This window comes from Phoenix dactylifera, unplaced genomic scaffold, assembly GCF_009389715.1.
Source record: "Phoenix dactylifera cultivar Barhee BC4 unplaced genomic scaffold, palm_55x_up_171113_PBpolish2nd_filt_p 000253F, whole genome shotgun sequence".
In the NCBI taxonomy this organism is placed as follows: Eukaryota; Viridiplantae; Streptophyta; class Magnoliopsida; order Arecales; family Arecaceae; genus Phoenix; species Phoenix dactylifera.
In genome coordinates, this window is record NW_024067746.1 from 504,802 (window position 1) to 576,890 (window position 72,089).

Sequence of the window (72,089 nt, forward strand, 5' to 3'; positions counted from 1 at the left end):
AATTAAGAAACATACTAATGAAACTAAAATCTTAATTGAGAAAAATAAAGAACTAAATCAGAAAAACCAACTTCTCACTGAAAGCTATGATAAACTTAAGAAAAATAATGAATTGCTTTCAGAAGATAATAGAAGATTAACTAAAGAAGTTGACAAATTGAAACCTGTTGTTGAAAGATTTACTTTCAGCTCTGAAAAATTAAACCTAATGATAAATAATCAAATAGCTGAATTTGATAAAGTTGGATTGGGATATCAACCTTGGTACACCCAAAAATCTTTCAAGAATATATTGTTAAAACAGTGTTCTAATTATTTTAAACAGATTCTTATAATGTTGATAAACAAGGAACAAAAGCTAAGCAAAATCTCTCTTCTGTTGTTTCTAAATCTATACATTACAAATTTGATGAACCTAATAGGCAAAAACAGAAAATTGTTAAGTTTATCTACTACTGATGTTAAATTTAACAAGAGTATGCAGAAATACATTCCTTAATCAATCCTAAAATCTGCAAGTCTATGGACAAAAAATAGCCATTAAGAAAATATGGGTTTCAAAAGAACAATAATAGCTAACCTACAAGACCCAAAAAGAGCTTGGGTTCCTAAGTTGAAATCTGAATATTTTCTGTAGGTGTGCTCTAGCACTCAAGGCTCAACAAAAGATGCTAATTTAGAAATTGGGTGTTCTAGACACGTGTTAAAGAATAGAACTTAAAATATAATTAAGAAGAGTGACCAAAATGGAAGAATAATGAAATTAGTAATCCTTGCATCCTCTCATATTGAAATTGTAGCTAGTATTAATCATTTCTGTGATATAGGTGATACTTTTGGTATGAAATGAAAATATATCCAAATCACTCCATCTCCTATATTATGCTTCAATTATTGATGGATAATTTGCTTAATCAATACTCTTAGAATAACTCTTTGAATTATCTATATGCTTGATTGAGAGTTCTTATCCATGGCATATCCTTTATTGATCATAAACATAAGAATGTCTACTTGGTATATCTTTTTTTAAATATATGTATTAAGAATACCAAGATTAAAGAGTCTAGTTTTGGCATATAAAATCAACTCATACTAGTATGGACTTAATCTCAAAAGACCTTGTCATTGGTTCACTTAGATTAATTTTTGCCAAGGTCAAAGTTTGCTAGGTATGTCATCTAGAAAAATAAACTAGAATCATTTCTAAATTGAAAACATTGTTTCCACCTTTTAGCCGTTGGAAATTCTCCATAAGAACTTATTTGGATCTCTAGGATTGTGAACCTAGGAGATAAGCTCTCTAATTTTGTAATTATGGATGATTTCTCAAAGCTAATGTTGGTTTATTCTTGGCACTTAAATTGAAATATTTTCTGCTTTGGCACAAACTTACAAAAGGTTTCAAATGAAAAAAGGTTTGCAAACTGTGAAAATTCATGCACAGCTTTGAAAACCAATTGTTGATAAGTTTTGTACAGAAAATGGTATTGAATACAATTGTGCTTGCACCAAGAACACTATTGCATATAGGGGTTATAAAAATATAAAAATAGAACCTTGTTGTGTAAGGACAATGCTTGTGATTGCAGTTGATTAATACTATCATCACAGCTTGTCATATTATAAGGTTCTATTAAATCTATTTTAAAGAAAACCCCATGTGAACTCATGAAAAACAGAAAATCAAATGTTGCATACCTTCATGTTTTCAGTTATACATATTATGTCTCAAGAATGAAATATATGCCAAATCTGATAAAACAAGTATTTCTTTGGATATTACTCTTTAAGCAATGCATATAGAATATTCAATGAAAAAGATACTAGTTGTAGAAAGATCAATTTATATTATTCTTATTAAAACTAGATCTTTATTGAGAATATAGTTTATCACTTTGATTCTATGTAAAAAAATCTGAATTTGATAGAAATAATTGTTTAAGATAATTTGATTAAAACTCAACTTGTATATCTTATTGATAATTATCTTAAGCAAATAGAATCTAAGCTAAATTAATTCTGAAAATAAAAAAAAAAATTTGACCTTGATGAATCCTTCTATTGCCTCACATGCTTGTCCTTGAACCATTATTAATGAAGTTATCTCTTTAGTTCAAGTGACTTGTGCTTGCTTATATTTAGACAATCTCTTGAGTAAAGTGACTTAATATTCAATTATTGTCATATCTTATGTTGAGTCATCTAGCTAAGAAATATATTGTATGAATGTTTTGTATCTTGAAGAAACTAATGACTTTTCTTCAAGAAAGAAAAAGATTTTATTAATGATACAGAATTTATGAGCAAGAAATTTCAACTTGAAGGACACCTCGATGAAAGAACAATAAACATTCCCTTGCAAACAAAAAAAGAGAGATTTTCTTCAGCCAAGGGTATAAAGAATCTAAAAGGTATTTGGCTTGAAGAATGCTAAATGCACTGGTAATCTAAAACTCTTCTCTTGTAAGTTAGTTGAGCAAAATCAATAGTTTGAAATTATATGGTAGCATGATTAAACCTTTAATTGCTGATCATCTTGATATCATGCTTCATTCTCATGCTAGTGATGATTGTTTCATGGTGTGATTAAATTGAAGTTTATTTTTTATATAATGCATAACTATGAAAATACACAAGTTTATGCCTCAAATCTCTAATTCAAAATAACTTGTGATAAGCTATGAATCATTGGGCATAATGAAAATGATGTTTGCATGATATTCATTTATATGCAGCATATAAGATTATTTCTTTATTCTGCTCTTTCATGTAAATTACTTGAGAATAACAAAAAGAGAGAGAGATAAAGAAAAGAAAATGGATATTATTCAAGAGAAGTAAAATCTAAGTAAAGGCAAATACTTCAATCTTAAGGAAAAGCAAAACAAGCATAATAAATTCGCACATTTGTGAGACTAGTGAAAGGGATAAAATCCGTAATTAATTACACTTAACCAGGGAGAGTTTGAAGTGAACATTTTAACATTTCTATATTGCTCATCATAGGGATGTGCCAATGGGGAGGCTAGTGGTAGTACCCAGCACTATTGACCCAACTATTCGGTGTAGGGTATATTAGGGACGGCACAAGAGGGAGGCTAGTGGTAGTACCTCGTGCCCCTTCCAACTCCACCGGATAGGGAGCAAATAGAGTATAGAGCATAAGAAGGTAAAAATGGAAGTATATAAGAAGAATCAAGTCAAATTTTAATCACTTGAAAACACACTTTAAGGATGAAATCAGTGCAAGATTATATTTAAATAGGAGAGTTTATTTGAAAAGAATTGATTTGATCATTGACATACTTGCTCTTAATATTTTAATGCATAACTTAACACATAAATATTTTGCATATGGCATGATGTCTTGAATTATGGGTTCTCAATATTTTGTAATGCTCCAATCATCTTTAAAATCTGAAAGTTGAATAAACTTGTAAAAAGGAGAAGAGAAGGATATCTCTATTTTAGGCAAAATGAATTGATTTTGTTTTATCTTTCAACTTGCCTAACTTTGGTATATAATGTTCTAATTCATACCAAAACTCAACATAAATACAAATATTCTGAATATGCTCTTATATGTTTGAAATATGTGTTTTCAATCTTAATAGTTTAAGATGAGCAACAAATGAGAAGATACATATCTCAAATTACAACCTTGAAAGTCTCCTTGAGAATCTTTATAAAATTCAGAATCTGATTTTGTATAAAAGCTTAAACTCAATATGAATTCTAGATAAAACTACAGCTTAAGAAAAATAGAATAATTCTGATGCGTTGATTGCTTGCCCCGATACGCATCTGAAACATATCATTTCTTATCTTCAAAGTGTACTAATATTGGTCTGAATGATGTGTCTTCGATGATCTTGATTGCAAACAAATATTTTTTTTTGATATTGAAAAGATTATTGTGCTTCATATATATATTATTAAAAGAGTGAATGATCTTAAGTCTAGAAATATTTCAGCTCACTCAAACGATTCTTAAAAGAAAGAAAATGTAAATGCTTTTGAAAGAATTTGAGCTTTAAATGAATCATTTTCTGATTAATATTTCAGTACATTTTCTCAAAGATTAAGAGAAAGAAAATTTCAGAGGGAGAGATATATAGAACTTAATCGTATAAATTCGCATCTAAAGATGAGGACAAAGAATACTAAATGTAAAGTGGTATTAAACTTTGTGCTTCATTGAATATCTTTTGAAAGTTGAATTTCCATCTGTATTCATCGGTAAATCATTTATTTCTGAAAATTAATTGACAAGGATTCCGTCTGTCTTAGTATCGAAATTTATCTTGCAAATCTACTTATGAGTTCTTATGGCTTGCACCTTAGGTTTTCAATCCTGAGCCAATTCATTTAATTGATTTTGATGTTATGATCTTAAAGGAGTAAAAGAAAGTCCTTAAGAGAGCTCTAAAAAGAACTTCAAAGCCTTGAATTTTATGTATCCTACACTGCATAGATTCATGTTTTGGTATCTATGCCCCAATACTTTTTTATCATGAAAGAACTTTAAGTCATTAAGAATTAAGGATTCAACATAATCTTATGTTTTCAAGTATATAAGGTTGATCTTATTTGATCTTATACTATACTCTGAAAATTAATTAGATTGCTCTCATCTTGTTATATACTTAATATATAATATATATATAAAAGATGTTGAAGTTTTCATTCGTGCCTTCTTTGAATATTATTCTTGATACTCCTTGAAATAACTTGAAAAAGATTCCATCTACACTTGATTGAAAAATATCTTTGGAATCTACATTTAGAGATCACTTCTGGCTTACATCCTTAATATCTCATTCCTAAAGCCAAACACATAGAAATAAGATATCATTTTATTAGGGATCGTGTGCAAAATGGAAACATATGTATTGCGCATATATGTACTGAAAACAATTAGCCGACATATTCATAAAACCCTTGAGTGAAGATAGATTCTGCACGCTAAGGAGAGAATTAGTATATGTGATCCTTTTATTGAAGAAATATAAAAGGGAGCCAGTAGTCTCATATACATTCCTCCAATTTTTAAAAATCCATGAAACATGAGTCAAACTGTTATCTATAGATTCCTTACTCATGTATCATTGTCCCAGAAAGAATTTATAAGGATTGGAAGCAAGGAAAATTTTTAGAAGCAAAAAGGAAGAGAAATAAAAATACTGCACTTGGGTCAACCAACCTAGAATAGGGTCGACCCAACGTTGAATCGACCCAAGAAAATCTTGAGTCGACCAAGTCGGGACCCCACTGTTAAAAGGGGACCTGAGAGCATATCTAGGGCACTGTTTACCCTTTGTCCTCTTCCGAAAACCCTATTCCCCACTCTCAAATCTTCTCCAATCATCTCCAAATAGTAGAATACTTCAAATCTTGGAGAAATGGGACCCAAGAGAGCCGTAGTCAAGCTATCCGGGAGAGTCTCACGATCTTTCTTTAAAGCCTAGGATATGTATCTAGTTCTCATATTTATTTTGTGTTATCATGTATCTTAAACTTTGATTAAGGAACATTGTGCTTTGTTTTTGGCATGAATGTACTAAAATGTTCCTATTTGATCAATGAAGTTTGAAGTTTGTTATTTTTTTGCATCTTTTCCATATATCTTTTTGATGATAACAAAAAGGGGGAGAAGTAAGGAAAGAGTATTAGGGAGAAGTAAAGATATCTTTAGGGGAGAAGTAAAGATATCTTTAGAGTAAATAAATTAGAGTAAATAAAGTAACAAAAAGGGAAGAAGTAAAGAAAGGAGAAGTAAAGAAAGAGAAATAAGGGGAGAAGTAAAGAAAGAGTAATAGGGGAGAAGTAAAGGAGAAGTAAAGATATCTTTAGAGTAAATAGAATAACAAAAAGGGGAGAAGTAAAGAAGAGTAATAAGAGGAGAAGTAAAGAAAGAAAGAGAAATAATTTGTAAAACAAATTGAAAATCATATAGGAAAGCATATACATCCAAGGGGGAGCAATTTGCAACAATGAAAATGATCAACTCAAAAATTTATATCAAATTTCAGAATTTGGCACACATAATTTCAGAATTTGGCACGCACCTTTCACACCTCGATACATAATCTGAAACTCATGTTTATCTCAAATTTTGGAGTTTCATCTTTAATGAATTATAAATGAAAGGGGGAGTAACTCAAAAAGTCAAATTGGCAACATTTAAATGATATAGGGGGAGACTTCACTCTTATATATGAAAAGCTGAAATTCAGCAAGTTAAGCCCTTTCAAAAACTGATTTTAAGATAAGTATCAATAGGCTCATACTCTTTATTTTGTAATCATCAAAAGGGGAGATTGAGAATGATAGTGTTATTTTGATGATTAACAAGCATTTAACAAGAGTATGTTATAAGTTAAATCGATACTTCATTATAAGTTCATTACTCTCAGTATATTTGTATAAATTGATATAGATACATTTCATTGTTTATATGAATGAATCTAACCTTGAGATGCAGCAAAGTGTGGATTGAGTCGACCCAAAGGATGATTAGGTCGACCCCCGGCACATCAAGAAATCATTTGGCACACTTCTGCAAAAATGGCACAGATGAACAGTGAGTTGGGTCGACCCAAGGAAAGCATGAGTCGACCCAAACATCAAGATCCTCAAACAACTCAGAAAATGGTTCTCTGGATTTACTGAGGGGTCGACCCAAGAAGAAGTTGAGTCGACCCAAGTAAACCTTGAGTCGACCCAAAGAAAGGTTGAGTCGACCCAAGTGAAGAAAGGCTGAAATTCAAGATTCTGAATTTTCTGAAATTGGGTCGACCCAAGAAAAGTTTGAGCTGACCCAAGGTTGAGTCGACCCAAGAAAAGTTTGAGCTGACCCAAGGTTGAGTCGACCCAAAGAAAGGTTGGGTCGACCCAAGGAAAGGAAGGCTGAATTTCAAGTTTCTGTGTTTTCTGAGAGGGTCGACCCAAGAAATGTTTGAGTCGACCCAAGTGAAGGTTGGGTCGACCCAAGGACAGGTTGAGCCGACCCAAACACGGGCTGAACATAACGGTTAGTTGTGCAGAAATGCTTTTTGGACTCCCAACGGCTATAAACGGCTAGTTTCTTCAATCCAACGGTCAGAAAGGACTATTTGGAGTTGGAGAAGTATTTAAGAGGGAGTATTCATCAGAGGAAGCAAGCTTTGGGAAAATACATCAAGTGCATTCAAGAGAGAACCCTAGCAAGGCAAGCTTCATCTAAGTGCTTCATTCAAGAATCAAAAGAAAGTGGTTGAGCAGATTCAAAGAGTCATCAAGAGCTCCATCCACCCTTGAAGAGTGAAGCATCCTTGACAAAGAAGAGAGAAGTCACATCAAGCGATAAATATTCTCTAAACTCTTCTTTGTAGATTATATTGTTATATTTGCTCATCTAGGAGTTTAAATCTTCTTCCTTGTTTATTAAACTACTTGTAAAGGTTGGTTGGTTAGCCCGCAAAACCAACGGAATAGGTTGATTGGTAACCCGGAAAACCAATTGTAAAGGTTCGTTGGTAAGCCCGTAAAACCAACATAGGTTGTTGGTAAGCCCGTAAAACCAACGTAGGTTGTTGGTGAACCCGTAAAACCAATTGTATAGGTTCGTTGGTGAGCCCGTAAAACCAACATAGGTTTTTGGTGAATCCGGAAAACCAAAGTGTATAGGTTCGTTGGTGAGCCCGTAAAACCAACATAGGTTTTTGGATTGTGAGCCCGGAAAACAATCCAACTGTAATCCGCAGGATTATAGTGAATTCCCAAGGGGACGCTTGGGGAGTGGACGTAGGTGCTAAGGAGAGCACCGAACCACTATATATTGTTGTGTTTGTGTTGTGCTTGTGCTTACATTTATTCTTGCATCATCTTCTATCTTGCACTAGTTTAAATCATTCAAATAGTTTAAGGAAGCATCCACCGCACTAATTAAGAAAACGTTTAAAGCACCAAAATTTAGAAGAAACCAATTCACCCCCCCTCTTGGCTTGTCACGTTGGGGCAACAGCAGCTTTGCTTTTCGACTAATTTTGCGAACGCTCTTTTATTCAGGGTCCTCCTTCCAGGGACGCCGGTCACAATAGGAGAAATAGTTGCCATCGGAAATCTGTGTGAGCGTTGTTTTGTTGTTACCCACGAACATTTTGGAGATGCTTTGTTGTTAATCACGAGCGTTTTCGGGGGGCTGCGAAGGTACTGCCCCGTTGTCCCAAGGTCGAGGGAGCTTGGGACCGGTTCTCGGGGCATTCTGGCTTCAGTCTGAGAGTCGAGCTCAACACCTGAAGCTCGAGCTTGCAGTTGATCCGGTGGTACATCCCGAGGTCGAGGGAGTTTGAGACTCTACGGTCGACTCACGGGGCATCCCGAGCTTTGTCGGGGTATCGTGCGCGAGGTCGAGGGGTCTGGGAATGCACTATCGACCTGCGACGCTTCCCGAGGTCGAGGAAGTTTGAGACTCTACGGTCGAACCTCGGGGCATCCCGAACTTTGTCGAGGAATCGTGCTCAAGGTCGAGGGGTCTGGGAACGCACTATCGACCTGCGACGCTTCCCGAGGTCGAGGGAGTTTGAGACTCTACGGTCGAACCTCGGGGCATCTCGAACTTTGTCGAGGAATCGTGCGCAAGGTCGAGGGTCTGGGAACGCACTGTCGACCTGCGACGCTTCCCGAGGTCGAGGAAATTTGGGACTCTACGGTCGAACCTCGGGGCATCCCGAACTTTGTCGAGGAATCGTGCGCAAGGTCGAGGGTCTGGGAACGCACTGTCGACCTGCGACGCTTTCCGAGGTCGAGGGAGTTTGGGACTCTACGGTCGAACCTCGGGGCATCCCGAACTTTGTCGAGGAATCGTGCGCAAGGTCGAGGGGTCTGGAAATGCACCGTCGACCTGCGACGCTTCCCGAGGTCGAGGAAGTTTGGGACACTACGGTCGAACCTCGGGCATCCCGAACTTTGTCGAGTATTTTGCGTCAGGTCGATGCTCTGTCGTCCTGCGATACTTCCCGAGGTCGAGGGAGTTTGGGACTCTACGGCCGAACCTCGAGGCATCCCGAACTTTGTCGAGGAATCTGAGGATCACAAACGACCCAGCATCAGAGGATCATAATTATGAAAAGAGATAAACCATCATAAGGAGGAGACTTGAATCCATGTTCCCGATTGCCCAGAACCCCTAGGGTTTCATTGGTAATACATCCGTAGATTCTCGGAGTTCCAGCTTCGTGAATTAGAGTCCCCTCTAGGGACTTCAATTTGTACGCTCCGGGTCGTTGTAGCTCGGGCGATCTGGTACGGGCCCTTCCAATTTGAGGGCGAGCTTTCCTTGCTCGGTCGGTTGAGAAGCCTCGGCTCTCCTGAGGACGAGGTCCCCTACTTTGAAGAGTTTGGGCTTGACTCTGGAGTTGTAGTATTGGGCGTCTTCTGTTGATATCTTGCCATGCGGACCCGGGCGACCTCGTCGGGTCTCTTCAACAGGTCTAAGTTGTTCCTAAGCCGGGAAGAATTGGTGTCGGGGTCGTAATGCTCCACCCTTGAAGAAGGGAGGCCAATTTCCAGCGGGATGACAGCTTCAGTGTCGTATGCTAGGTTGAAGGGGGTCTCTCCCGTGGGCAGTCGGAACGTGGTCCGGTACGCCCAGAGACGTTGTACAAGTCCTCGACCACTGTCCTTTGGACCGATCCAGCCTAGCCTTGAGTCCCTGCAAGATAGTACGGTTAGTTACCTCGGTTTTTCCGTTTGTCTGGGGATGAGTGACCGAGGTGAAGCGGTGGTCAATGCCGAGCTCAGAGCAAAACTCCCTGAAGTGGGCATTGTCGAACTGCCGACCATTGTCGGATATAAGGATACGGGGTAGTCCGAATCTGCAAATTATGAACTTCCACACGAAGTCCCGCATCTTTTGCTCAGTGATCCGGGCTACAGGTTCGGCTTCGACCCATTTGGTGAAGTAATCGATGGAGACGACCAGGAACTTTCTTTGTCCGGTGGCCAGGGGAAAGGGCCCCAGAATGTCGATCCCCATAGGGCAAACGGCCAGGGGGCGATGATGGAAGTCAGCAGGGCTGAAGGTCGGCGCTGGATATTAGCATTCCATTGACACCGGTCGCACTTCCGGACGAAATCTGTCGCATCTTTCTGGAGCGTGGGCCAGTAATATCCTTGCCGCAGGATCTTATGGGCTAATGCCCGACCCCCAAGTGATTTTCGCAGATTCCTTCATGGACCTCTCGGAGGGCATAGTCCGCCTCAGAGGGGCGGAGGCATATGAGAAGAGGAGAAGTAAATGATCGACGATAAAGTATGTTTTCGTACAAGACATACCGGGGAGCTTGGCGCTTGATTCGACGAGCTTCTGTCTCGTCATGGGGTAGGGTTCCGTCCTGAAGGTAGCAGACGAACCCGTCGATCCAGCTCGGTTCAAAGTCGATACACATGGTAGGTTCTGGTTCCTCCGTGCTGGGAGCCTGTAGGTACTCGAGCGTTGTCCCCTTAGGAAGCTCGCTCATGCGGGAGGTTGCCAGCTTGGACAGCTGGTCTGCCTTGAAATTCTCCGCTCTGGGAATGTGCTGAATATCAAAAGAGTTCAGAGTAGACGTAAATTCCCGCACCTTTTGGAGATATTTCTGCATGGATGGCTCTTTTGCTTCAAAGTCTCCCTGGATCTGGCTTACCACCAGCTGGGAATCGCTGAAGGCTCTCAGGTCTTCCACTTTCAGTTCTTTCGCCAGCTTGAGCCCGGCGATGAGAGCCTCATACTCAGCCTCGTTGTTCGAGGCCGGAAACTCGAGGCGCAAGGCTTGCTCGGCCACCACTCCGTCTGGACTGGTGAGGATGAGTCCGGCCCCGCTACCCCCCGAAGTTGAAGACCCGTCCGAGTGTAGGACCCATGGTGTGCCTTGGTGCTTCCTCCATGGATACGGATGACAGCTCGGGGTCGTCCGGCAGGGTACACTCTACGATGAAATCGGCGAGTATTTGAGCTTTGATAGCCGGCCTGGGCCGATATTCGAGGTCAAATTCCTCGAGCTCGACCGCCCATTTGGCGATCCTCCCCGCACGATCCGACCTTTGCAATATTTGCTTCATAGGCTGGTCAGTCAGTATAGCTATTGTGTGGGCCTGGAAGTAAGGCCTGAGTCTCCGAGCCGAAATGATAAGAGCGAAGATGGTCTTCTCGAGTTTGGAGTAATCGAGTCTCAGCATCCTTGAGAACCACGGCTGATGTAGTAGACCGGCTTTTGGAGCTTGTCCTCTTCCCGGACGAGGACTGAGCTCACTGCAACTGGGGAGACGGCCAGTATAAGTAAAGGACTTCGCCCCTCTGTGGCTTGGTGAGTAGCGGGGGAGAGGCCAGAAGGCTCTGAGCTCTTCAAAGGCCCGCTGGCATTCTTCTGACCACCGGAAGTCCTTGGCCTTGAGGCTCTTGAAGAATGGGAGGCAGCGCTCAGCTGATCGGGAGACGAATCCCCAGGCGGCAACCCGCCCGGTAAGCCACTGCACCTCCTTGACTGTCTTCGGGGCGTCATTTCTTGCAGCGCTCGGATTTTCTCAGGGTTGGCTTCAATTCCGCACTGGGTCACTATGAAACCCAGGAACTTGCCCGAGGTGACTCCGAACGCGCACTTCGCTGGGTTGAGCTTCATTCGGTATCTCCTGAGCTTGGAGAATGTTTCGTTGAGGTCAGCTACATGGTGCTCCGCCGCTCGGCTCTTCACCAGCATGTCGTCCACGTAAACTTCCATATTTCGGCCGATCTGGTCTTTAAAAATTTGGCTGACCAGCCTCTGATAGGTGGCTCCAGCGTCTTTAGGCCGAAGGGCATCACCTTGTAGCAATAGGTGCCCTTGTCGGTGATGAAGGCCGTCTTCTCTTCGTCTTCTGGCGCCATTCGGATTTGATTGTACCCTGAAAAGGCATCCATAAAAGTCAGCAGTTGGTGTCCCGAGGTGGAATCGACGAGTTGGTCGATGCTCGGGAGGGAGAAGCTATCTTTTGGGCAGGCCTTGTTCAGGTCGGTGTAGTCCACGCACATGCGCCATTTTCCGTTGGCCTTCTTTACGAGGACGTTGGCGAGCCAGTCTGGGTAGGAGACCTCCCGGATAAAGCCGGCTCCGAGGAGCTTATCCACCTCCTCGGCCGCAGCTCGTTGTCGTTCCGGGGCGGAGCCCCTTTTCTTCTGCTTTACAGGTCTGCTGGTTGGCTTTACCTGGAGTCGGTGGACCATGACCTCAGGGTCAATTCCCGGTACGTCCGCAGGCGACCAGGCGAAGACATCAGCATTGCCCCGCAGGAAGCTAACGAGGTGATCCCTCTCGCAGGCGCCGAGGCCGGAGCCGACCTGCACAGTTAGCTCGGAAAAATTTTCTTGTAGCGGAACTTGAACAAGAAGCTCACCAGGCTCTACTTGCTTCTTCCAAAGGGTGTCCCTCGCATCCAGGTTTCTATGGATAGTGAGGGGCCTGTTGGCTGAATCGGCGCCTCGGTCGGTTGCCTTACTCTGTGGGCCGCCATGTAGCACTGCTTGGCAACCAACTGGTCCCCGCGGACCTCGCCTACTCCTCGGCCGGTGGGGAACCGCACGAGCAGATGGCGGGTTGAAACCACGGCCCGAAGGGCATTTAGCCCTGGCCGCCCAAGGATGGCGTTGTAGACTGAGGGCAGACGGACCACAAGGAAGTCCGTTCTCACAGTGCTCTCCCGGGAGCGAGGCCAACTGTGACAAGGAAGCTGGCCTCACCTTCGACCGGGACCGAATCTCCGGTGAACCCAACCAGTGGGGCATTAATCTTCCGGAGATGTCCTTCTGGCAACCCCATTTTTTGGTAGGCATGATAGTACAAAACGTTAGCTGAGCTTCCATTGTCAACTAGGACACGTTTTACATCAAACCTATTTACAACCATAGAGATGACCACAGCGTCATCGTGAGGGGTCTCGACCCCTTCCAAGTCCTCGTCCGAGAACGAGATGACTTCATCAGTACGCGGGCGCTTTAGGGGTGCTCCCTGGGCTGTTGCTCCTGCCGAGCCCTCCGATCATATTGATGGTGCCGGCGATAGGCCCGTTGTCGTCCGGTTTTCGGCAGCGTGGCGTTTTCCGTCGGCCTCCTTTCCTCGCCGGTTCTCACGAACCGGTTGAGTATTCCCGCGGGATGAGCGCCTCTATCTCGTCCCGGAGTTGGAAGCAATCCTCCGTGTCATGCCCACGGTCTCGATGGAAGCGGCAATACTTCCTGGGATTGCGGGGAACTCCCGTATCCCGCATAGGAGGCGGGGTCGGAAGAAATCCCGACCCTCGATTTCCATCAGGATCTCGGCCCGGGGGGCATTGACAGGTGTGTAGTTCTCGTACCTCCCTGGGTACGTCCGAGGCCGTGGTGGAGATCGGTCGAGGAGGGGTCCTCCGCGAGTTCCCTGCTGCCGGGGGGCTCCTCAGCCGAGGGAGGTTTTTCTCGACGGGGGGATCGGCCTTTGTCGGCCGCGCTCCTCGCGGCGTTTCTTCTGTTTCCTCGAGGCGGGCTCAATGCCCCGCCTGGAGGCAACTGCCTCCTCGGCCTTGGCATACTTCCGGGCTCGGGCCAGCATTTCGGTGAAGTCGGCCGGGAAGCTCTTCTCAATGGAGAAGAGGAATCGGTAGGAGCGAACCCGGTCTTCAGAGCCGACATGGCTATGACTGGTCTAGCTCGCGAACTTCCCACGTGGCGGCAGTAAAGCGGTCCAGATACTCCTTGAGGGATTCCCCCTCCTTCTGTTTGATGTCCAGGAGGGAGTCTGACGTCCGTTGTTGGCGCCGGCTGGCGGCAAAATTGGTGGCGAACTGCCTGCCGAGTTGCTCAAAGGAGGATACCGTATTCGGCTTTAGTCCAGAAAACCAAAGCCGGGCGGTCCCTCGAAGAGTCGCTGGGAAGGCCTTGCAAAGTACAGCTTCCGAGGATCCTTGCAGAGCCATGAGGGCTCGGTAGCTCTCCAAATGGTCGAGAGGGTCGGTCATTCCGTTATAGGGCTCCACCTGAGGCATTTTGAACCTTGCTGGGACCGGCTCATCCTCGATCTGGCAGGAAAAGGGGGATTTGGTAGTGAACTCAAAGTCTCCCTCCTGCCTTGCCTTCTTACTGTGGAGCGCTGCGATCTGGCGCTCCAAGTGCTCAACTTTTCTGTCGAGCTCCCCAACCCGTGGGATTGTCGTCGTGGTCTGCTCCGGCTCGTGGTGGTCTGGGGCTGACTCAGCCTCAGAGGGTTGGGGTCTTCTGTTGAGATCTCCCCCCGGTAGCTCTCTCTGGGGGAAGTCCGCTCCTCGTCGTTGGCTCTGGAAGAGCCGTGGAGATTCTGGCCTAGGGGAATTGGGCCGTTGGGAGGAAACTCCGGCAGGGCCTGGGCCTGCGGGGGGTGTGTTGGTAAAGCCTCCTGCGCCGCAGGCCTTGAACGGCGGCGGCCAGGACCTGAACTTGCTGCATCAAAGCATTGAATTGCTCCGGCTGAACCTGGGGAACCGGGTCAGCCGGAGTAGGTGGATTCTGGACGGAATGTCCAGGACTGTGTAGGAGGCGCCGGGAGGTATTGGAGGCTCCCTTGCTTCTCAACTTCATGATCGCTACTCGGGCCCTTCCTCTAGCGCCAACTGTTGCTGGAAATTGGACCCGGGGGCGATCGTCGGTCGAGGAGGGAGCGGCAGCGGAGCGGCTGTCCGTCGGCGAGTGGCGTCCTTCGTTGGGTGCCTGCAAAAAGCCGGTGGCCGGGTCTTCCGGCGCCGGCCCTCCGACGCTCAAGTCAGAAGGGGGGCAATCTATGTGAGAAGAAAGTGTGTTTATTAGTTTTCTGTCCCCCCCTCTGAAAAGCGAAGTTCCCTTTTATAAGGGGGGGTGGTGTACCTGTGGTGTGATTGGACGAGGCCGCTTGTACGGCTCGATATGCCGCTCAGACTGGCGCACGATCAGGTGAATCATTGCATTGATGTTGGAGGCATGGCCGAGATCAGGGACTTATCATCGTTGATTGGACTCTGCTGGGCTGACTTGCCGTGGCGAGTTGCGGGTCCGTAGATAACTGGAGCCATGCGCATTAATTGTTGAGTAAGCCGGCGGTATGCATTAATTGTTGAGTAGCCGGAGACTTTCATCAATTGTTGAGTGATCCAGGGGTTTGCAGAGATCACGCGTAATAAATGCTGGGACAGCGGCAGGGTATGGCCTTTGGCCAGACCTCTGAGGGGTACGGCCGTAGTAGGTGGCTGACGCGGATAAACCTTTGAGGTCGGGAATTCTCCAGGTCGGAGGCTCTGAGGTCGGACGCCGACCTCAGTTGTCCGAGGTCGGCGATCATGCGGCCTTCTAGCGGCGGGGTTACTGTATTACCCGGGGAAAACCGTATTCCCCCAACAGTAGTAGTCTTTGCTCTAAAGATTTGGTGACATTATCTGTATGATGAGCCTTGTGAGGTATTTACTGATCACAAAAGCCTAAAGTATATATTTACTCAGAAAGAATTAAACATGAGGCGAAGAAGATGGCTTGAGCCGCTAAAAGATTATGATCTAAGCATCAAATATTATCCGAAAAAGGCTAATGTTATGGCATATGCTCTCAGTAGGAAGTCAGCAGTGGGCTCCATATCTTTGCTTACCACTCAGAAGCATATTTTGAAAGAATTTGATATGATGCAGATCGAGGTGATTTCCAAGAGTGCTGGGAGCATGTTGGCTAGTTGTTGGTACAACCTATTTTGATAGAAAGAATAAAGGATGCTCAACAGACAGACGCACATTTGTGTTAGCTCAGAAGTGATGTGGAAAGAGGGTTACGACCCGAACTCCGAATCCACTGTGATTGTATTCTGCGTTTTGGCAGTAGATTATGTGTGCCCCAGGATACCGATCTAAAAAGAGAGATTCTAGAGGAAGTATATCAGTTTCGTTTCTCTATTCATCCCGGCAGCACTAAAATGTATAGAGATTTACGGAAACATTTCTAATGGAACGGCATGAAGAGAGAGATAGCAGGATTTGTAGCTCGGTGCTTGGTTTATCAACAGGTAAAGGCTGAGCATCAGAGGCCCGCCGGTTTGCTAGAACCACTAGAGATTCTAGAGTGAAAATGGGAGCACATCACTATGGACTTTATAACTAGGCTTCTAAGGATAGTAAGGAAGAATGATACAGTGTGGGTGATTGTTGATCACCTCACGAAGTCAGCTTACTTTTTACCCTTTAGGTTGGCACTTCACTTGATAAGCTGGCTCAGAGGTATATTGATGATATTGTGCACTTACATGGGGTATCGGGATCCCCGCTTCGTATCTAGATTTTGGAGAAGCTTTTAGACTGCTATGGGCACTGATTTGAGACTCAGCACTGCTTATCACCCTCAGACTGATGGTTAGTCAGAGAGGACAATCCAGACCCTGGAGAATATGCTACGGACTTGCATTATTGATCTGGGAGGTTGCTGGGATGATCATATATTACTAGTGGAGTTTGCTTACAATAACAGTTATCATTCTAGCATCCAGATGGCACCTTATGAAGCCTTGTATGGACGGAAATGTCGGTCTCCTCTATATTGGAATGATGTTGGAGAGAAGAAATTGTTGGGCCCTGAATTAGTTCGGAGGGCCAGAGAGAAGATCCTACTAATAAGAGAAAGGCTGCAAGAATATCATGTACAATCTTGTTCGGCATGCTAGAATGAAGCATATCAATCAAAGCAGACCAATATTTTTTTGCACTTGCTGGCAAGAAAATTTGCCTTTGGTTTGCCACCTGGAAGGAGCTCTTGGTGATGTTTTTACTAAGGCTATTGAAAAGAACCAACACTACCAACTTTTGCACAAGTTGGGTATTTTTTTTTCTTTCGGGAAGGAGGCGTCGTAAACTTTTATATCTTAGGTAAGAATATTTTAGTCATCAAGATGCACTTAACTTATTTTGATGTATATTTTCATAGAAGTTAGGGATCATGTGCTCTATATATTAGCATATCAGAGCCGCAGCTCTTCTTCCTCCCCTTCTTTCTCCATTATTCTCCATTCTTTACTCCCCACTTATCCAAAATTTCCATTTTTCTCCATTCTTTCTCCATTTCTTCTTAAAGCAAATTAGCATAACAAAGACAGCAAACAACCTATTGTTTGAGACCAAAGAAAAACTCAGACTTGATATGCTTTCACTATATTTCTGTTTACAAATACTTTTCACTAACCAACATTAAATAGCAGGACTTCATATGGAGACCAGCATGGTTGTGGGGGATTATTGTTCTCTCTTGAAGACATTATCAGATTTTTCATTCTATTGCAGTCATTCCACCAATTTCGAAAACTTCCCCCTATAATCTCATTAATAAGGCTTGTCTTTCTCCTCTCCACTCCTTGCAGCATTCATTTTTAACTGCTAATCAACCACAAAAAACCAAGCAAACTGACAAACTGACCTTTGACCAGCCACTTTTCTCTCTAACCACATCCCATTACCAGAACTTCATTTAGGCAGCAGAGGTTAAGATTAGTTGCTAAGTTTATCTACAACTATCACATTGGAATCAAATTTGAGTAGGTGCAGGAGGTGGCGCAGGTATCCTTCCATCTCCCATAACGACTTGGGTTAGATGGACCTCTTGAGGGAGGAGGTGATATTTGATGCCAAGACTTTCAAAGATCTTCTTCAGCTCAAATACTAGTTCTGACCGCCTATTATTCTTCTCAGGGAAGTTCTGATGGTTCATTGTGTGGAGCACATTTAGAGCCATTTTCATTTTGTTGACATTCTCAATCTCTTTCACTAGAACTGAGTGCTTTGGGTGCCAATACTTTGGCTTGCTCTCCAGGTACCTGCACCAACATGGCAATACACAAGTTCATGAACTAGATTCCCTAGAAAAAAATAGTTATAGGCTTATTGCTCTTTGAGGAACTTTGGCACAGGTTCCTCATTTTGTGATAATTCTAAAGAGATGAAACATGTTGCTAACAATTGTCAGCACCAAGATATACCGTCTCGATACCGGGCTCCATATCGGTGCCAACTTGCTACTGTATTGGTACGTTCGATATGGGGGCCAGTTCGGCGTACCAAATGTCAATACGCCCTATGTATTGCGCATTGGTACTGAACCGATATGGTAAAATATGTCCCGTACCATTCGGTTCTGTATGGTATGGCGTGCCTTGGTTAGCATAGATGATTGACACCTTACCCCTAAAGGCTTGCCCTTTAAGAGGTCCAGGGTTCAAATTTTGGATATTGCTATGTGTGTGTGAGAGAGAGAGAGAAAGGAAAGCATGTTCTAGGTTTGGAGGTTGAACTGCAACAGAGCATGTTCTAGGTTTGGAGGTTGAACTGCAACAGCCTTCTATTATCTATAGTTAAATCACGGATGTTGTAGGCTTGCTGTGAGGCTTAGACTTTACATGCGTTAACTTTTGTCAAAGTGCTGTAAGAAGGCTATGAAAAGATAATCATCAAGTGCAGAGATATAGTTAACTGAAGTCACTTATCATAAAAGCAAGCATGTTGTATGAAAGTCTAACATGCAGATCAGAGGTAAAGGGTTAGTTATGCTTACGTTTGTATTGATTCCTTAAGCAGTAACAGTTTCGACTGGGTAGAAACATCGATTGAAAACTCATCATATCACCCATGTCAGGACTTCTATAGAAGTTGCTGATAGGCTTTGTCAACAGTACTGCATTAGGGTAGTAGATCTTCTCGTTATCATACCGAAGGAAGACTGTAGTCAATATGTTCATTTCTTCAACAATCACTGCACAACATCCAGCTACTCACATAAGCTTCATGATACATATCGAGAATTAAATCTTGTACATAAAGAAATACCAAGGTGTCTTACATATAACACTGGCACTTCACTAATAAGCAACAGACCTCGATATAAACCATCGCTATGCATGACCAATAATGGGCCATATATCAAAGGTGGCAAATATATAGCTACAGACCTACAGTACATTTATAGGCAATATTTAACTGGACTAAATATAAGCAAATAATTTCACCGCATCTATGTTAAGTGCCAAGATGATAATGAACGATCATTGCCTATCCCTCTTTTCTCAAAGAAAAAAAATTGATGATCATCACAAATTTGCATTCGAACGAAACCGAGCGTGAGAGAGAGAGAGAGATCAGAGAAAATGCAGGCAAAGCAACTATGATGCCCAAATACATAGAAGATTATCATACTCAGGGAGCATCATTTAGATATCCAAGTGTTAGTCTGATCTATTAATTGAAAAGGACAGTAAGCTTTGATATTGAACATACTAAAAGCTTCAAATTGAAGCAACTTGTAAAATTAAGAATGATGTGCAAATGAGCATTATGTTTTTACTTTTTTGGTATCAGGCAATTGCCTGTCAATGCTAGCATCAAAACCAAACAACTAAGCATCAGTAGTTTGTAATTCATAAAGGTAACAAGTTTGGGAAGAGATGTCTTATTGCTTGTAGAGCATTCAAACCACATGATGTCTCAGTAGGGCTACCTGAACACCATCAATCACACAGCGATCACCCACATCGAAGGGTGCATGACAAAGACGAAGATGATGGACTCAAAGATGTCTTGCCCATATTCTGAAACATGAAGCCTGCCACCAGCAACTGCGAAGTGACTACCAGAAGGATTTTGTAGTGGCCACCCCCATCACAGAAGTGAAACTATAAGAATGATCACACTCACAACTGCACTCGCCGCTTGTGCAGCTGCTGCACTGCAGTCTTTGTGTCATTCAGGGAATGAGCCAATGACTTCCGCTCTCGATATGCTCTCACCTGCAATGAAAATTGATAATATTAGGAGTAAACCATAATTGGCCAGATATAATTTCTTCTAGTTAGTAATGAAACGAGTTTGAAACTCTAGTAGTAAGTGTAGATCACAATGACTTAGGATTGGCTTATTTTAAGGGGGCAAATATTTCTGTCAGAACCAGTGTACTTTGCAGTATCATGGCTAAAATATGATTGCTCGCAAAGCATAAGATGATTTTCAGACCGTGCTCATGTGCCTTCAGGTTTCTCTGAATACTGTCTGAATGCGCTAAAATATTTTCGGCATGAGTAAACATGCCAACATCTGATCAAACAATGATCAACAGTAGATTTCCGGGTGTAGATTTAGCAATGGGAAAGCCAGCACCTGTACAAAGGCAGATATCCAAATTTCTATTATTTTTCTTTAAACAATGATACACGGCCATGGAAAAGCCTTTTGAAAGTGAAACAAGATTAGTGGTTTTCTAGTAGTGGTTAGGGGTGAGGACCACTTGTCGGGTGGTCGGCCTCTCTATTGGTAAATTTTAGAAATTATTCCCTACTTAAACACACACACACACACACACACACACCACACCACACAAAAGAGAGTAGATAGAAGGTAGAAATAGAGCTGATATGGGCTAGGTTTTCGGCCTGCCAACCCAACTAAAATTTAGTGAGCTTGGGCACTAACAGAGGCCGTAGGATGAGCCTGGCTAGAGTAGGCCCGATTTAAAAATCGGTTCAAGCTGAGAAAATTTAAAAATGGCACATCCAAATTTATATATTATATATATTAGTATTATATTTTTACTACAAATTTTATTGCACTTAGCTTGTAATGGTGGGGAAGAGGAAATCGGGCTTGGTGAGCTGGCTTGGGATTGGCTTTTCTAGATTAAGTGGACTTGACAAAATATCCGTAGTGCGGACACCAGTGCAGGTCACCCGTCATCGGGCTACGGTCGCGGGAGGATGGTCAGCCAGTTTGATTTTATTTGGATTGATTTTGTTATTTTATTTATGTTGATTGGGCTTGTTTGCATATTGTCATTTTAAACTTTTATGGGATGTTTTCTTTATGGGGTCTTTGTTATTTCTTGACCCTATATTTATGGATCCAAGCACTTGTTTAGGATTATTGAATGAATAGCCTCCTTTTCTTTGAAACCCTAGTGTGAAGCCATGGCCAGAGCCAAGTGAGAAGCCTGGTTCTTCTTCTTTTCCCTCCTATTCTCTTTTTCCTCTTTCCTCTCCTCTCTGCAGTTGTCCTGCATCAACTTTGGTATCAAAGCTCGGCAAAAAAAAAAAAATTCCTGGGCTGTTGGGGCCTTGGCTTTTTCGTGGGCTCAGAGTTCACGCGAGCAAAGCTTTGGGCATCTTCTCCAGAAGTTCCCTCTTCTTTGCTGCATTTCCCATATTTCTTTCGAAGCCGAATCCCAAGCCCTGTCACGTGGTGTTTTCTTCTTCTGGCGGCTCCTAAGGACAAGAAGGGGAAAACTCCCGTCACTGCGCCCTTCATTGGATCCAAGGAGAGGAACACTGCAACACCCCAAGCCATCTCCCGATTCAAGTCCTCGTGGAACTCAGAGGCGGAGATCGAAAAAATCCTCGCAACCCATGACTTTTCGCCGTGATCGCCCGCCAGTGCCGCTCTTTCTCCTCCTTTGACTGCCGTCTCCACGCACCGTCACCGCACTCCACACACAGGTACCGTTCTGCTGCCGTGCTTCACACACCATCGCTGCGAGTAACATGGTAACCACTTGCAACAACCCTCGAAGAAGATAAACAGTAACGGGTACCTAATGGGTTATCAGGTCGGGTCAAGCCCGTTAACCCGAATCCTTTTGGGCTGATTAAAAAAAAGATAAAAAAGAGGTGCACGTGATGGACCCGTTGCGGGTTATCGGAGCGGGTCGCGCCCGATAACCCGAATCTTATCGGATCCACACAAAAAAAAATGAGAAAAGAAAAGAAAAGGAAAAAAAGAGAAAAAAAAAACTGATGGGGACATCAGAGCCCTTCATTCAGATGATAGAGCCATCAGAGCAGTTTGAGTTGGACCCCCAGATTGAGCCCACTTGAGTCCACGTCATCTCTACTTTATTGCATTATTAGTTTCTTTTATTATTGGTCGAGTCAATTGGTTAGTTGCTTTTGTTTTAGCCAAGTCAATTGGGTTAGCTGTTGAGTCGTGTAATTGGGTCAAGTAATTGGATCGATTTTGGTATGTAATCAATCGGTTGACTTAGTCAATTGATTGAGGAAACAAGTTTGGCATGTCGTCAGTTGATTGACCTGATGTAAGGCCTATATAAAGGCCACCCCTCTCATGAATAAGGAAATTAAATGATTGAATAAAAACCCTAGCCTCCTTTCTTCTTCTTCTTCTTCTTCTCTTCTTCCTGCGTCTCTATAACCTCTTCTTTCTGTGTCTCTATAACCTCTTCTTCTTGCGTCTTTATAACTTCTTCTTCCTCCTTCCCTTCTTCTTCTACTTTCTCTCTTCTTCCTGCAGTGGTCCGCCATTAGCTTGGTATCAGAGCAAGAGCTTTGCCTCTGTCGCCAAACTCTTTGATCTTGCGGCCCTACGATTCGCGCTGTTACGCCAGTCACCGGATCTTCACCGCCTCTTGGGTTGTGCCCACGCACCCATCCCCATCCCCGCCATCTTCCACCCCCTATTCCCTCTCTCTTGGCTCTCACACGAAGAACATCCAAAGAAAAAAGAAAAAAAAAACCCGCATCTGTTCCCAAAGGAGAAGACCCCTGCCCGCCCCCTCCCCTCAGACTTCTCCCCCATCGAGAAAGGGTCCCAACCCCTCCCTCTCAATTTTCACCAGGAAAAAAAAAGAAAAAGAAAACTCCCTGCATCGGTTCCTCCCCACCACCCGTCTAACCCATAGCCACCCTCACCCCCGCTCGCCGCCAGCAGCGCCACCTCGCCATTGGCTCACCGTTGTCGCAACCCCATGGGAGCCGTCGCCCTAGTGTCAGTGGCGCGGCGCCTGACTTGACGGAAGAAGCCCTCAGCCGCGCCTCGTTGCCACCATTCATGGCCAGATCCGAAAGGAGAGCACCGCCGCCCAAACTGTCGATGCCCCGCCCCCTTTTTTTCTGCCGTCGCAGTCTTCCCCGCAACCACCGCCACGAGGATCGGAGCATCCTCCCAAATCCGTCGGGAGGTTGAAGGAGAACAGATTAATGGGTAAGTGCAAACCCATTAACCCACAATCCGGCAGCCCAGATCCAAAAAAAAAGAGTACTTGTTCATCTTTTCCCGTCGCCCGCTCCACGCCGCAGTCATCCCCACCGTCTCCGCCACCCTCGCCATTCTATCGCCCGCCGCATGCTATCCACCCGTCGCCGCTCCCATCTCCGGCACCGCCTCCACGTCGCTCCGTCGCTGTCCGCCCGTGCCTAGCGCTACTCCCAAGCCAGCTCAACCCATGTTGCTTCACTTTTCCTCTTGCCCATTGGCTGACGCCGCCGGCTGCCGTGTACCCGCCCTCTTCCTTACCGGCGCTAGAAGAGCTCTCCTCTAGCTCCACCGCCGCCTCCTCTTCCCCGCCACCACGCTGCTGTCGCAGCAGCTCTCAGACTTGAGACTCTCAGTGCAGATCATGAGGCTCTCGGATCCGACTGCCCCGCCGCCGGCCGCCGCGTACCCCCTCTCTTCCTCACTACCGGCCGCCCACCCCAACCCCCTTTCACACCACACCCTTTTCCCCCTTTCACACCCAAACCCCTAGACCCTTGTTCACACCTATCCGCCACCACCGAACCGTTTGCCCCTTTCCGACCCCATTCATACCATTCGAGTTTTTCCCCCCAAAGCCCCCTTCCTTGGCGTTCATCAAACCCCATCAGAGCCCCCACCTTCCCCCTTTTTTTCTCCCTCCATCATTATCTCCGGTCCCCACACCCATTTCACAATAGGCCCTCGGCCCCAAAAAAACACCAGAACACTAACACACCCCCCTTCCTCAGCCCATCGGCCGTAGGCCCTCGGGCCCAGCTACCCCAACCCGCAGACCATTCTTCCCACGGGCCAAGTCAGCAGGACTGCGCCCATTCAGGGCCTAAGCAACTTTGCCCCTATTCACTATAAGAGACCACCAGACTTGCACTCAACGGGATCGAGTTTTTTCCATCTGGGAGGAGTTGATAGGGACATTAGAGCCCTTCATTCAGATGACAATCAGAGCAGTTTGAGTTGGACCCCCAGATTGAGCCCACTCGAGTCTGCGTCATCTCTACTTTATTACATTATTAGTTGCTTTTATTATTGGTCGAGTCAATTGGTTACTCGCTTTTGTTTTAGTCAAATCAATTGGGTTAGCTATTGAGTCGTGTAATCGGGTCGAGTAATTGGATCGATTTTGGTATGTAATTAATCGGCTGACTTAGTCAATTTTGAGGATAAGTTTAGTATGTCGTCAGTTGATTGATCTGATGCAAGGTCTATATAAAGGCCACTCCTATTATGAATTAGAAAATTGAATGATTGAATAAAAATCCTAGCCTCCTTTCTTCTTCTTCTTTTCTTCTTCCTCCTTCTCTTCTCTTCTTCCTGCGTCTCTATAACCTCTTCTTTCTCCTCCTTCCCTTCTTCTTCCTCTTTCTCTTCTTCCTGCAGTGGTCCACCATCAAAAACACTATTCACCTTCTTCCCTGAGATCTCCACCGCAACGCGGTTTCCACCTTCGCCGCGATCGCCGGCGCCATGATCCGCATGACCGACGTCCGTTCTCCCCATCTCCAGTGTCGGACGGTGGGACACAGCCCTCTTCCCTCGCTACCTCCGCCCTTGCCACTCCACCTTCGCCCCTTTCCACCGCTACCCCTCCTCCCCGTTGCCTTTCGCCGCATCCTTCTCCTTTGCTACTACCTGAGCCCACCACCCTTCGCTTGCCCCCTCCGAGCTGTACCACTCGAGCTCCACCGCCCGAGCCTTCGCCGCCCGAGCTCCGCCTCCACCCTTGCCGTGTCCCTTCGCCCAAGCCCTGCTTCCCCTTCGCCCCTCTTCCCTCTCTTCATCTCCTCAAGGGTTTCGGCATCGAAACCCTTGCCATCAGAGCCCAACGGGCCCTTCATCAGGCCACTACCGCAACGCACACTCCCCCCTCTAATTAGCCAAGCCATTGTCATCAAACCCATCTGAACCATCAAGCCCGCTTTGCTGCAGCCCGATACCACTTCCAAGCATCTCCTTTAGCCCACTTGACTCCACTAAGTTATTGTGATTAGGCCCACAATAGACCCGCTACAAGCTACTGTAGCAGCAGAAGCCCAAGCAATTTGCATCCTAAGTCTCTATACCGCATCAAAAGGTTGATATCATCAAGCTTTACTGGAGCCATTTTTTTGACCTGCCGCACTTTGATCTTTGCCCTCTGCTGGGCCAGATTTGTCCTCTCCTGAAAATTTATTTATTTGCTTAAATTTGTCATTTAATAGTTGTTTTTGTGCTTGGTGGTATACCCCGAACATTCAAAACACACGCTTTCACACACCTCCACAAAACACACAAAAACCCTAGTAGTAGCCCTCTTTATTATTAATTATAGAGCTAAACCCTCTTTGGGAGACCTACGAGGCTCCGTGACACCCGACAACCCACTGGATACCCGTACTAATGGACTGCAGCTACTTGTTGGCTTGCATCACTTACTGGTTTTCAGTTTGAAATATTTCTCTGCTAGAAAATAGTCTTGGGTTATATTGAGCATACACATTGAAATTTAATATTCATTGCATACATTAGGTCTGCCTCAGCACCAATCATGTCCTCATTTGATAGGATAGTACATATTTGAGTTCATTCATCATATGCACCTTCGTAGTGGTAATGTCGTCCCATATTCCAAAACCCAATCTACCATGGATGTCTGCATCGAAGCCCTAATGAAGGCAATCGAAGACTTGACCACAGTGTCCACCCAAGCCTGCGCCCAACTAGACTCAGCTGAGGCTTTCCTTCAGAAGATTATGGGATCCAAGAAGGTAGTACCTCCTATTTGGAAGATCGAGGATCTAGACCATCTAGGATCTATGCAACAGGCCACTTTGACCCTAATTCCTTTCCAGCCCGCCCTCCAACCTACCCTCATCACAGAGGACCGATTCCAGTCCCTAATGTCGATAGGGGTTATCGGCACAATGTAGAACTTAGACAGCCTCGTGACCATGATAAAGATGTGATAAAAGGCATTTGAATTGAACCCCACCTTTGATGGTCGCCTTGACCCAAAGGTCTTCTCAGACTGATTGCACGAAATGGACTACTTCTTTGAGTGGTATAATTTGTCTAAAGAAAAGAAGGTCCGATTTGCCAGGATGAAGCTCATCGGTTGAGCTAAGCTTTTCTGGCAAAACACTAAACAACTCATAGCTAGAAGACGTCAACCGCCCATAACTGACTGGATTGAAATGAAAGAAAAAAAAGAAAAAATACTTGCCCATTAGCTACTAAGATGATCTCCTTGACCGATGGAACAACCTGAGACAAGGCACCGATCAGCTACTGACTACATTGCATAATTTGATGAATACATGATGCGATATAATGTGATTGAGGATGAGAAATGGTTCTGAGCCAGTTCCGTAGAGATCTTAATGATGAACTTAGAAAGGAATTTGTCCTTTGAGAGATATCCACTTTAGACCAGGCATATACATTCGTGTAGAACTATGAGCAGATCTCCAAGTCCATGTTTGTGAGAAGCTCTGACGATCGAAGCACTTCCACTAATCCTCATTCTTCGGAGCCTAGACCTTTTGTGGGATCCTCTGCCCCTAAAACCTTTCTACCGCCCTTGTCCCAAGCTGAGACACTACTACCAAGGGCAACCTTGGTGAGCCTCCCAAACCACATTCCAAAATTCAGTACTATAAATGCCAAGGTTTTGGTCACGTTGCCTCCTAATGTGCTAACAAATCTCTCGTTATTGCTTAGCAAGAGTAGGAGCAAGAGTAGGAAGATGACATAGGTGACTTGGAGGAGCAGGTCTATGAACCAAACCTCGATGCTATTCAGGACATTGAGAAAGAGTGTGATGAAGGACCTGATACCCTAGGATGCACCCGCACTACATATATTGCATTTGCACAGTCAGAGAAAGAGTTTGACCAGTCCACCATGAGTGTAGTCAAATGTGCCCCCGCACAACCCGACGAAACTGATGACTGAAGAAGAACCTCGATTTTTTATACTTATATTAAGTGCGGAGAGAACGATTATAAGATCGTCATCGTTAGCGGGAGTTGCATTAATGCAATATCATCCAACATCATCTCCCGCTTAGGTTTGACTCCCGTTCCCCAACCATAAGCCTATAAGGTCTGTTGGATTGACACAACTTCTATTTACATCAAAGAGAAATGTTTTGTGCCCATTCACATCCTTTCTTACAAGGATACCGTATGGTGTGATGTAATCTCGATGGATGTAGGACATCTAATTTTAGGGAGACCTTAGTTGTTCGACCTTAATGTCACTATCTCTGGTCGATCCAATTTTTGTTCTTTTATATTTGAGGGCAAAAAGATTAAGCTCAATCCTTTGCCGCCCAAGGCACCTGACAAGAACAAGAGAAGTGAAGTATCAAAGGACAAGGATCTCCACATCCTGCATCCTGCTGAATTTGAGCGGAAAGTATTCAACGAATCTTTGGTGCCCGCTCTATTTGTCCAAGAAGTTCACCCCATAATTCAGTCAAAAGGTCCATTGGCATAAGTCCATTTGAGATAGTACATGGTTATAAAGCTAGAAAGCCTGTCGACCTTCTACCCATGTCACCGCACATTCGCATTTCAGAGTCTACACATGCATTTGCACAACACTTACATAAGTTGCATCAGGACATTGATAAACACATTCATGTGGGTATCGCTCAATATCTACAAGCTAATTTCCATAGGCAGGATAATATATTCCAACTTGGAAATTATGTTATGGTACGTATTCGGCCTGAGGAGTTTCCGTATGGAACCGTTAAGAAACTGCAGGATCGTAGTGATGGGCCATTTCGGGAATTGCATCGGGTTGGCAAGAATGCCTATGTTATTAATTTTTTATCTGATTTTGGTATCAGCTCTACTTTTAATTGAAGATCTGGTTGCTTTCAAGGGTCCACCATCTATCCCTGATGATCCTTTCGCTAAGCCCTCTTTTGGGCCCGATGATTTCCCTATCCCTGATTCCATACCATTTCCATTTCCTTTGCCTCTCCCACCAGCACAAAAAGAACTCATTGATGCCATTTTAGACAAGTAGACCATTTTATCCAGTGATGGGAGCATTCAGCGCTTTTTGGTTTGTTGGAGAATCGGAGTCCGATTCAACTTGGATCACACGAGAGGAGTTCCAGCATATAGATCTGGACTTATTGGAGTACAACCAGAGCCATGCCGGGATGCCTTCGTCGGGTCGACTTTCTCTCACCTGGGGGGAGTTGGTGCGGACACCAGTGCTAGGTCACCCGTTACTCGGATCTACGGTCGCCGCAGCAGGATGGTCCAACCAGTTTGATTTTATTTTGGAATTATTTTATGTTGATTGGCTTGTTTGCATATTATCATTTTAGAGCTTTTATAGGATTGCTTTCTTTATAGAGGTCCTTTGTTATTTCTTGACTCTATATATGGGTCCATGTACTTGTTAAGGGTTATTAAATGATTGAATGAAATAACCTCATTTTCTCTGAAATCCTGGTGTGAAACCTTGGCTAGAGCCAAGCGAGAAGCCTGGTTCTTCTTCGTTTTCCTCCTCTTCTCTTCTTCCCCCTCTTTCCTCTCCTCCCTGTTTGTCCTGCATCAATCCGCCCGATATTCGGGTCAGGCCAAGCTTAGCATAAGCATTGGACCTCACTTTTACTGTGGAGCCCGGCCTAGAAGATGGACACTGGGTAAAAGGGAGAAGCCGGAGTAATGAGGGTAGAGGAAGAAGACAATTATGAAGGGAAGAGAGAGAGAGAGAGCAAGAGATAATCAGTGCTCTCTTGTGCATTGAGCCCTGTATTTGAGGATAATTACAAATAAACCAAAGTGGCTAAACGATTTACCTGGTAAACTGGTAATCATTACAGTTGATCTCTGTTTGGACATGTAAGCATCTTTTTATTGTTTTATTACTCTATACCAGGTTAAAGATCTGTGGGTAGAGAATTAGAGATCAAATTTTTGATGGCCTAATCATGTTCCATAAGGATTGTCTTAAGGATTGTTTATTATTTATATTATATATATATTATTTATTTATTTTTTATCTAGTTTCCTAGGAACTGTCAGACCTTGTAAGTACACTAAGAGTGAAGTGGGCATTTTCTTACAGTTAATAGGCATCTATGTGCAGTGGAGCAGCAACAATACATAGTTAATATAGAATAAACAACTACTTTGCCTTATACTAGATATATACTTAGCTTGTCTTTATTCAAATTATGTTGCCAAACAATATTTTTCTGCTGTGCACACATATAATGGAATATTAAAGTACTAACTTAACAAGTGTATCATGTGAAAGTACCACCCAATTGCGGAATGCAGACTCTTAATCTTTCCGGTTTCAAGGGCTCCTTCGAAGAGTGGAATATAGTTGTGCACCTCCTCCCTGTCAGGAACCTCTTCAAATCCTCCTCCATATACCTGCAATCATTCATTAATCATGATACATAGTGTTAGCAAGGGGCGAGAACTTGGGTGTTATTGAAGGTGGCTGAATTAAGAATCTCTCAGTTCTTTATTCAAATCAAATATTTCTCATTCCCAGACCAAGGCTGTAGTTATTATTTGTTAAAATTATCAATTATCTATCATCTCAACAGATGCATATGTGTGTACATATTTTCTCGAGTCATCATAGAGCATATCGTTATTGAGGAAACTATGTAAATGAAGCAGGCATGCTGTCCGAATGTTTTCAGATATCATAAGGTTTGCGTTCTTCATCTACCTTTCTTTGTCACTTTGTCTATTCACTTCCTTCCGGTCTCTACAATAGGGGTGCAATCGAGCTAGGTGAGCAAGTAGTTAGAGGCTCGAGCTTGACTTGAGATTGATCGAGTCTTATCTCTAACTTGAACTAGACTCGATAAAAAAAAAAAAAGAATACTCAAAATCGATTCAACTGGACTCGAAAATCAACTGAGCCATATTCGAGCTTAAATTCAAGCCATGGTCATAATTATAAAAAAAAGTTAATACTAACATAATAATATTATATCTTTAAAATATATATTAATGATATATAAATTATAAATAATATATATATATATATATATATATATATATATATGTATGTGTGTGTGTGTGTGTGTATAATCGTCTAGGCTCACGGGCCTTCGAGCTAAATATTTTGCTATTCAAGATCGATTCGAGTTTAGTACTAGTTGAGGTTGAGTCGAGCAATTCACGAACTGCTCAGCTCATTTGCACCCTGCCCTAAAATAAGCATCTTTAGTTAGGAGGCGAGCGAACACCTTTCTGAATCTTAAGAGTTAGACCATGCTCGAAGCCGGCCGAGGTATAAGAAAATGGCCGGAGCGATCTCTTCCATGTAGGTCTAGATCTAACACCGCTTTGCACCCAAACAATGCTATTCATCTCATAATAATAAGTCACATAAATTGTCACACCATGTGCCACTAGAACATATGGTGGGTTTACAAAGAGCAAGGTTAGCATATATAGTGCATCTTTGTGAGATGATATGATCTCATCGGTTATTTTATAAATTAGCTCTTGCAACATCACGCCCCATTCGAGCATCTTTGTGTCATCGGTTATTTTATAAATTTGCTCTTGCAACATCATGTCCCACTCGATAAGACCATCAAACTCTTAAATAATTAATCAGTGAAAGATGAGAGTGATAAAATTAGAATTTCAACAGAGGAGGCCATAAAACAGGGCTGGAGTCGGAGACGTAACCCATACTTCATCAATCCGAAGGGTGCAGAAAAAGAGAAGTGGGCAGCAAAGTGTGAAAAGGACGGGCATTTATGACCCAGATCTGCACCAGATAACCATTTTCAAAGCTAAAGCAAACAAGCTTTTCTAAAGACAAGTTTATAAGAATACTTACCTCATTTTCACTGAACAACCTCATTAAAACGTGGAAAGGCCTGGAGGCATTATAAAGGGTAATTTTGACCCAAAAAAAAAATCACGTTCTCTTTCCTTTTGCTGAGCCAAAAGTTTCTGGGAATAATATGAATACAATGCACTTGCAGGATATAACAGGGTAGAATGCCAGAGTCCCAAGCTTATGAAATATTATATAACCCGCACAAAGTACAAATTTACCTTACCTTTTTAAAATATTTTTAAATAAGATAATTATTATTTATATTATTAAAAAATTAATATAATTTTTTATATATTATCAATGAATTTTAATAATGATCAAACAAAACTTAGTTGATAATGCCAACATTATTAATATCGGGTGTCCGAACGAAAATTCTACACAAAAATCTTCATGAGAAATTCTTGTAATTGATACCAAACTCATTTACTAGTGATGCCTAAATTATGAATTTTTTAACTATTTTTAAAATAATATATAATATATAATATATTAAAATAAATAGAAAGTTTTCAATATTTTTGCTGCATATTAAGCAATGAACTTTGATGATGGCCAAATAAACCGGTGTTAATAATACTAACTTCCATATAGTGAATGGAAAAATTTGTGTGTGAATGTTTTAGTTGTCTAATTTTCTACTAGGGGATGAACATGGTGCATATCCTTTGGCTGGTTTATGCAAGCGTATGGGTGTGCTATGTCGAAAACTAAAAGGAAGATAGGATGAAGAGTTGATGGTGCGGTTCTTAGTGTTTTGATCTTTAGGAGCTTTTATTGTAAGGAGGAAGTAGAATGTAGTTGTTAATATAATTCTATACTATAGTTCCAATAAATTGGAGTAAAATAAGCAACAAAGTAAAAAAAAATTAAAGATCGATATAATGATAAATATAAAAATAAGATAGATGTATAGTTGGCTGATTTTTTTTTCTGGTTAATCTCATTATTTGTATATAAATTAAATATTTTGTTATTATATTTTGATTTAGAGCAGCTACTTATACAATTAATTTTGATGTTAGGATTTTGGTGCAACGTTTATTATATTCAGCCGTTTGGTTGGCAATGATGAGAGAGAGGGACATGCTGCTCTGGTTTAATTATTACATGTCGCCAAGTCATGTCTTACCCAAAAAAACTTTCTGAAAACATTTGATAATCATACTTCCAAATAAGACCATTATCACATTTTTATATCAACCCAGACTCAGACCACTCTACACGTGAGATATCACGGGCAGAGTCGCCCTCCAGTCCTGACTCATCGATACGTGGCAGGCGACGTTGACACGCGGTGCGCTGTCGCATATACTAAAAGTCTCATGTGTGGCAAATTTAATAAACAATCTAATTAAATTGATCCATCTATAATTACCCTATTTATGTCCAACCTAAATTTATTTAAAATAATTATTTATAAACAAGTTAACGAATGGAATCATAAATTACCGTCTCTAAATAATCCTCAACATCAGAGTTTCGTATCCATTTTGCTCCCTGTTAAAATTGGGGGGTTCCAAGGACAAAGTGAAGATGATATAGTACTAATACTAGCAAGTATTATATTAGTTACGAGTTAGTATATTATATTAACTAGTATTATCCTAAGGAGGTGGGGACGTACTTGTGGTGGGCTTGGCGACGTTCTTGAAGATGCGCTCGGCCGAGACGCGGGCCTCCCGCTCGCTGGTGATCTCCGAGTCCGCGTCCGTCTCCCCGAAGCGGTCCACCGTCCGGTCCACCGTCTCGAGAGCGTCGACAAGGAGAGCCCCGTCTTCATGATGTGACTCACCAGCCCCTCACGCTGCGCCCGTTCGCCGCCGCCCGGCTCAGATCCCGGAGCTTCTTCATGTCTATCCTCCGCGACGACCCCCCCATCCTCGCCGGCATCGTCTTCGACCGCCCCATGATCATCCCAGCCACCGGCGATCGGCCGCTTCAGCTTCTTCTTCCTCTTCTTCTCATTCTCCTCCTCTTTAGTGCGACTGGTGGTGTCAACATTACTTCTTCAAGGGGTGGCCCGGAGAGGCTCTCGAGGATGTATTGGTGGAAGACGCTCTCCTTCATGCGGTCGAAGAAGGTGGCGACGTGGAAGGAGGAGGCGAGGACCTTGACGAGGAGGATCTTGAGGAGCCAGATGGTGGCGGCGACGAGGACGGCGACGAGGGCGCGGGAGAAGCGGTGGAGGATGGGGGAGGTGTCCACCTTGGGGTCGAAGACGAGGTACCAGGAGAGGACGACGAGGGCCAGCCAGACGCAGCTGCGGACGCTCTTCCGAAGGCCGTACACGAAGTAGAGCACCTTCTCTTGGAGGAGGAAGTAGCGCTCAATGACGAACACCAGGGCCCATACCAGCCACCCGGAGACGAGCGGCGCACAGCACCACCAGGCCCATCAGGCACCAACTTCCATTGTTTCAGACCCCAGAGCGTATGAAGCTTGAGGGAGGGGAGGGTGAGGCTGGAGACGAGGCAGGCCGTGATGGCGACGAAGGCGGACCACTCGAGCAGGGCCCGCCACCCGAACCACCGCCGGCCGCTCTCCGGGAGAAATTTGTCGGAGATGGGCTGCTCCTCCTCTTCCTCCTCCTCGTCTTCGTCTTGATCGTCGGAGTCGGAGTCCGTGTCGTCGGATCTTTTGGGATCTCGGACAGGGGCTGGTGCTCGGGCTTCAGAAGGGGAGGGTAGTTGAGTTCCACGAAGCGGGATTTGGGCTTCGAGACCGCGAGGCGGTTGAGGGTTGGCGGGAGGGCTTCGACGGAGGACCGCGGCGGGTGGCGGAGTTCGGATTCGAATATGGTTGGGGTTGGTTTCTCGCGGAGAAGGGTTGGGGATCGGCAGATCCGGGGACTGCATGATGAGGACTACTTGATCTTCTCCAAGTTTTGCATTCCGAGTCTCTTCCGCAGACAGAGGCAGGAGAACGGAATCAAACAGTAGGCACTGACAGAGAGAGAATGCTGCAGCGAAATTGACAGAAATGCTAGCTCTGGCTTCTAGCCATCGAGAGGGGCTCAGTGGGACCGGGAGAAGAATACACCATGTGACAACGATACACGACCGAAGTACCACCAAGACTTGCCCTCATTCTTATGGAGGTGACCAAGGAGCTGTTAGCAAGGTGAGGTATCCAGACCACTCCATTATATGAGGCTTGCCGGGCATTGAGGAGATTATTACTCATGTTATCCTCAGCTATCCCAGGCAGTAATATTTGGGAGAGGTCGTCTGTTCCTCAACCACATACATTGCAGTCAGTGGAGGACCTATTGCATCATATACAAAATTCTTGAGGAACCTAGCACTGTCGAGGAGGAGATCATGAGGGCATACCTAGCCTTCACGTATAGTTGGACAAAATGCGCACCTCTTGAGGGCAGTGGGTCGGCTCCAAGAACGGTGGTGGATAGAGATTTTCGGAATTCTATAGAGATCACACGGCAACCGGCGTCGAGATCTCTAAAATGGCCAAGGACATCTGGGGTACCCGTTTCGCTGTCACAGCATTCAGATTTGCCCTTTTTTTTTCTGAGTGCCCGATCCTTTGGTAATCTCAAGTTAATTTCAATGCGGTAGATCGGCGGATGGAGTTATAGAGGAGTAGGATTTCTGAGCAGAGCTACCAGGGTAGGCTGATTGTGACGGGAGGCCGACGCACCTCTGGTTTGACCGCCATTGAGGTGGAGCTGCGGCAACCTGAGAGGAGTAATATGGTGGCAGATGGGGTATACCTTGAGGTAATTCCTCTACGGTGATTGACTAGATATCAGGAGTGGATAGATTTGGAGGTGGCACCCGCTAATTCGGGAGACTTGCAGACTGATTAGGGAGATAGATTATTTTCATGCAGCACATGTGTATCGGAAGGCGAACAGAGCTGCCGATGAGTTGCCTCCTCATGATCGGCATGCATTCTGGAGAAGTTATCTGGATTAGGGATCCTGATGTCCCTTATAATTTGTTTTATTTTCTTCTATTGATGTATTGGCTGTACTCACTTAGAAGTTATATGAAAAGCCACTTTTACCCAAGAAAAATAAGACTTGCCCTTCACACCTGTTACCGCATGGAAATGTGCAGTGTACATGATCTAGTGTAAAAAATTAATCCGTCCAACCGAGTTGCTCTGATACTATTCGTAACAATCTACGATCTTACCCAAAAAGATAGTAAAAGATATTTTTTGAATTTCTTGGTCTGTATAAGTACCCCAAATTTTTTCGACATATACGCCCTTACGAGTCTCACAATTGAACTTCAAAATAATCCACGATGCATGCAAGTCATTCATTGGTGTCTTCAAATAACCTTAATTGTATGAATCTTTTGAGTAGTCAAATAATAAATGTTACTGATCTAATAGTGTGGTTTAGTTAATATAAAAATCACTATCCATTGGCTCGATATAAAATATGAATTTTTGAATAGAATAAGATGCAGATTTTAATTATGTTCCGGAGTCAGATTTGGATATTCGAATAGTTGGTTTTCTGCATTCGGATTTGCATCTTTTTGGGATTTAGATATACAATATGACTTTTTAGGTTCAAATATCCAAATATTAACATTAGTTTAAAAATTATTTAACGATATATACGACTCGTTTATTATCGACATGGATGGTTATACATTTGATGACCCTTTTTTTTAATATAAAATTCTTTATGTAAGATATTTCCATTATCTACTCTTGAAAACCGATGTGTTTCAATTATAAATGCAATACGGTCATTTATCTTTCGTTAGATATATTATCTGTAGCAAATTTATTCACGAATCAGTTATACTTGGAGTAGTATGCAATTTATATCTATTTATGTTAAAAGAGAGATATTATAAACATCCAAATCGTATCATATTCATTTAAAATAAATATAATACAATTTAACATCTATATTCATATCTATTATAAAGTATGAATATAGATACGAATATATTAATGCCCAATCTAATTTGATCCATTTTTAAACTTACGAATATATTAACTAACCTTTCCGCCTAACAATTAAATTATAATTTTTTTAAAAAATTATATTTATATACTTATATCCACTAATTTGAAAATCTATACTTATACTCCGTTAAATTAACGTATTAGTAAATCCATTACCTCATATAAAATATTAAAATTATCCTGTATGATGAGTAAATTACAAAAGGCCCCTTAAGATAGAAATAAATTATATACATCAAATAGTTTAAAAAATCTATGCTTCTTCTCTTGAGGTTTATTTTATCCAATATTTTAACCTATAATTTAGTAGAATTTAGCGAAACCATTAACTTAAATGGGACTAAATGCTACGTAAAAAAAATTAAAACAATCAAACTAGTCTTAAGTGATATAACATCCATTTAAGGAGGAGAACAACTGTGAGACGCTATGGGTCTGAGCTTGATCTTAATGTATTATCAAAAAAGAGCCATGTGCCAAGAAAAGACAATTTAGATCTCTCAAGCCAGTGGACACCTCTAAATTTCTGCTGCAGGGAACTAACATCAAAAGTTTTGTCGCTTGAGCCAGCTCATCTATAGTCTAAGCTAGGCTATAAAACCGTAACTGATGTACCTCTAAAAAGAAGAGTTCTCATACATGTACTGATTTGGATCCTTTTAATGATAGCCTGCCAAAGCTATTATAGCTCCATATGTAGATATAGGAATCCTCATTCATAACGATAATGTTAAGGGATCATATCATAGTATTGGACAAGTAGAAGTCAAATTAGCAAATAATACTCGGCATCCCCGATCTTTATGAATGGTGGGCGGAAAGCGGAGACAAAATCTGATCAGAAAGGATGGAGGTTGGTTGAGAAGGATGCTCGTTGTCGGATGTCGGTTGGGAAGAAAGCTTATATTGGCCGCTCATTGAGAAAGGCGCTCGTGGTAGGGCGTAAAGCGGAAAGAACCCCTATCCGCTTAATCTTGAAGAAAAGAGAACTCTTAAACACGTAATACTTCAAGAGTTCTGAGAGTTCGAAAAGTATAAGAGGGGCCTTATTTTCTTATAGAGGTAAATTGACTTTTTACAATAGATAAATGGTTTCACTAACACTGTTAATTAAATGAGTATAAGTATAGGTTTTACAAAATATCGGGTATAAGTGTAATAAACATAAACTTTAGAAAGATTTTTGTAAGGTTATTTTGGTCATTTCAAAATTTTTCGGACGTGGATTTGAGTCCCATTAAAAGTTAACGGTTTGATTAATATTCTGTTAAGTTATGGGTTAAGTATTGGATAAAAATAAACTTCAGAGGATAAGTATAGATTTTCATACTATTGGATGTAATATAATTTAACCTAATCTCAAGATGGTTTTGTAATTTGTCATAGAAAAAATTTAAAATAGTGCCCTGTTGCATGCACTAACTCGACGAGTCATGATCATGACCAAACTAAACTTCGGCTTGATAATAGATGATTAACTTACTTTCACATTGAAGAAAAGGTGGACTAGCAAACATAGACATCAACATTTGGTATACAGAAGGGCAGATTGGGCTGCATTCCCCATGTAGAACTCACAATCCTACATCGTGCAAAATGTAATAAATATAGATAGCAAGTATAACTCTATCCTATGGGGTCGGTCGATACAGATGAGGAGGCTTAGACTCCAAGTCGCTTAATCATTTGGTCTACACTTGGTGCATGCCCTGCCGCACCATTATGAATCAAGGCAATGGCTACTGCCGGCATGTCATCATTGCCTCATACGTGGGATGCATTAATTCCAGTTGGTCATCTAATGTATCCAATAAAAATAATTATAGATTAAAAATTAACACTTGTTGACATAAATAAAATAAATATAAAATATAGTTGAAAATCAAGCAAAGCAGAGTTTATAGCACGCGGCATGCAGGTGAGGCATCTAATAATATGTTATACATGTAACAGATAGCATTAGCAAGAGATGAGCTACCCAAGTCGTAGCTTGTTAATGAATACAAAAATGCAGCTCATATTGGCTACAATACACCAGTATCATTATGAATGCAAAACATGAGCTAAAAATCATAGGAGAAAATTCAAAGTATCATGATAGTCATCAGCCTCCATGACCGAAGCTGAGATGCTCGAACGTTGATCACCGCAAAACACACAAAAAAAAGATATGAATTAGAAAAAAGATAATCAAAGAATGGAACCAATCCCCTCACGAACCATGCCACAATATAAGCGGGTACAAGATCAAATCATAACGTAAAAAATGAGAGAGGAAAAGGAAGGAGCAATTCTCAGCCACGATCACCAAATCGAAGGCATTTGTTAATGGGGTTATAACTATATTAAGGATAATGATTGATCACCATGAACATTGATGTAGGATAAAAGGAGGAGGAGATGAAGGGCAAGTCAATATTCTGTATTCTCAATAACATGAAACTGTATTCTCAATTATTGCGGTAATAAGTTCATATAGATAAACTCAAAATCTTAATAAGAATGCATAAAAATAAAATACTGAACTTCATATAAAATTCTAAGTCTAGTCACTCTACAAAATTCTAGTTCTAGAATCCACATAATTTTTTCTAATTTTAAATAAAATAAAATTTTCTAATTTCTATATTTGCACCTACTAGAAGTGTATCTAGATTTCTTATTCGATGGCCTTCTAACCTTGGTTGAAAGAACTCAACTTATGAAAAATTTGACTTCAACTACCATTTGAGAAGCTCAGGATCCAAGATGCAAAACTCATCCTCTATAATTCAAATAGCATCAGATGAAGGGCAACCTTTCCATCATATAAAATAATAATAAGAATGGCATCATTAGAAGAAGTAACATCTCATCATCTAAAATTGTCTCAATCTCATCTCTCTATAGAGAAAAATGTGGGCGTCTTATGGATTAAAGTACCTACAAAATACTAAATAACAAAGTAGGAGATTTAGAGTATCTCGGTAAGATGAAAATCTTTCACATTGAAGTTAGGATTAATATTCATATAACCAGGCAAATTGAGTAAATGTCATTAGGTCTAAAGTTTTCTAATGATGAGAAATAATCTAATAGCTCGGGCCATATAATTTCTTGAAGAATTTTTTTGGCAATTAGTCTGGCCAAATGCAAACCATTATATTATCTCTATAATAAACTCTTTAGCTCTATGATGCATATTAGCAAGCAAGTTATAGTATGCATTACTCATTGCAATTTTGTATCTAATCTCCGTGTACAAATTATGTATGTGTTGGGCAAAATTTTCTACAGGTTCAGAATGGTATCAGGTGACAAAGGAACAAGATCAATAGGGGTATGAGGTTGATATCTATGAACACACTCAAATAGCTAGGTTCTTACCCATAGACATATGAACAGAGTTATTATAAGCTAATTCAATAATAGGCAGCACCAAGTACTAGTTACCCTGTTTGTTTTCAAGCAGACATCTAAGCAAATCACTCCAACTACAATTAAATGCTTCAGTCTGACCATTAGTTTGGGGTAGAATGCAGAGGAAAACATTAAATTAGTATCACATAATTTCCAAAACATCTTCTAAAAGTAACCAACAAACTTAACATTACACTCAGACACTATGGAACTAGGCAACCCATGCAACTTGATGACATCCCTATCATATGTCTTACTACATGGAATGAAATGCACTATTTTGAAAAATTTGTCAACGATAACAAAGAAGGAATCATGACCGTGGGCTGTTCTAGGTAATCCTAGAACGAAGTCCATGCTCAAATCTTTCCATGGCATATGTGGTGCAAGTAGAGGGGTATAGAGTCCAGTTTTTTATTTCTTGTTTTTAGCTAGCTGGCAAGTATGATACTAAGAAACTATCCTATCTACATCCCTATTCAATGAAGGCCAATAAAACTTATCCTCAATTAAAGCAATGGTCTCATCTCTTCCTAAATGAATGACTAGCTAGACCTCCTGCATGCATCTTTCATAGTAAGAACTCTCTATGTATGTGGGATGCACAACTTGGTAGCCCTAAACAGATAACCCTCACAGATAAGAAGTTAGCATACCCCCTATGGTAACCACTACTAACCTCCTCATAAATCAAACTAAAATCAGGGCAAACAACATAATTATCCTACAACTTATCAAAAATCCTACAACCTTAATACTCATAGCATGAAGGACCTTGTTGGGGGAAAAATGAGTCGCTCCGGAGCATATGACCGCGTGGCCAGCACGTGCCTGAAGGCGCCCGGCCCGACGTCTGACCTGAAGGCGCCCAACCCGGCGTCCGACCTGGAGGCGCCCGTCCAGGCGCCCGACCAGACGTTTGACCCGAAGCCGACCTGGAGGCGCCCGCCCGACTTTAAGGCATGCAACCGAGCCCGACGTCCGACCAGATGCTCAACCCCGAGATGCCCCGTCCGAGCACTCGACCTCGGCATCCACGACTCCGAGAGCCCGGCCTCCCGACCGCACCGCCCACGTGCTGCGGTCACATCCTCCTGCAGTTCGACCAGGGACCATGCCCTGCCACTGCCCTCAACCATTAAAGCGCATGGCCTCTGCTGATCTCCAGTTCACTCAACCATTAAAGCGCATGGCCTCTGCTGATCTCCAGTTCACTCAACAATTAATGCCACCCACGGATCTCAAGCCCTTCACGGCAAACAACTGACTCATTCAGCTACGACCGATCAGCCACGACGGCTCACTGGCTCCGGCCTGACCTCCAACGGCAACGCAATGATTCACACGATCGTGCATTAATTCGGATGACGTACTCAATCGTGGTGGTAACCCGTTCGCCCCGCCACATCACAAGTATATCTGTATCCCTCTATAAAAGAAAAACATCTCCACCTAAGGTAGGGGTTGAACTCTAAAACCCAGGAACACACATCTCCTTCCTTCTTCTCCATTAAACCCCCCTCTGACTTAAGCATCGGAGGGCCGGCGCCGGAAACCCCGGCCACCGGCTTGTTGCAGGTCTTTCAGAGGACGCTGCTCGCCGACGGACCGCCACCCACCGACCCTCACTGGAGCCCCTCCTTCTCAGCCGACGGCCACCCCCGGGTCCAAATTCCAGCAACAGTTGGCCCTAGAGGAAGGGCCCAAGTCGTGGCCATGAAGTTGAGAAGTAAAGGAGCCTCCAACGCCTCCCGGCGTCCCCCGCCAAGTCCTGGATTCACCGCCAAGACCTCCTGTAGACCCAGCCCCCTAGGTCCAGCCGGAGCAATTTAGCATCCTGGTGCAGCAAGTTCAAGCCTTGGCCACGGCGGTCCAAGGCTTGCAACGTATGGAGCCCCTGCCGCCTCCGCAGGAACAGGTTCCCCCGGTACTTCCTCCAAACGGACTGGCGCCCCAAGGCCAAAACCTTTACGGCTCTTTGAGCGCTGAGGAGTGGTGCTGCCGCTAAGGTTCAGCTCGAGCATCTCCCTGGAGGGAGTTGCCAGGGAGGGGCCTAAGCAATGGGCCACAGCCATCAGAAGCCGAATCGGTCCCGGGACGGCTTGCACCAGAGCAAACCACCGTGGCGATTCCCCAGAGCGGAGAACTCGACAAGAAGGTCGAGGAGCTTGAGCGCCGGATAGAGGCGCTCCATAGCAAGAAGGTGAGGTGCAAGGGTGACTTCGAGTTCACCACTAAGTCCCCCTTCTCCCGCCAAATCGAGGATGAGCCGGTCCCATCGAGGTTCAAAATGCCCCAGGTGGAGCCCTATAATGGCACAACTGACCCCCTCGACTATCTAGAGAGTTACCGAGCCCTCATGGCGTTGCAGAGGTCCTCGGAGGCCATGCTCTGCAAGGCCTTTCCAGCGACACTTCGGGGAGCAGCTCAGCTCTGGTTCTCCGGGCTGAAGCCCAGTACTGTGTCTTCCTTTGAGAAGCTCGGTAGGCAGTTCGCCACCAACTTTGCTGCCAGCCGACGTCAGCGGCGAACTTCGGACTCCCTCCTCGACATCAAACAAAGGGAGGGAGAGTCTTTCAAAGACTATCTCGACCATTTTACCGCCGCAACTTAGAAGGTCCGCGAGCTCGACCAGTCGATAGCCATGTCGGCACTTAAGACTGGGGCTCGGTCCTACAGGTTCCTCTTTTCCGTTGAGAAGAGCTTTCCCTCCGATTTCACCGAGATGCTAGTCCGAGCTCGGAAATACGCGAAGGCGGAGGAGGCCATTGCTTCCAAGCGATGTGCGACCGAGCAGACCTCCAAGAAGTTAAAGAGACGCTGCAAGGAGCGCGGTCGTCCTAAAAGCCCATCTCTCCGCCGAAACAAAAATCTGCCGCGGCTAAGGAGTCCACCTCGGCAGCAGGGACAACGCAGACCAAGGTCCCCGCCCCGATCAAGATCTCCAGCACGGCCACGAGTACCCTCGGGGAGGTATGAGAATTACATTCCCCTCAACGCTCCCCGTTCAGAGATCCTAATGGAGATCGAGGGCCGAAATTATTTTCGACCTCAACCCCTGATGCGGGATCCCGGAGCTTACCGCAATTCTAGGAAGTACTGCCGCTTTCACCGAGACCACGGCCATAATACGGAGGATTGCTTTCAGCTCCGGAACGAGATCGAGGCGCTCATCCATCACAGAGTGTTAGACTGGTTTGTGCGGAACCGGCGCGAGGAAAGGAGGCCAGCAGAAAACACCGCGCGGCCCGAAGATCCAAATGCCAACAGACCCATTGCCGGCACCATCAACACCATTGGAGGAACCTCGGTCGGAGGGCCAGCCGAGGAAAGGGTTCCCCCAAAGCGCCCGCGCACCTCTGAAGCCATCTCGTTCTCGGACGAGGATTTGGAAGGAGTTGAAACCCCTCACGATGACGCTGTGGTCATCTCTATGATTGTAAATAAGGTTGATTTAAAGCGCATCTTAGTAGATAATGGAGGCTCGGCAAACATTTTGTACTATGATGCCTATCAAAAAATGGGGATGACAGAAAGCCAGCTTCGGAGAATGAACGCTCCGCTGGTCGGATTTACCGGGGATTCGATCCCAGTGGAGGGTGAGGTCGGCCTTCTAGTCACGGTCGGGCTCGCCCCCTGAGAAAGTACTGTAAGGATGGATTTTCTAGTGGTCCGTCTGCCTTCGGCCTACAACGCCATCCTTGGACGACCAGGGCTGAACGCCCTCTGAGCTGTGGTCTCGACTTGTCACCTGCTCATGCGGTTCCCCACCAGCCAAGGAGTGGGCGAAGCCCATGGGGACCAGTCAGTAGCAAAATGGTGCTATATGGCAACCCACAAAGCAAAGCAACCGGCTAAAACACCAGGCCAAGGGGAGCGACTGGCCGAGCCATCGACTCCAATACAAGGTTGGACGCTCTCCATTGAAACCCTGGAAGCACAGGATGGCCCCCGAAAGAAACGGGTGGAGCCTGGTGAGCTTCTTACCCAAATTTTCTTATAAGAAAATTATCCAGAGCTAACCATGCAGGTCGGCTCCGGCCTGAGCGCCCACGAGAAACACCGCCTGGTCGAGTTTCTGTGGGCCAATATGGACGTCTTCGCCTGGTCACCCGCCGATATGCCAGGAATAGATCCCGAGGTCGTGATTCACCGACTTCAGGTGAAACCGACCTGCAAGCCCGTGCGGTAGAAGAAGCGAGGCTCCACCCCAGAACGACAGCGAGCAGCAGCCGAGGAAGTAGACAAGCTTCTCAGGGCCGGCTTCATCCGGAAGTTTTCCTATCCAGACTGGCTCGCCAATGCGGTCCTCGTCAAAAAAGCCAACGGAAAATGGCACATGTGCGTGGACTACACCGACCTGAACAAAGCCTGCCCGAAGGACAGCTTTCCACTCCCCAGCATCGACCAGCTCGTGGACTCCACCTCGGGGCACCCGCTGCTGACATTCATGGATGCCTTCTCGGGATACAACCAAATCCGAATGGCGCCCGAAGATGTAGAGAAGATAGCCTTCATCACCGACGAGGGCACTTATTGGTACAAAGTGATGCCTTTCGGCTTGAAAAATGCTGGAGCAACTTATCAAAGGCTGGTCAGCCAGATCTTTGAAAACCAAATAGGCCGAAATATGGAGGTTTATGTGGACGACATGCTGGTGAAGAGCCGAATAATGGAGGACCACGTGGCTGACCTCAGCGAAACATTCTCCGCACTCAGAAAGTACTGGATGAAGCTCAATCTCACCAAGTGTGCATTCGGGGTCACCTCGGGCAAGTTCCTTGGCTTTGTGATCACCCAGCGTGGAATTGAAGCAAATTCCGAGAAGATCCGAGCACTGCAGGAGATGGTCCCACTGAGGACGGTTAAGGAGGTACAACGACTCACAGGACGAATCGCGGCTCTGGGAAGGTTTGTTGCCAGATCGGCCGAGCGGTGCCTCCCATTTTTTGCAATCCTCAAGCGGCCGAAGAACTTCTTATGGTCAGAGGAGTGCCAGCAAGCTTTTGAAGAGCTCAGGCATCTTCTTGCCTCCCATCCATTACTCACAAAACCCCAGCAGGGTGAGCTCCTATACTTGTATCTGGCCGTCTCCCCGGTTGCAGTAAGCTTGGTCCTGGTCCGAGAAGAGGATAAGCTTCAAAGGCCAGTATATTACACCAGCCGGGTCCTGAGGGATGCCGAGACCCGATATAGCAAACTGGAGAAAACCATCTTCGCCCTGGTCATCTCAGCTCGGAGACTACGGCCCTATTTCCAAGCCCACACAGTGGCCATACTGACCGACCAACCCATGAAGCAAATCCTACAGCGGTCGGATCGTGCTGGGAGAATCACAAAGTGGGCAGTCGAGCTCGGGAAGTTCGATCTTGAATACCATCCGAGGCCGGCAATCAAAACCCAGGCACTCGCGGACTTCATTGTGGAATGCACTGTGCCGGACGAACCCGAACCCGCACCCACTCCAGCGGAGAAGACCCCGGAGCAGTCATGGACTCTACATGTTGACGGCTCCTCGACCTCGGGGGGTAGTGGAGCAGGCCTCATCCTCACCAGTCCGGACGGGGTGGTTGCAGAGCAAGCTTTGCGCTTCAAGTTCTCTGCCTCGAACAATGTGGCGGAATACGAGGCGCTCGTCGCCGGGCTCAAACTGGCTAAAGAACTGAAGGTTGAAGACCTGAAGGTCTTCAGTGAGTCCCAACTGGTCGTGAGCTAGATTCTGGGAGACTTCGAAGCTAGGGAACCATCGATGCAGAAGTATCTCCAGAAGGTGCGAAACCTCACCTCTACTCTGAGCTCCTTCAACATTCAACATATTCCTAGGTCGGAGAACCTGAGGGCAGACCAACTATAGAAACTGGCGACCTTCCGCATGAGCGAACTTTCCAAAGCAACAATGCTCGAGTATCTCCAAACGCCCAGCACGGAAGAAGCTGAGCCGACCCTCTGCATCGAAACCGAGCCAAGCTGGATGGACAATCTCATCAGTTATCTGCAAGATGAAGCCCTCCCTAACGATGAGCTTGAGGCTCGCCGAATCAGACGTCTGGCCTCCCGATACGTATTGTATGAAGGTAAGCTCTACCGGAGATCCTTCACCTCTCCCCTCCTCAAATGTCTCCGCCCGTCAGAGGCGGACTATGCTATGCGAGAGGTTCATGAAGAAATTTGCGGAAACCATTTGGGAGGCCGAGCACTGGCCCACAAGATCCTCCGCCAGGGATACTACTAGCCCACACTTCAGAATGATGCAACAAACTTCGTCTGAAGGTGCGATCGGTGCCAGCGGAACGCCAACATCCAGCGCCAACCCTCGGCCCCGCTGACCTTGATCAGCGCCTCCTGGCCATTCGCCGAGTGGAAAATCGACATCTTGGGGCCATTTTCTCTAGCAACTGGGCAGACGAAATTTCTAGTCTATCGACTACTTTATCAAGTGAGTCGAGGCCGAGCCAGTGACCCGAATTAACGAGCAGAAGATGCGGAACTTTGTTTGGAAGTCGATAATTTGCAGATTTAGACTCCCCCTCATCCTCATATCTGACAACGGCCGCCAGTTCGACAATATTCATTTTAGAGAATTCTGCTCCGAACTCGGCATCGACCACCGCTTCACCTTGGTCGCCCATCCACAGACAAATGGACCGAGGTAACAAATCACACCATTATGTAGGGACTCAAGGCCAGGCTTGACCGGTCCAAAGGGCAGTGGGTCGAGGACTTATACAATATTCTCTGGGCCTACCGGACTACATTTCGGCTACCTACCGGCGAGACTCCCTTCAACCTGGTGTATGGAACAGAGGTTGTCATCCCTTTGGAGATTGGACTCCCCTCACCGAGGGTGGAGTGCTACGATGCTGACTCCAACTCCTCTCAGCTCAGAAATAATTTGGACCTTATTGAAGAGGCGAGGGAAGCCGCCCGAGTCCGTATAATGAGATACCAACGGAAGACGGCGCAGTACTACAACGCCAAAGTCAAGGCCAAATCTTTCAAAGTGGGGGACCTTGTCCTCAGAAGAGACGAAGTTTCTCATTCAACCGAGCAGGAAAAACTGGCCCCGAATTGGGAAGGACCTTACCGGATCGTACGTGTCCAGTGGCCCGGAGCATACAAGTTGGAATCCCTCGAAGGGACCCTCATCCCACGGGGCTGGAATTCCGAAAACCTTCGGATGTACTACCAGTAGAGCCCTAAGGGGTCCTCGATGATCGGGGGCATGAGTCCCGCCTCCTCCTCATGATAATCTGTAGTTCTTTAATCATGTTATGTTTTTTTTGATATTGGGATATTTGTGATCCTCAGACTACTCGACCAAGCTCGGATGTTCGACTCAGCTCGGACGCCCGACCAAGCTCGAATGCTCTAGTCAAGCCTGAAGCGCCTCACTGCGCCGATGTCGAGCTCAGTCTCGATCTCCCTCAAATCCCTCGACTAAGGTCGGGATGCCCCGTGTGTCGATAGTGCGTTCCCAGATCCCTCGATCTCGGAAAGCGTCGCAGGTCGATAGCGCGTTTCCAGATCCCTCGACCTTGCGTACGACCCCTCGACTAAGGTTGGAATGCCCTGTGTGTTGACAGTGCGTCCCCAGACCCCTCGACCTCGGGAAGCGACACCAGGTCGACAGCGAGCCCGAGCTTCCTCGACCTCGTGCTCGATTCCTCGACTAAGGTCGGGATGCCCCGTGTGTCGATAGTGCATTCCCAGACCCCTCGACCTCGGAAAGCGTCGCAGGTCGATAGTGCATTTTCAGACCCCTCGACCTTGCGTACGACCCCTCGACTAAGGTCGGGATGCCCCGTGTGTTGACAGTGCGTCCCCAGACCCCTCGACCTCGAAAAGCGACACCAGGTCGACAGCGAGCCCGAGCTCCCTCGACCTCATGCTCGATGCCTCGACTAAGGTCGGGATGCTCCGTATGTCGATAGTGCGTTCCCAGACCCCTCGACCTCGGAAAGCGTCGTAGGTCGATAGCGCATCCCCAGACCCCTCGACCTCGGAAAGCGACATTAGGTCGACAGCGAGCCCGAGCTCCCTCGACCTCGTGTTCAATCCCTTGACTAGGGTCGAGATGCCCCGTAAGTCGACAATGAGCCCAAGCCTACTCGGCCTCGGGAAGACATGTAGGGTAGAGCCTTCGCCCCCCCCCCCCCCCCCGCGTAACACTCTACAACGACAAAGGGGTGGCACCTACGCGGATTCCCCGATGACAACACTCCAGCGGGAAGCAGACTACGGGCCAGAAAACGCCCCTAAAAGCTAGCCGCAACGCGAAGCGCCTGGCTTCAACAGTGCAAGAGTGATCTCCAGTCCAGTCCATATAGACCCCGCCGAATGAGGGCTCGGCCGAGCCCAAACATCAAAAAGTCGACGATGGCCCATAACAACGACCGCGAGCCTTGATACACTGGCCGAGCTTAGAAGTATCGAAGCACTTGCCATAAACTTCGATTCTGCCTGTTGAAACTTCGACCAAGTTCGAGACCAAAAGCCGCGAAATTCCCCAACGTTAATTTGATCTGCGATCTCTTCGGAGACCGACCCTAAAGCTGTTATGAGCTTATACCCGGAAGGCCAGATCTTCCGGAAGGCAGACCTAAAAGATGAGCCCCTTTTGGGGCCCAGAGTCCGAACGCAGCACTTCGGCGATTTGGGAGCCGAGCCCAAGGGCTCGGCAAAATTTGAACTCGAGCTCAAGGGCTCGGCGAAACGTGAGTCCGAGCTCGAGGACTTCACAAGTTGTCCTAAAGTATATTGGACCTAAACTTAACTGCCTAGCAAACATGGTCAGAACCTAAGTCTATGGAGCCCGTCGATGGACTCAGTCGAGTCCAAAAACTCGGAATGATTCGCCAGAAAAAATTCAGCCCGAAAGTTTATATGCTACGAAGGAAAGGATATGCAAATTTGGAAAAGGCAAAACTCTTTACTGATAAAAGCCCGAAGGCTGAGTACAAAATTGAGGATCTGTACAATGAGTTCGCAGGCTGACCTCGTTTACAAGAAAGAAACAAAACAAAGAGGATAAACAAAACCCTAAGGGGCGGGGGCAGCTCCGAGGTCATCCGCAGCAGTCACCTCGGCGCTATCTGTCGGAGCTCTCCCAGGTTCATCCGCAACAGAGGCCCCGGCCTGGGTCTCACCAGCAGGTTCGAGGGCGGCATCAGAAGCTCCTTCGGGATCCCCCTCGGCAGGAACCTCCCAAGTGGCCTCCTCGGCCGCCTGAACTTCGGCCCCAGCCGGGTCTTCAGGTGCATCCTCCTCCTCGACCCGCGCTCCAGGTTGGAGCAGATTGAGGTCGAACTCGGGGCAGAGCCACCTCAGTTGGTTGCGGAAGTCTTCAAAGCCGCGGATGAGCCCATCCACAGCCTCTTCCTCCAACAGATCGCGGAACTCTTTCGATTCCCGGAAGAGTTGCACTGCGTCCTGAGCCTCCTCCTGGGCCTTCTTCTCACGGGCCTCGAGCTCCTCGACCTTGAGCTGGGCATCCTTCACCTCCTGCTCACGGACGGTGAGCGCCGAGCGAGCCTCGGCCAGACGGGCCTCGGCGGACCGCACCTCCGATCTGGCCAGAGCGTGCGCGGCCTTCTCCTCCTCGAGCTCCGCAGTTAGCGCTCAGAGCTCGTCCTCACCGGCCTCCACTCTCGCCAGAAGCTCCCTCCGCGAGAATTCAACCTCGCTGAGCTTCCTCTCGGCCTCCTCTTGCCCCCGCAGACACCTTCGAGCCCGGTCCCGATAATCTGCCGCTATGGAGATCAATGTATCGATCTCATGGAGATGCTGTAGACAGAGCAGAGAAAGTGAGCTAAGGTCAAAAACAGAGCACAAGAAAAAGAAGAGGCTAGGCGAACTTACCCGGATGGTGGAACGGCGAGTCTCATCCAGGAAGTTACTAAAACTCATAGCCCGGATGACGGCCTGGTCGGTCGGGAGCAGCGCGATGCGGGAAACCTGCCATGCCGTTTCAGCATTATTGAGGGCCCAATCACCCTTGCAGACTGTCCAATTGGGGCAGTAGGGTCTCCTCTCCTGAAGGCCTTCGCCCTCCGAAGGACCCGGGAGGCTGGGCCTTGCAGGGCTTGGCGGGGACGGCCCTGCAGCCCCTTGGCTGCTTCCCGACTCGAGCCCTGAGTGTTGAGGTCGGGCGGGCGGCCGACCTGGACGCTGCGAGATGGGGGCCGGGTACGCGAGCGCCACAGAAGCCCCCGCAGAGCTCGGGCCCCCATGGTCGGAGCTCGAGACCTCTTTCCGAGCGGGCCTGGAAGCCCCGGCCTGGGCTGTACCCGCCTCGGCACCCATGCCAGATGAAGATCTGGCCCTCTTCCTGGGCTCGGATGGAGCCCCTTCAATCTCGGCTGCCCTCTTCCAAAACCGAGTATGGAGAGCTGCATTCTTGGTCACCATCTTCGGAACGTCTGAAAGAACAAAAAAGGACGAAGTTCGAATGTCAGAAAAGAAGAGGCAAAGAGCAGAACAAACAAAACAACCACCACCACCCTTACCCTGAGGGCGCGCCGAGCTCAAGCCTACGTTGACTAGAGTGTCCTTGCTTACGAGGTCGTTCAGAAGAATATTTTTCTCGAGGTCATAAAGAGCGTCGAGGATCTTCTGCTCGTTCTCGAACAGTTTGGGGAGTTTGTTGGCAGTCTTGAGCTGGGCCTGCCCCCACCTGGCGTCGAACCCCCATGACTGCTCGGAGGACAAAAAGAAGAATTTCTCCTTCCACCCATGAATGGATGTCGAAGCACCCCGAAAGAATGACCGACCACCCCGAAGGGCAAGATAAAGCCATTCTCCGTCTTCCGGGTTGGACTTCAGTAAGAATTTCCACCGGAAGATGTTGACAGAAGTCGGTATCCCGTGCGCAAGGCACAGATATAAAAAATCGACGATCGTCCTCCACGCATTTGGAGCAAGCTGCGCTGGGACAAGTTGATAAGTCGCCAGGAGCTTATTTACAAACGCGTGGAAGGGGAACCGCAGGCCGGCCCAGAGTGTTTCTAGATACACCCCGATTCGACCCGAGGGAGGTCTTGTCACTCGATCCCCCAACCCCGCAGGTTCTAGATGGAACCCCCGCTGAGGAAAAAACCATTCCTCAGCCATCTCCACCTCCTCACCACTCATGGTGGACCTGACTTCGTCCGGACCACGACCCATCCCAGAAAAACAATCAAAGAAAAAAAAAGGGGAAAGAAGCAAAAACAAAGACCCTCCGAGCAGATAGGGGGGGAAGAAGGCACCTACTGAAACTTCTGCCGGAGATGCCGACGATTCGAAGGAGGAAAACTAGGATAATCGCCGAGGAATGCCTCAGAATGTCGCCGGAAGAAGCTGGAGAACAGGAAGGCAGGGAGAGAAGAAGCAATAATAGCGGCGGCCAAATAGAATTCCTCAAGGCCAAGTTAAGGGTCTATATAGACCCCCCAACAGCCCAGATCGGCAAGACAGAATCCCGCCTCCCGTCCAGATCATGCCACGCGTCGGCCCCAAAAATCGAAGCGGCATATCCGATTCGGATCAACGCTTTGAATATCGAATCAAGGCGGCGTCCCATCGGATCATGGACCCCTATCATGAGCCCACGGCATGAGGCCACTTCGAAAGACGAAGAGGCATCGTCCCGTCTTCCCTCATTAATAATGCCTCAAAGTATGCGGGGCGCCGGAATAATTCAAAATTTTCTGGCCTACAACATAGTAAAAACGACTACTTCCCACGCCCGAGCTCGCAAGCGGCTCGAACTCGGAAGTCGGAGGGTAGTGTTGGGGGAAAAATGAGTCGCTCCGGAGCATATGACCGTGTGGCCAGCACGTGCCTGAAGGCCCCCGGCCCGACGTCCGACCTGAAGGCGCCCAGCCCGGCGTCCAACCTGGAGGCGCCCAGCCCGGCGTTCGACCTGGAGGCGCCCATCCAGGCGCCCGACCAGACGTCCGACCTGAAGCCGACTTGGAGGCGCCCGCCCGACTTTAAGGCATGCAACCGAGCCCGACGTCCGACCAAGCGCTCAACCTCGAGACGCCCCGTCCGAACACTCGACCTCGGCATCCTCGACTCCGAGAGCCCGGCCCCCCGACCGCACCGCGCACCTGCTGCGGTCACATCCTCCTGCAGTTCGACCAGGGATCATGCCCTGCCACTGCCCTCAATCATTAAAGCGTATGGCCTCTGCTGATCTCCGGTTCACTCAACCATTAAAGCGCATGGCCTCTGCTGATCTCTAGTTCACTCAACAATTAATGCCACCCACGGATCTCAAGCCCTTCACGGCAAACAGCTGACTCATTCAGCTACGACCGATCAGCCACGACGGCTCACTGGCTCCGGCCTGACCTCCTACGGCAACGCAATGATTCACACGATCGTGCATTAATTCGGATGACGTACTCAATCGTGGCGGTAACCCGTTCGCCCCGCCACATCACAGGTATACCTGTATCCCTCTATAAAAGAAAAATATCTCCTCCTGAGGTAGGGGTTGAACTCTAAAACCCAGGAACACACATCTCCTTCCTTCTTCTCCATTAAACCCCCCTCTGATTTAAGCATCGGAAGGCCGGTGGCCGGGGTTTCCGGCTTGTTGCAGGTCTTCCGGAGGACGCCGCTCGCCGACGGACCGCCACCCGCCGACCCTCGCCGGAGCCCCTCCTTCTCAGCCGACGGCCGCCCCCGGGTCCAAATTCCAGTAACAGACCTCATCTACCCTGCTAAGGGCTATCAGCTACTTTATTCTCAACACTTGAATAATGTTTGAGAATAAAGAAGTATTCATTCAAATACTCCACCCACTCAGCATGCTTAGAGTTCAATTTCTTTTATAGGTTTAAATAGCGCAATGCTAAGTGGTTAGAATAGAGTATAAACTCTTTGGGTAACTGATAATATCTCCAATGACAAATGGTTTGGACCATAGCACAAAGCTCTTTGTCATATGTGGAATATTTATGCTTAGCCTCAGAAAGTTTCTTACTGAAGAAAGCTATAGGATGTCCCTCCTGGCTCCAAACTTCATCTATACCTATGCTAGAAGTATGACAAGCAACATTAAAAATCTTATCAAAATCAGGATGCCTCAGAACAGGTGCCTTACTCAGTTTTTGCTTAGTTTCTACAAAAGCTCTAGTAGTCGCATGGGTCCAACAAAATTCATCTTTCCTAAGGCAATCGATGATAGGTGCCATGATAGCACTAAAACCCTTAATAAAGTGGAAAAAGGTAGACAATGGAAACTAAAGACCTCAGAAATATAAACTTGGGCTACTCTGTAAGAGCTCTAACCTTATCAGGATCTGCTGCTATACCCTATGCAAAAACTATATGATGCTTAGGAAGAGTACACTAGTCTATAGGAAGAAAACGAAAAGAAGAAGAGGAGGGAAGAGAAGAGAAGAAGAAGGAGAAGAAGAATGCAAAAGGGGAAGGCAACTCAATATTTTGTATTATCAAATCCAAATAATATGAAAATATATTCTCAATCAACATATTAATGAATTTATATAAACAAACCAAAATTCTAATAAGAGCCCGCATAAAAATAAAATATTGGAGTCCATATAAAATTCTAATTTTAGACTCCACAAAATTCTAGTTCTAAAGTCCGCACAAAATTTTCATATTCTCAAATGATATAAAATTTTTTAATTTCTATATTTACACCCAACAGAAGTGTGCACAGATTTCTTACCCAGAAAACCTGACACCCAGTTCTTTTTTTGACCGGACTTTAACATGCAGTCCTTTGACCATTAGCATTTAATTTTTGGTCCTGCACACACTTATATTACACATATACTTATACTAGTTCTTATGCACAACAATGTTATCATTGTACACCATTATGCTACCTCTGCACACACTTATATCTTACTTGTACATAATTATTTGTAACTATATACATATTGAGATATAAGCGTGTATGGATCAGACCGAGAATTAAAGTAGCTTTGAAACTTGGGGTGGGCATCAAGGCTCCTGTCAACAACAAGGACTAAAAGTTATAATCTATTCAATGGAGAGATCACCTACTAAGCCCACCATTTCTTATTGGATGATTCTCCATCAAACAACCTCATCATCCCACCCATAAATCAAATCTAATAAAAAGGGCCACAATCATCACCTAACATAAAGAAGGAAGAAAGAAAACCACGAGGCAACCCATGAATCAAAGCAATCATCGGCCATAATCACCAAGAACATACCAAATCCAACCATTGCAACGGCCATAATCATCACCAAAAATCCAAAGAAGAAAGTAAGAATAACAGACAAATTTCATTCCATCAAGTCAATCACCGGCCATAGTTACTAATTTAAATTGCAAAGGCTAGTAAAAATGGAGCCACTAAAACAGCACCCAGGAAGTGAGGCAATCATAGGCTAAAGAAACCTCGATATTTCATAAGGCTTTCTATTACCTGTGTTTGTGGAGGTAAACAGTGCCGCCAACTGGGTTGCTTTCTCTGCGGCTCACCACTTTGGAGGTTTCGTCTGGATGGATCGCGGCTTAGTACCGGAGCCCTTATGTGGTCTTTTGTTTTCTAATTTTATTGGCCATATCTACACCCATTATGTATGAGTCGCTGTTGTACCAAAAAAAAAAAAAAAACTCGTATACCGTCATTCAAACATGCCCTTGATGAAAATATAATTTTATTTTCAGTATGCAGCAAATCCAGATTATATATCCTTTTCCTTCTCACAAGATTGAAGTAGTGCAACCACAAAAATGGATATAATGCAAAATGAGCCGGAGTTTCGAGACAAACAATGCAGCACAATTTTTTCATCTTTATATTCTCATGAATAGATGATATTTTAAATACACGGGAGATAAAATGATGAATGTATATCTTGCATGTACATGATGCTTTTGCATGGCACAAACTAGTTTACGTGTACATTTGGCAATCTTTAATTTATTACACACCTTAGGTTAATCAACCACCTATTCATATCATAGAGCCCCGTGTTCAGATAAAATTAGTCTTCTAATCAGTCATCTATTTGAGCCTCCCAGCACCCCAATCAGCACCCCAATCAACTTGTTGGGTCTTTATTCTGCTGTCGCTATAGCCAAGTCACCTAACCACTAATGATGCAACACCATTACCTACTTTTCATTATTATGGATGCTATATATATATATAAACATAGTGAAAAGTCAAGAAAAGGAAATCCCTGCTTGTGTGATTTGTTTGTGCCTTTGTGGAATAATGTCAGGATTAAAGCACACAATTTGGTACAAATTAGTAAGGCAATAGTGTGTGACTTCACAAAATCTAAGTGTGGGCTTTTGTTAGTTGTTGCTAGGTTGATTTTTCTCCCCCTTCTCATTTCCTCATTCTATCTTCTACGAGAGGATAAAAGGAAGCCTCAACAGTTATATAAATACCCAGGGACTCGGCCTATGATCCCCATTTACGAGAGGTAGGATATGAGTATTGTTGCTGGAAACAGGACCCGGGGGTGACTGCGGACCAAGAAGGAGGAGCTCCGGTAGGGGATGCTGCAGCGGGCTGCGTTCTCCGGGGGACCTGCAAGAAGCCGGTGGCCGGGGGTTCCGGCGCCGGCCCTCCGATGCTTAAGTCAGAGGAATTTTTTGTGGAGAAAAGAGAGATTACGTGAGAGAAAAAATCCTCCTTCCTCAGAGGAAAGAGTCCCCTTTTTATAAGAGGGGTGCAAGTGTTACCTGTGACTGGACGTGACTGTGTGAATTAATGAGTTACCGTCATGATTGGACGTAATCGTGTGAATTAATGAGTTGCCGTAAATGGTCCGATATTTTGGGCTGGCTGGAGGTCCGTTGAGATCGTGCGCATTTAATCGTTGACAGTCGCTGGGGCGGAGATCGCGGGATTGGATTCCGGATGAGGAGGAGAAGGACTTGATTTCTGGTGGAGTGGAGGGGTCTGCTTCGTCCTTTGACTGGATCTCTTTTGGGTTTGAGGTCGATCGGGCTTAACTTAATTTGAGACTAAGGCTACAAGGCTGCGAGCTCTGAGGTCGGGCGCGCTGAGATCGGGCGTCTCGAGGTCGGGCACCTCGGGGTCGGGCGTCTTAAGGTCGGGCGCCTTGAGGTCGGGCGCCTTGAGAGTTGCCGTCGTTGCGCTCATCATCACGTGCCAGCAATATATCCACGTGTTTTAAGCAATCCATTTTTTTCCAAACACTACCCCCCGACTTCCGAGTTCAAGCCGTTTGCGAGCTCGGGCGAAGGAAGTAATTATCTTCATCACGCCGTTGGAATCGGATGGCTTTAAGTCGCTCTGCCGTTTCACGCGCTTTAGATGCGTCTTTAAAGAGAGCATGAGGCGGCGGCCTTTCGCTTTTCAAGGTAGCTTCGGGCCACGGGTTCATGATGAGGCTCCGGTATTCGACGAGACGCCGCTTCAATTCTACTTTTAAAGCGCCGATCCAAGTTGATACGCTGCAATATATCCACGTGTTTTAAGCAATCCATTTTTTTCTAAACACTACCCCCGGACTTCCGAGTTCAAGCCGTTTGTGAGCTCGGGCGAAGGAAGTAATTATCTTCATCACGCCGTTGGAATCAGATGGCTTTAAGTCGCTCTGCCATTTCGCGCGCTTCAGAGGCGTCTTTAAAGAGAGCATGAGGCGGCGGCCTTTCGCTTTTCGAGGTAGCTTCGGGCCACGGGTTCATGATGAGGCTCCGATATTCGACGAGACGCCGCTTCGATTCTGCTTTTAAAGCATCGATCCAAGTTGATACGCTGCTTCGATTTTCGAGGCCGACACGTGGCACGATCTAGATGGGAGGCGCAATTTGGCTTTGTCGATCCGAGCCGTCGGAGGGGTCTATATAAACCCTGGCCTGGTCCTAAAAGCTCTCATTTGGCCGCCGCAGCTATCGTCTTCTTCTTCTTCCACCTTCTTCTCTCCTTTTTCTTCAATCTTTGTTTAGTTTTCCCCGGCGGCATTCCGAGGCGTTTTTTGGAGATCGCCTTGATCCCTCGCTTTCGGTCGGTGGCATTTTCGGTGAAACCCACAGTAGGTCTCTTACCCACATTTGCTTGGAGGACCGTCGTTTTTCTTTTCTTTCTTTCTCTTCCTCTTTCTTCGTTTTCTTCTGTTTGGTGAGCACGGCAATGTCGGGTGGTACTTCATCTTCCGGTAGGGACCTTTCTCGCAGGAGGGAGGTCGCATCAGAGATGGGCCATGGCCCAAACGGAGTCGGGTCGAACTTGCCTGAGGAGGAGTTGGATTTGATCCGCGCCCGGTTTTTCCCCCAGTGCGGGTTTCGCCTTGAGCTCGCGAGGCCGGAAGACTGAATGACGAGACCTCCTCAGGGCCGGATCGGGGTGTACGTGGAGACACTCTGGGCCGGCCTGCGATTCCCCCTGCACGAGTTTGTGAACGAGCTCCTGGCGGCGTATCAGCTCGTCCCAACGCAGCTCGCTCCGAACTCGTGGAGGACCATCATCAGCTTTTATCTCTTTGCCTCGCGCACGGGATACCGACCTCGGTGAATGTCTTCTGTTGGTGTTTCATGTTGAAATCCAACCCCACTGATGGAGAATGGCTTTACCTTGCCCTTCGGGGCGGTAGGCCGTTCTTCCGAGGTGCTCCTTCCTCCATTCGTGGGTGGAAGGAGAAATTTTTCTTCCTCTCCTCCGAGCGCACGTGGGAATTTGACCCGTCATGGGGGCAGCCCTGGCTCAAGGCCATCAACACGCCTCCCAAGCTTTCGGTGAGCGAACAGAAGATTCTCGATGCTCTTTACAGCCTCAAAAGAGATATTTTTCTGAACGACCTCCTCAGCAAGGAGGCTCTGGTGAACATTAGCCTGAGCTCGACACCCCCCGAGGGTAAGGGCGGTTGTACTGCTCCTCCCTGTTTCATCGTCCTTTGTCTTACTTGTTTTCTTTTTTATCATCATTTTTTGGTGCCCATCTGACACTTGAGCTCTTTCTTTTCTTCAGATATTGCAAAAATGGTGACCAGCAATGCGGCCCTCCTCTCCAGGTACAAGAAGAGGGCAGCCGAGGCCGGCGGGGCTCATCCTGCACCCAGAAAGAAGGCTAGGCCGGCCTCGACTCCTACTCCCGCTGAGGTGGGGGACCCTGAGGCCGGAACTTCTGAGTTCATTCGGAAGGAAGTTCCCCCTACCGAGCGCGCGACCTCTTCCAGGGGCGCGAGGGATCCTGCGGCTCCAGCTTGCCCGACCCCGATTTCCCAGCGACCCCTCCAGGTTGTTCACCTATGACGCTCGGGTCTTGAGCCGGGCAGCGGTCTCGGGATCCCGAGGTCGTCTCACCATTCTCTTCCGAGCTCGGCCAGGCCGAGCCTCCCGAACTCGTCAAGGGCCGACGTCCCGAGTTCATCAGGGGCTGGGGGCTACTCTGAGGGGAGGCCCTTCTGCCTGGAATGATCGGTCTGCGAGGGCGATTCGACCCTCCATGATAGCAACGTCACACGCGAAGTAGTCCGTTGCGCACTACTCCCAATCAACCGAGCCGAGTTCGAGACCGCCGATATTGGCGGCCTTGTCGATCAGACCTACTGCTCCGCTATCCGAGTAAGTTATCTTCTTGCTTTAATTTTCGTATCCTTGTGAATTCTTGACCTCTGCTCACCTCCACTTTCTTTCTTTATAGCATATTCATGAAATCGACATGTTGGTCGACGTGGCGTCCGAGTGTCAGAATAAGGCTCGGAGGAGCCAAAAGGGGCAGGAGGATGCCGAGAGGAAGCTCGGCGAAGCCGAGGCGGCGTGGAGGGAGGCCACCGCAAGGATGGAGGCTGCCGAGGCCGAGCTGTGATCCGCAGTCGAGCGCCTCGATGAAGAGAAGGCCTCGCATGCTCTGGCCAGGTCGGAGCTCCGCGCCTCTGAGGCGCGTCTGGTCGACGCCCGCTCCGAGATCGCCGGCCACAAGTATGAGGCGGGGGTCTTTCGGCTGAAAATCGAGCAACTCGAAGCTCGAGAAAGGTGGGCGTTGGAGCAAGCCCAGAACGCGGTGCAAATCTTCCGCGAGTTGGAAGAGTTCCACGAGCTGATAGAGAAGGAAGTGGTGGACGGGCCCATCTTCGGCTTCGAGGACTTTCGGAGGCAAATGCAGTGAATTTGCCCCAAGTTCGACCTCAGTGGTATTCAGCCTCGCCTGGGGGTCGCCGAGGACGAAAGCGAGCCTGGGAGTCCTGAGGACGACGGTGTGATCGGCAGAGCGCCTGCATGCCCTGAGGCCGAATAGGAGACCGTCGAGTCCGAGACTGAGGCGGCCGAGCAGACTGCTCGAGAAGCTCCCCCTGGAGAAGTTGCCGAAGGTGCTCCTGAAGGAGCGTCTGAAGCTGCTCCCGAGGCCACTTGTGAAGCTCCGACTGAGGCCACTGCGGATGCTTATGGAGACGGACCAACAGAGGACCCCGGGGCGGCTCCTGCTGAGAATCCCGATGTGATCGTCGTGGATGACCTCGAGGTCGATGCCGATGCTACTGCTGCTCCAGAAATGCCTTAGGACTTTCTCTTTTTTTTTGTAAATGAGGTCGGCCATTGTAGCCATTGTACGGTCAGGTGGGTCGGCCTCGAATTTTGTTCTTGGCCTTGGGGCTTCCCATTAATGAAATACTTGCTTTCTCAAATTTCATTGTGTGTTCGGATCTGTCTTTATTTGCGCAATCAATGAACTCTTATTTCGATCGCTTGAATTGAGCTCTGTGCATCATTCGCTTTCACGGGTGATTCCGGTGTTTTTTGGCGGATTTCACTAAGTCTCTGGGCTCAGCTTCCGAAAAAATTTTGCTAAGTCTTTAGACTCAGCCTCCGAAAAAATTCCGCTAAGTCTTTGGGCTCAGACTTAATGGCAGTGTAGACCGAGGCTGAGCTGCCATCGGAGCTTGCATGTCTCTTGACCTCGAACTCGGTCAAGGCGATGTTAGGCGGGACCCGAGGTCGACGGACACTAGGTTCGCAGGCAATGCGGCTGGGCGCCCCTGAACTTGATCAGGACATCATTAAGCAGAGCTTGAGGCCGTTGTAGCAAGCCATCTCGAACTAGGTTGAGGCATCCGAACTTGGTCGGAGCTTCGTTTGGAGAGACTTAAGGTTGAGGGAGATCAAGCTTGAGGTTGGCGTTGCGGAGCGTTCCAAACTTGGTTGTGGCATCCCGAGCTTGGTCGAGGCATCCGAGCTTGGTCGAGCATCCGATCTTGGTCGGACATCCGAGCTTGGTCGGGCATCCGAACTTGGTCGGAGCATCCCAAACTTGGTCGGAACATCCGAACTTGGTCGGGTCTTCATTTGGAGAGACTTGAGGTTGAGGGAGATCGAGCTCAAGGCTGGTGCCGCGGAGCATCCCGAACTTGGTCGGGGCATCTCGAGCTTTGTCGGAGCATTTGAACTTTGTCGGGCATCCGAACTTGGTCGGGGCATCCCGAACTTGGAGAGACTTGAGGTTGAGGGAGATCGAGCTCAAGGCTGGCGCCACGGAGCATCCCGAACTTGGTCGAGGCATCCGAACTTGGTCGGGGCGTCGCCAGGTTTTCCTTAAAGACTCGAGCCATCTTGGGGGAATCCTGGGGTTCGCAGGTAGATTAACATTAGAAGAAGTGTTGAATAATTAAGAGAAAACCTTGAGAAATACTCTATGGGTTATGTTCTCAAATACGGAAGACCCCTAGGGGGGCTTTACTGATAATACATTTGGAGGTTCTCGGAGTGCCAGCTTTGGGGAATGGGGGTCCCTCAAGGGACTCTAACTTATATGCTCCGGGCCGCTGGACTCGAGCGACTCGATATGGTCCTTCCCAGTTTGGGGCAAGCTTTCCTTGGTCGGTAGGTTGAGAAGCTTCTTCTTTCCTTACGACGAGATCTCCTACCTTGAAGAGCTTGACCTTTACACTGGAGTTGTAGTACTGCGCCATTTTCTGTTGATATCTTGCCATGCGGATTCGAGCAGTCTCTCTTGTTTTCTCGAGGAGATCCAAGTTACTTCTGAGCTGGGATGAGTTGGAGGCTGCATCATAGTTCTCCACCCTTAGTGACGGGAGCCCGATTTCCAAGGGGATGACCGCCTCTATTCCGTAAGCCAGATTGAAGGGGGTTTCGCTGGTGGGGACTTGGAATGTAGTTCTATAGGCCCAAAGGACATTATAAAGATCTTCGATCCATTTCTCTTTGGATCGGTCAAGTCTGGCTTTGAGTCCCTGAAGGATGGTGCGATTCGTCACCTCGGTTTCTCCGTTCGTCTGCGGATGAGCGACTGAGGTGAAACGATGGTCGATGCCGAGCTCAGAGCAGAACTTCCTGAAGCAGGCATTGTCGAACTGGCGGCCGTTGTCAGATATAAGGACACGGGGGAGCCCAAACCTACAGATTATTGTTTTCCAGACGAAATCTCGCATTTTTGGCTCAGAGATTTAGGCCACCGGTTCAGTTTCAACCCACTTAGTGAAGTAGTCGATGGAGACAATAAGGAACGTTCTCTATCCCGTGGCCTAGAAAAATGAACCTAAGATGTCGATCCCCCATTGGGCAAATGGCCAGGGGGCGCTGATCGAGGTCAGTGGGACTGAGGGTCGGCGCTGAATATTGGCGTTTCGCTGACATCGATCGCACCTTTGGACGAAGTCCACAACGTCTTTTTGGAGCGTGGGCCAATAATATCCTTGGGGTAAAATCTTGTGGGCCAGAGGCCGGCCCCCTAGGTGGTTTCTGCATATCCCTTCATGAACCTCTTGCATGGCAAATTCACCTCTGAAGGGCGGATGCATTTGAGGAGGGGAGAGGTGAATGACCTGCGGTAGAGCTTGCCTTCGTACAAGAGGTATCGGAAAGCCTGACGCTTAATCCGGCGGGCTTCGAGCTCGTCATCGGGGAGGACTTCGCTCTGCAGGTAGTTGATGAACGCGTCCATCCAGCTTGGTTCAGTTTCGACGCAGAGAATTGGTTCAGGCTCCTTGGTGCTGGGTGCTTAAAGATACTCGAGCGTTGTGGTCTTCGGGAGCTCGCTCATGTGGAAAGTTGCTAATTTTGATAGCTGGTCTGCCCTCGCGTTCTCCGCTCTAGGAATGTACTGGATGTCGAAAAAGCTCAGTGTGGAAGTAATATCTTGCACCTTTTGGATGTACTTTTGCATCGATGGTTCCCTCGCTTCGAAGTCTCCTAAGATCTGGCTCACGACTAGTTGGGAGTCACTGAAGACCTTCAGGCTTCAACCTTGAGCTCCTTTGCCAACCTCAGCCCGGTGATGAGCGCCTCGTACTCCACTTCATTGTTCGAGATGGGGAACTCGAAGCATAGGGCCTATTCCGCGACCACTCCATCCGTGCTAGTGAGGATGAGGCCTGCGCTGCTACCCCCCGAGGTTGAGGAGCCGTCCACATGTAGAACCCATGGTTCCCCCGGGGTCTCCTCAAAGGCACATTTGGTGGGGTTAAGCTTCATCCGGTACTTCCTGAGAGTGGAGAATGCTTCATCGAGATCGGTGATGTGGTGTTCTGCTGTCTGGCTCTTCACCAGCATGTCGTCTACATAGACCTCCATATTTCGGCCAATCTGATTTTTAAAGACCTGGCTGACCAGCCTTTGATATGTCGCTCCAGTATTTTTCAGCCCGAATGGCATTACTTTGTAGCAGTAGATGCCCTTGTCTGTGATGAAGGTTGTCTTCTCCTCGTCCTCGGGCGCCATTCGGATCTGATTGTACCCCGAGAAAGCATCCATGAAGGTCAGCAGCTGGTGTCCCAAGGTGGAGTCGACAAGCTGGTCGATCCTAGGAAGGAAAAAACTGTCTTTTGGATAGGTTTGTTTAGGTCGGTGTAGTTCACGCACATGCGCCATTTTCCATTAGCTTTCTTCACGAGAACTACGTTGGCAAGCCAATTTGGGTAGGAGTAATGATGAGAGCACAAAAGTGCGATCTACACGCTGCCATGATCTGATCGAGCACATTTGCACCCAAACATTCGAGCCCGCATGCGATCTCCCAGTGATCTCCCAGTGGTCCTCGCGTTTCCTCCTTTCCTCCTTTTGACCTCACCACAGTCAAAAGAAAAACCAGTATTCCTAGGCTAGCTGTTATGGCTGCACAAGCCTCATCTCTCATTCAACAACAGATTGCCCCGAAATTCAAAGACCCTGGTTGCCCAACCATTGAAATAAAAATAGGATAGACGATCATCCAGAAAGCTCTATTAGATTTAGGAGCCAGTGTGAACCTACTTTCCTACTATGTGTACCAAAAGTTAGGTTTGGGGAAATTAAAGCCTACAAATATTATCCTTTCCTTGGCAGATAGGACAGTAAAGTACCCCAAGGGGATTGTAGAGGATGTAATAATGAAAGTAAACGAGTTTTACTATCCTGTGGACTTCGTTATCCTTGAGACTGAACCTGCAATATATCCAGACAGTCACACACCTATAATTTTAGGTAGACCTTTCTTAGCCACAGCAAATGCTGTGATCAACTGTCGAAATGGGATGCTGAAGTTATCTTTTGGCAACATGAAAGTCGAGCTTAATGTCTTCAACATAAGTAAACAACCACCAGACGACAAAGAAATCAATGAAGTTGACATGATTGAAAGTCTGGTTCAGGATACTTTCTTACAAACTTATAATAAGGACTCTATAGAAGCTTACCTTGCCCATTCCGAGGAAGGGGTCAAGCATGCGCCCCTTAGTTCTGTTCCCCTTATGAGCATAGATCGTCATCAGCCGACTGTTCTTCATCGGACTCTTCCAAAACCATTCTTAGATAATGGTTGAAAAAAAAAGGGGATCTACATTATGTCTGGCTGAAGACATAAAACTTAGCGCTCCTGGGAGGCAACCCAACATGTAAATATTATTAAAATAATAATAATAAATATAATAATAAAAAAAAAAATGTAAAATTTTTACTAACATGCAGGTTTGAGGATTTTTGGCCCCAATTGTCAATTTGCCTACCCATATCAGGTAAATTCTCCTCTATCCTATTACTGCTTTAAATTTTCTTTAACATTGAGGACAATGTTAGATTTAGGTATGAGAGTGAGAATATTTTTGATTTTTTTACCTAAAATAAAAAAAAAGATTTAAAATTAAGAATATTTTTGATTTTTCAAAAAAAAAGATTTTAAAAAAAAGGATTGGGAATTCAAATTTTCAACTCAAAATCTAATCTTTTTGGTTGTATAAACTAGGAATTGCTTTGACAATAGCTTTGAGTTAAGAAATATGATAGCAGTTCTAGCTTGAGTTTTCGTTCCACCTATCTTCTGCTAACATAATAGAAGACGATTTAGCACCTACACGTAAGCACATGAATAGTGGGGTATGTAAACTTGCAACTAATATGAATACTTTTAATCTTCTGGATAATTTAAAGTTATATGTGTGATGAACACCCTATTATAAAAAAAAAAAATAATAAAACGAGTTTATTTTAAGTCTTCTCACTGAGTAACCGGGCCTCTTGCTTGGCAAGCAGCGAGTGTTCGCGTAAAAAGGTGAGGATGGCTGAGATTAAACTTTGAGTGACTAATTTGGCCTTGGAGCCTAGTTGACTTGAGTTATTAAGCCTGTTAGGGTGTCTTTACACCTAGTGCCCTGAGCCATCTGGATCGAGAGTCATTGGCCTAACACTCGCTACATGGGTTAGCTAGAAAGCTTAATAAGGCTAGATATTGCACAAGTCATTCTTCTTAGCATTCAGTCTGAAAAAAAATAAAAAATAAAAAAAGTTAATAAATAAATAAATAAATAAATCTGGGGTGTTCATTACCATTTAATTCTAGAAAGTCTTGAAAATTAGAGTGATCTTGTTGGAAGTAAGTGAAAGCTACTCATTCAAATGATACTATCTTGCACCTCACTATATTCTTGACTTGTTAGCAGATAGATGGGGTGTAATGAAACTTGAGTTAGAGTCTGCTTAAATATGATAGCAACAAGTCTCTATTGTCCTTGCAATTCTAGTTTCATACAGTAATACTTGTTCAAATTTCGAGTTAAAAATTGGAAATCCCTGACTGATGAAGTTTGTGGGTAACTTCACTGCAAACCCTCACGAGACAACACTCGTCCACTAGGGTAACCTATGGGTTTAAAGGCTTGTTGCACGTGCTAAGTGCAATCGTGATGCTCTACGAAAGTGAGTACGTATCTCAGTTTTATGTACTTAGCTTCAATAAAAAGTCATGGGTTAGACTACATCTTTTGTGCCCTCATTTTATCGTTTGCTCGTTAATTGCTAGAGACTAGCAATAAGCTAGTTGGGGGGTGTGATGAGAGTACAAAAGTGCGATCTACACGCTGCTTAAATTAGTATTACAGCTAACATATAACGATAAAATCACTAAGTTAATATTATATTTTTGTTTGGCACATGTTAGTATAAATTAAAGTTTAAATGCGTATTTGGTAGGGTTTAGAGGGATGCATCATGGCCCCAAACCGCGCGGGCCCAATCCTGCCATGATCTGATCGAGCACATTTGCACCCAAACATCCGAGCCCGCGTGCGATCTCCCAGTGATCCTCGCATTCCCTCCTTTCCGGATTAGCACCCGCACTCTTTCGGAATAGAGATTTCCACTCTCACTTCATCACAAAGAAAAAAGAACTTTTTAACTTCCAATCCCATGAAGAATAGCTGAAAATACTATTCATTCCTGAAATTACTAATCATGCTGAAATCACTGTTCATATGAACAGTGTTCCGAGATAACACTATTCAATGAACAGTGTTCCGTGAAAACACTGTTCCTATGAATAGTATTACGTAAAAACACTGTCTATATGAACAGTGTTACGGAAATTTTTCTTAAGTTCACTGTTCTTCTTCCTCCCAGCTGCTTTCGGCTGTTCCATTCCAGCGTCCAAGTTCCATTCCTCTTCTCCCGCGATGCATCAAGACCGACGTCCATGCAATTTTCCAGCATCCTCTGGGTACTAGCCGCCTGTTCCACGTTCCCAGCTTCCTTCCAAATCAGTCGATCCATCAGCTCCCGATCCTGCCATTTCAGCCATCCGGATTCACATCAAACCTTCCGCGATCTGCCCTCCCGCATCATGCCAAAGATCACGCGTCCGAGTCGGATGTGTATTCAGCCCATCTCCCGTCCGTATTCATCTTCCGACCCAGCATCCGTTTCTTCTCCCAGCTTCTTCCATCCCGTGATGCACTCCCGCCTCTCAACCGTGGTCCAAAGAAGGAGTTCCGAGTCAGCTCTCCCGTCGATCCCGCGTGCCAGCCCAGCTGCAAGGCGTCGCCAAATCCTCAACCTCATCCCCACCGCATGCCAGCAACGCCCAGCAGCCCGCGTTCTTCACGCGGTGAACGTCCCAGCGCCCGGATCCAAGCCGTGAACGCCTCCTCCCAGCTTCTCCAAGTGATCCCGCGGCCAGCCAATCTTCCATTCCCAGCCGTGTGCCCATTCCGGATTCCGTCTCCTCCGCGTCTGCAAGCATCCCGTGATCCATGCCTCCTCCCAGCCAAGAGCCCGTTTCTCCTCCTCTCCATGCTCTGGCGATCTATAAGAAGGGGAGAACGAGAAGAAGAAAGGAGAGCTCGGCTGGGTGGTGGCCGGCTGGTCCAAGGAAGAAGAAGGAGCTCGGCTGCTTCGGTTTGTCCAAAGAACAGGGGAGGCCCTGTTTTCCGAGAAGAAGGAAGAAAAAATGTTATTTTAATTTTTCTTTTGTTTAGGTGTTCAACCGAGTTACTTGTTCCTTAGTTTTTTTTTATATTTTTTTTCTTTCTTACTCTTATAAGCACTTGTCCTTTTATGCAATCCATAAATTTATTTTATGCAATCTATATTCCAGTCTGCAATTTTCCTAGCACTGTTTTCATCCAATTTATGTAAAGTTTTAATTTCTATTATTTTTAATTTCTGCATTTTTAAGTTCTGTTCTTCAACTTCTGTAATTTTTCTTTTTATGCAATACAATTAAATCTTCCTTCATGCAATTTGTGTTCGCTTCAATCTTCTTGTTTTTATCCATTTTAATTTATGCCAAAACTCTTCTTTGATTAATTAAATAAATGTTTTTCGAATCTGAGTACCTTTCTTTTAGTTAGTTTCAATTAGAAAATCATATCAACATCCTCGACATAATGTTTTTCTTTTGTTATTCAAAAATCGCTTTTGAATCCGAGTGAACGTTTTTATTTTTAAGCAACTCCAATCGCCTCCCTGTGGATCGACCTCTTACGACCGCTATTCTTCGAGTAGAAAAGGTAAGAGTAAAATTAAATTAAACTTTGTTTGTCGGTTCTAACAACGATCTGTTTAGCATATTTTTAGGTAAACAGAAATCGGACAACAAGTAATATCTCGCACCTTTTGGATGTACTTTTGCATCGACGGTTCCCTCGCTTCGAAGTCTCCTAAGATCTGGCTCACGACTAGTTGGGAGTCACTGAAGACCTTCAGGCTTCAACCTTGAGCTCCTTTGCCAACCTCAGCCCGGTGATGAGCGCCTCGTACTCCGCTTCATTGTTCGAGATGGGGAACTCGAAGCGTAGGGCCTATTCCGCGACCACTCCATCCGGGCTAGTGAGGATGAGGCCTGCGCTGCTACCCCCCGAGGTTGAGGAGCCGTCCACATGTAGAACCCATGGTTCCCTCGGGGTCTCCTCTCTTGGTGTGAGCTCGGGCTCGGGATCGTCCGGTAAGGTGCACTCAAAATTATGTTCGTCCTTTCCTGTCTAACTAAAAATATGCTAAACAGATCGTTGTTAGAACTGACAAACAAAGTTTAAATTTAATTTACTCTTACCTGTTCTACTTGAAGAATAGTGGTTGTAAGAGGTCGATCCACAGGGAGGCGATTGGAGTTGCATAAAAATTAGAACGTTCACTCAGATTTAAAATCGATTTTTGAATAATAGAAGAAAAACATTATATCGGGGATGATGATGAATTCTCTAGTCTACCGGAGAATTATTCTTTTATTTAAAAATAATAAAAAGACATGTACTTAGATTTAAAGAGCATTTATATTTTTAACTAATCAAAGAAAAGCTCTGGCATAAATAAAAATGGATGAAAACAAGAAGAAACTGCATAAAGGAAAATTTAATGTATTGCATAAAAAGATAAAAATTAAACCATTGCATGAAGAAAACAGAAATTAAACTAATCCTAGAACAAGGATTGCATGAAAAAGAAATGATAGATTTGATAAAAATAACATCGATTACAAATAACAATGGAGATTAGACCTAATACTCCTTCTCTTTTGTAAATAAAATAAAGAAAAAGAAAGTAGAACAAGTCACTTTTCTTCTCCCTCTCTCTCCCACGGTGGAACTCCCAAAATAAAATACTCTCCCTTTTTTTTATCTTTCTTTATTCCTTTCTTCTTCCCAAGAAGAGAGCCTTGCTCTGTTTCTTCTTCTCAACACCCAGCCGACTCCTCTCTTGGCCTCCACCTCCCACCGAGCTCTCCTCCTTCTCCTCTTCTCCTCCCTTTTATAGGTCCCCACTAGAGATCAGCCGCATGGAATGGGCGCTTGGGATCTCGGCGTACGTTGATCACGGACTGCTGGGAGGATGCGGTCTTCCTTGATGAACGCAGACGGGTGGAAGAAATGGCATGAGGGGCTGCTGGGAGGAGCCGATCACGGGATCAACGGGCGATTGCGGATGTGATGCTGCGATTTGCTGGAGAATCACGGCCGGCTGGATCGATGCTTGGGCTCACTCGCGAAATCATTGGGAGGAGGAAGAGGGTAGACGAGCGTGAGATCCGTGGATTTCCTTCACGGGATGCTGTGAGGAGTTGACCGTGGATGCAAGGAAGGAAGCACGGATGGCTGGGAGCATGATCGTCGAGATTGCACGCGGAAGAGGAAGAAAAACGGAAGGGAGGAGACGCGTTGGATCGCTGATCTTCCCTTCTTTGGGTGCCGGATTGGAGCGGGATCGACGGGATCACGGAAGGTGCCGTGGGATGGTTGAAGATGGCGGCCTGATGCGGAAGGAAGGATCACGGGCTCGCTGGGAATCCGGAATGGGCGCATGTCTTGATGCATCGCGGGATCTTGGACACGGAAGGAGGGAGGAGCTGCAGACGGCGTGATTTGCTGGCACGGTGGCTGGCACGGATGAGTGACCGCCGGGGTCACGGAAAGGCAAGAGACGCGGGATCTCACTTGACTGAATATGGGTCATGTGCCAGTTTCTGCAATGGAATTGGATTTGGAAGAAGGTCCGGGTCCTTCTTTTCCCTTCTGAGAGGGGAGCTGGGAGACACCAAGTTCCGTCCAATTAGTCATATAGATAAAAATAGTGTGATATGAAATTTGGGAAATTCGTCACAGGTCATTTGTTCTGACTGGAGGTCAATTGCAAGTCTTTCAAGTCATGGGTCAGCCAGCACCTCATAGTTATGATATGGTCAAATTAGATTTGTCCAAAATTCTCTCCCAAAAACACAAAGAAATTGGACCCGATTCGGACCCGAACCCGACTCGGACCCGAACCCGACTCGTACCCGAACCCGATCTTCAACCGGGTCGGATCTGGGAAGAGATCCTTCTGAAGTCAAATTTGTACTCAATGTGCATTTTATCTCTAATTTATGATAATCTGTGTCAAACCCAAATATAATATTAATTCAGTGAATTTATCATTATTGGTTTAGCAATAACACTAATTTTAGTGACATATAGGTCGCACTTTTGTGCTTTCATCACACCCCCCAACTAGCTTATTGCTAGTCTCTAGCAATTTAGTGCGAAAATGATAAAATGAGAGTGCAAAAGTGTAATTTATTATTTAAAAATAGTAAGATAAATACTCATTTTCGTAGAGCATTACGATTGCACTTAGCACGTGCAACAAGCCTTTAAACCCTTAGGTTACCCTAGTGGACGAGTGTTGTCTTGTGAGGGTTTGCAGTGAAGTTACCCACAAACTTCAATCCCAAAATAAAATTTGTTTTATGAAATGAAAGTCTAATTTCAAGTACATAACTGATAAGAATTTCAGAAGCACACAAGGTTTTAATTACTAAGTAGCCCAATTTCTAGGTTAGTATGCAATTTAAGTTGAAGTCATTAAGTTTTCCGTTAGGGAGTTGTAATACTTATTTATACTTGAGTGCTTAGTGAAGTCTAGACCATGCACCAGCTAAGGTTTCGGATCTCCAAAATATCGCTAATATTAGTAGTTTCCAAGAATTGGTCGGACAAGACCTATTTGCTGATTCAAAATCATCTTATCTGCAGGATTTCGAGAGCTGTGGATGTTTACTTTAATACCTCATGGGCTTTATATGTAATATTCCAGTTTACTCGAATTTTTACAACGACGGCTTTCACACTATTGTCTTTTTTTAAGGTCAATATACATTTTTTTTGTTTTTCATTTTTTTTCTTCTCTCTCTCTTTTTTTTTTGAAAGAGAAATGATAATGTATATATTGTGCACTTTTACTCTTGTAATGATTCCTCCATGTAGCGAGCTTTTAGTCGACAATTCTCACACCAGTTGGCATGAGGTGTCGGGCATCAAGACTCCCCTACGGACCTATGCTCGGGTTCCTCATCACAAGCCTGCTGACCTTTGACAATAGGCAGCCCTTTTCGATGTACCTGACTAAATCCACCAAATAGTTTTTTTTTTTTTTTTGGATCAGAAAAAGATGGTTCATCAGGATTCGAGGTTGCTACCATATTCTCAACACAATGTCGAACCTATACCTTTAGAAAATGCAGGCCAGATGTGTTGTGAAATTCAAAGCACTAATTAGCTTACAACTCACTAAAAGGAACTTAATAAAAAAAACTCACTTTGCACTACTTCCAACTAGTCATTGGGCTCTTAGATTTTATATACCTTGTGTGTTGTATAATTATTATTATTTTTTTTTCAAAAATTTAATATATTTTTATATATATATATATATAATTTCAAATGCTTAAAAATACCCCCAAACCTAAATCTAACATTGTCCTCAATGTTAAAGAAAATTTAAAGCAGTAAGAGGACAGAGGAGAGGTTACCTGATATGGGTGGGTAAATTAAAAATTGGAGCAAAATCCCCCAAACCTGCATGTTAGTAATTTAATGATTTTTTTTTAGAAAATATTTACATGTTGGGTTGCCTCCCAAAGAGCGCTAAGTTTTATGTCTTCAGCCAGACAATTATAATTCATTCATGATAAACAGGGTCGGTCAGAAGTGTCTCCTCGACTTCTGGACTCAAATACTCAAGGTATGGTTTTAAACGATGTCCATTAACTTGAAATGACCTACCATCTTTAGTATTGCATATTACTACCGCACCATGCGGATGCACTTTCTCTACCATGTATGGGCCAGTCCAGCGAGATTTAAGTTTTCCAGGAAATAGATGTAATCGAGAATCATATAAGAGAACATTTTGTCCTTGGTGAAACTCTTTACGAGTAATCATTTTATCATGCATGACTTTCATGCGATCCTTGTACTTCTTAACACACTCGTAAGCATCGTTCCTAATTTCTTCAAACTCGTCGAGCTGAAGCTTTCTATGTTCTCCTGCCTTGTTGAGATCGAAATTTAGGCGTTTGATTGCCCAATAGGCCTTGTATTCTAACTCGACAGGTAAATGGCAAGCCTTGCCATAGACAATCCTATATGGGGACATTCCAATTGGTGTTTTGTAGGCCGTACGATATGCCCACAATGCATCTGTTAACCTATGGGACCAATCCTTTCGAGATGGATTGACAGTTTTTTCAAGGATGGTCTTGATTTCTCTGTTGGAAATCTTAACTTGTCCACTCGTTTGTGGATGATATGGCGTACCGACCTTGTGGGTGATGTTGTACTTCCTAGCAAGGGCTTTAAAAATTCTATTGCAAAAATGTTTCCCCCCATCACTAATGATAGCACGAGGGGTGCCAAAGCGAGCGAAGACAGACTCCTTAAGAAACTTGATTACTACTTTGTGATCATTGGTCTTACACGCGATAGCCTCAATCCATTTTGATACATAGTCAACTGCCACAAGAATGTACTGATGCCCAAATGACATAGGAAAAGGACCCATAAAATCAATACCCCAAACATCGAAAATTTCTATAATTAAGATAGGGTTCAGGGGCATCTCATTCTTTCTCGAAAGTTTTCCTAATCGTTGACATCGATCGCAAGATTTACAATAGTCTTGCGCATCTCGAAAAAGTGTGGGCCAATAAAATCCGCACTGCAAAACTTTTGCAGCAGTCTTCTTCCCACTAAAATGACCACCACAAGCATGGTCATGACAAAAGAAAAGGACATTCCTTTGATCGTGTTCAGGGATGCATCGTCTGATGATTTGATCAGGACAGTATTTGAACAAGTATGGTTCATCCCAAAAATACCATTTTACACGAGCTAGGAAGCGGAATTTCTCTTGTTTGGTCCATGAACGGGGCATTCGTTCAGTAACTAGATAGTTGACTACATCAGCATACCATGGAACATTGGTATGGGAAATCATCATTAATTGTTCATCAGGAAAGGTCTCGGACACAAGCATGGATTCTCCGGATGATTCGACAATTAATCTGGACAAGTGGTCAGCTACAACATTTTCAGATCCCTTTTTATCTTGTATTTCAAGATCAAATTCTTGAAGCAATAGGATCCAACGAATGAGTCTTGCCTTGGCATCCTTTTTTGTGAGAAGGTACTTAAGGGCGGCATGATCAGAATAAATAAGGACCTTGGATCCTATCAGATAGGGACGAAATTTGTCAAGAGCAAAGACAACAGCCAACAACTCTTTTTCAGTTGTAGAATAGTTAAGTTGGGCGTCATTCAGAGTTTTGCTCGCATAATGAATCACGTGGGGAAGCTTCCCCACTCGCTGACCTAGGACGGCACCTATTGCATAATCAGATGCATCACACATGATTTCAAATGGCAGATTCCAATCAGGGGACCTTATG

General features: G+C 45.5%; 1 pseudogene; it reads right to left on the reverse strand.

Annotated features, from left to right (window-relative positions):
* Window positions 1–17,119: 17,119 nt before the first annotated feature.
* Window positions 17,120–42,391, reverse strand: LOC103720329 (annotated as a pseudogene).
* Window positions 42,392–72,089: the final 29,698 nt, after the last annotated feature.